Below are 71,810 nucleotides of genomic sequence, written 5' to 3'. Positions count from 1 at the left end.
ACTGTTTGAGTAGATTTGGAGTGGTTATCGACTGCGAGTGACAGCTGGTGACCATACGAGACCCTAGTGGGGGAGTTCTTATGGTTTATGGCGAGGGTACCAATTCAGGGTCAACATTTTGTTCAGCTGCTAGAGCGAGGCAGAGTCTACAGCAGGGTTGTAGTGGGTTTGTGGCTTATGTGGTGGATACGAGAGTAGGTGGAGCGAGACCAAGGTCGGTCGATGAGGTCCCGATAGTGCGTGAGTTCCCAGATGTTTTCTCCAAGGAGTTGCCGGGTGTGCCTCCTGAGAAGCAGGTGTAGTTCCGTATCGATTTGGTTCCGGGGGCAGCGCCTATCTCCAAGGTGCCCTATCGCCTTGCACCTCCAGAGATGCAGGAGTTATCCTCGCAGCTTCAGGAGCTGCTGGGAAAGCGGTTTATACGGCCGAGTAGTTTTCCGTGGGGAACGCCGATCCTTTTGTCAAGAAAAATGATGGTTCACACCGGATGTGCATTGATTATCGGGAGTTGAACAAGCTGACGGTCAAGAACCGTTACCCTATACCGAGGATTGACGATTTGTCCGATCAGTTACAGGGAGCGTCTTGGTTCTTCAAGATTGATTTGAGGTTTGGATATCATCAGATGAGGGTGCGTGATGAAGATATTCAGAAGACAGCGTTCAGGGCTCGTTACGGGCATTACAAGTTCATGGTGATGCCTTTCGGGCTCACCAATGCACCGGCGGCATTCATGGATCTCATGAACAGGGTGTGCATGCCGATGTTGGATCGTTCGGTGATCATGTTCATTGGTGATATATTGGTGTATTCGAGATACAGAGAGCAGCATGTGGAGCATTTGAGAGAGATCCTCGGAGTTTTGAGATCGGAGAGGCTATACGCCAAATTCTCCAAGTGCGATTTCTGGTTATGAGAGATCCAGTTTCTAGGACACCTTGTCAACCAGAATGGGATATTGGTCGATCCGGCCAAGATTGAGGCGGTGATGAGTTGGGAGGTGCCGAGATCCCCTTCAGAGATCAGGAGCTTCTTGGGGTTGGCAGGTTATTATCGGAGATTCATCCAGGATTTCTCCAGGATTGTTGTTCCTCTCACCAGACTAACCCGGAAGGGTGTGGCTTTTAGTTAGGGCCCGGAGCAGCAGGCCTCATTCGAGACACTTCGCCAGAGATTGTGCGAAGCCCAAGTGTTGGCCTTTCCGGAGGGAATGGAGGACTTTATGGTATATTGTGACGCGTCGATATCGGGACTGGGTACGGTGCTGATGCAGAGAGGGCATGTGATAGCATACGCATCAAGGCAGCTGAAGCCTCATGAGACGAGGTATCCTACTCACGATCTAGAGTTCGGGGCTATGGTGTTCGCCTTCAAGATCTGGAGTCACTATTTGTATGGGGTTCGGTGTACCATATATACGGATCACAAGAGCTTGAAGTATCTGATGGATCAGCCCAACTTGAACATGCGCCAGAGGAGATGGTTAGATGTGGTAAAGGATTATGAATGTGAGATCTTGTACCACCCGGACAAGGCTAACGTGGTAGCCGATGCCTTGAGTCGTAGGGCAGAGAGTGCCCCATTGTGAGATGTTTGTTTGAGGTTGACAGTGATGACTCCGGTGTTGGACACCATCCGGGAGGCCCAGGTAGAGGCCATGAGACTTGAGAACCGCAAGCGAGAGTGGGTGATCGGGCAGATTTCTGAGTTCATTGCCGATAGTCGGGGGCTTATGACCTTCCAGGGCCGGATTTGGGTGCCATTTGAGGGCGGGGCACGTGCTGTTTTGATGGAGGAAGTGCACAGGTCGAGGTTTTCAATCCATCCCCAGGCCACTAAGATGTATTTGGACCTGAAAAGAGACTATTGGTGGCCCTGTATGAAGAGGGATGTGGCGTGGTTTGTAGAGAGGTGCTTGACTTGTCGTAGGGTTAAGGTCGAGTGCCAGTGTCCACATGGCAAGTTAAAACCACTTGAGGTTCCCCAGTGGAAGTGCGAATAGATTTCCATGGATTTTATCACCAAATTGCCGAGGACTGTGAGAGGTGTCGATGCAATTTGGGTCATCGTTGACCGGCTGACAAAGAGCGCTCATTTCCTTGCTATCAGTGAGAGCTCTTCCGCAGAGAGGCTGGCAGAGGTGTATGTGAGGGAGGTGGTATCGCGGCATGGTGTACCGATCTCGATTGTGTCAGATCGAGATGTGCTCTTCACTTCAAGGTTCTGGAAGAAGTTCCATGAGGAGTTGGGTACTAGGCTGCATTTCACTACCGCTTACCACCCACAGACGGACGAACAGAGTGAGCGGATGATTCAGACGCTCGAGGACATGCTTCGGGCATGTGTATTGGATTTTGGAGGGAGTTGGGACACGTATTTGCCTTTGGCTGAGTTTTCCTATAACAACAGCCACCATTCGAGCATTGGTATGCCTCCCTTTGAGTTGTTGTATGGGAGGAGGTGTCGGACTCCCATCTGTTGGGGAGAGGTAGGGCAGCGGGTGATGGGAAGCACTGAGATAGTGCTTCAGACGACAGAGCAGATACAGCAGGTTAGACAGAGGTTAATGACGGCCTAGAGTCGCTATAAGAGTTACGCTAATAGGCGTCAATCCGAGCTCGAGTTTCAGGTTAGAGATTTTGTACTCCTGAAGGTGTCTCCTTGGAAAGGAGTGATCTGATTCAGGAAAAGGGTCAAGTTGGGGCCCCGGTACATTGGACCATTTAGGGTGATCGTGAGGGTGGGCAAGGTAGCATATCGATTGGAGCTACCTGCGGAGTTCAGCCAGATTCATGATACCTTCCACGTGTCTCAGCTGAGGAAGTGTATAGCCGACGAGTCGGCAGTGGTTCCATTGGAGGATATCAAGGTGTACGCGGGGCTGAATTATGTTGAGAGGCCGATCGCGATCTTGGACCGGAAGGTCAAGGTTCTGAGAAACAAGGAGATACCTCTGGTTCAGGTCCAGTGGCAGCATCGGAGGGGGTCCGAGCTGACTTGGGAGACAGAGTCAAAGATGCGGGAGCAGCATCCGGAGTTGTTTTCGGCATGAGACTTCGAGGGAGAAGTCTGATTCTAGTCGGGGAGAATTGTAACATCCCGAAATGTAGGTAAGGCTATTTAGCCCTTCTCCTTTGTCAAAGTTGTCAATTTTGGCCCTTGAGTGAATTTTGTGGCAAATGAGTATGCAGGGCGTACTGGGGAGTACGATGCGCGTATTCTAATGGGTTTTGAGCATTCTAACACCTCCTAAGTGTACATGCAACTGTAATAACCTTGAATCTATGTTTTCTCTATATACACGCAAATTTCTTTTCAAGGTTATTTCCTAACTAGCATGGCATGGAGAATATATAAAACATAACTAGTAGAAATACATACCTTGTTGTTGTTGCTTGGATTCCTTCAAGACTTTGTGAGCCTAGCACCCCAAATGTTTTGCCTCAAATGCTTCACACAACACCACAAAACTTGGAATAACTTGAGAGAATACTTTTTACACTTGAAAATCGGTTATGCCCTCTCTAGAAACACTCTAGTGCCGAGTTTGCATGCTATAGGGTTTCTTTTATAGTGTGTCATAATTAGGAGTTACAAATGTAAACCCTAATCGTCATGACTCTTCATTTCTCATGACCCATGGGTTTGTAACTCCCATGGACTATCCATGGAGCTCCATATGGTTATAACCAAACCCATAAACCATGGATCATTAATCCACCATAAAAGAATTGATGATTGTCATAATCAACCCTATATATTTAATTAGTCTCACTTTGATCACCAAATTAACACTAGATTAATACTTGATCAATACTAATTAAATAATACTATTATTAATGTATTAGAACTTATAATATATTAATAATCACAAGTGTACTTTCTCTCATTTTGTCTATCCAAGTAATGCAATGCCATACAACCCAAATGGACCATGCCAGGTCGGGTCAAGTACATACCAAATAAAGTTATGGACTTAGACACTATATCCAATCGTCTCCCACTTGGATAAGTCTAATAACTATATTTGCAAATATGACTTCAAAATCCGACTAGCAATCGTAGCTCTTTCAAAGTCTCTCGGAACTGAGATGATGATGATACGCCATTTATGATAAGTGATCATATAATCCTCTACTCTCAAGATATCAGCCAGACAAACACATGGAACCTGGTCTTACTTATTGTCCAGCATTTTTTTCTCGGTCTCTGATTTGTTTCGACATAGAACTAAATTGAACACATCAATTAGGTTCTGACCGGGCCCGGTACATAGGTCAAAACCAAATCATCGAGGGGCCCAGATATCGCTTCTATTTCTAGAAGGAACAGATAAACTTCGACTGATATGCTTGTACTAACTACTTGTTGAATTATTCACAAAGGCACGTTTTATAACATCGAGTTACCAATGAGTTTTCATACAATCAATGAATAACCAACTCATAGTCAACAACTCATATCTCTAGGTTTGAAGATTATATTACCGTCTCACGATCACTCGAGATAAATTCCATGAAGTGATGCAAGTGAGCGTGGGTTGAATCCAATACTCAGCCCTTATGAGTACTCATGAATGTTGTAGCAACCATTGCATTGTCTAAAGCACTTTAGACAAATCATACAAGCCAAATTCATGAAAGTCTTGATTCATATCTACTTCCAACATATGACTGACTGTGGATGGTTTGAATAATATGATATATACCATAACATAATTATTCTGGAAGTCAAAACATGCAAAGTGAAACACAAGAATACTAGTAATCTTATATGGCCCCAACACTTTGAGTGTAAATAAAAAACACCTTTTATTTAAGCACCATATTGATTACTCATTACTTATGTTTCGATTAATCAACTTTATGCTTGAATTAAAACATTAGTTGTCCCATGCTCCAAGCATGTACACTATGTTTTTCCAAACAACAATTATGCCATACTCCAAGTATGCATACTATGTTTACATATGGTCCTCTCTTTGTGAAATAGATCAAATGACAATATTCCAATGATGCTCATTTCACAATTCCAATCCTTGTTGTAAATGCAAGAATACCAAACTCTTGCCATTTACTGTAATCTGTTAGATTCTAAACTTATATGCAATGATCCCCTTGTAATGACTATGCACAGAAGTCACAAAGACTTGGCAAAAGACATTACAAAGTATTCCAATGGAAAACAATTCCATGGAAATGAAGTCTCAAATTCAAAGTACATTCCTTTGAACATCCTTCTTAGCATTAAGTTCTTTAATCTTACACAGATTCAAAGAATAACTTCCACCTAGGGAGACAATTCCATATTACCATTTTGACCATCACTTCTGAACAAGAGTTTCCTCTTTTCAAAATATGTCAATATGGTCCTTACTCTATACTTTTAATTTTCCATGAGCAACCAATATTTGGTAAACCTCAGATTGTCGTCGACAATTTTGCTTAATCATTTTAGTCATTTCCAGTTCTATTCCTTTTTCCATCTTAATGCCCTAGGCATTTGGAAAATTTAGAATGGATGAATATTATAGAACATGTAATCAAACCTATACCCAAAGCATATGGGACATGATTTATGCTATAAAACTTTTATTTGCCATGTTTTCATAATTCGAACTATGAAGAGGGATGCCGTAATCATAATCGAATTTTGAGAACGCAACATATATAGAATTTACTTATGTTGAACCATTCCAGCATAACATTCATATATATTCTTGACTAAAGTAGATTAAATTCTCAATATAAGCTTGTAGAATTGTAGTGAAGTATAAAATTAATCTTCTCCCTTAATTATAGCAAAACAACTTTTTCAAGGCAAATTGAAACTTTTGTTTTCTATAATTAATATTGCTGACTTGCAACACTTAACATAATAATCATGCTCCCACTAGCATAATGATTATTATCTTACTAGCATAACACTTATGCTCCCACTAGCTTTGACATGTATCCAGATATCAGTTGGACTTTTAGAAACCAACACTTTATTGACTTTTCTACCAAAGTTCAGATTTCTGATACGCAATTTCTTTGATAAAACTTTATCAAAACCATACACCTTTCCTTAGATAGCTTACTTGTGTGTCTAAACAATTATGAAGAAGGATGTTGTAATCATAATGTTTAGACCTTTTTTCATTCTCACAATTGCTATCTACTCAAAATCTACTTAGTGAAAGAGTTTCCTTACCATCATTTTCATGAATCGAAGAGAAACCTTATGACACTTAGATTTTTATGGTGTATGTGTTCCTATCCATGTGAATTTGTCATATCCATAATCACAAGACAAGGTTTAGTGACAAATCTAAACTCATATAGACTGAACTTGTTCAATTTTAATTTCTTGCCACCTGGTAGCACAATGCCCACCATTGCTTCCGGGTTGTTATGCAAACAATTGAGAACTCATAGAACTCACAAGCATAATCAACTTTTAACTGGAATAGACACAAAAATAAGAATATGTCAACACGAAAGGTTACAAACCTCAAGTCGTGGGCTAGTGATTAACAAAACTCTTGATTAGTTCTTGAAACTATTTCAGAATCTTTCAGACTCCCACTGTCCTCTTGACATATAAGACTTCTCTTTGTCAAGAACCATTCCTTGACAATACAAATATTCAAGAGCTAGTGCAGATTCTTATCAAGTTAAACACTTCTCACTATTGGTCTTAGCTGGTCTTTGTTTTATCCAAAACATGACAACTTACCAATCTCAAATGTACAAGAATAGGAAACATCTTACTCTACATTTGACAAGTGTTATGAACTTTCTAAAGACTATGTCACTCAAGTTACAATCTTGGAGTATAACTCCAGGATTTGTTTTTGGAACGAAGTATGAATTATCTTTTGATTTAACCATTTCAACAATTCACAATTCCTCTGCTCAGGCAACAAACACACTAAGGCGTCCTTAGAGGATCAATTGTGATATGGTTCCATAATCACTAAGATAATTATAAAACAAAATACATAAGTACTCTCCCATCTCTTCAGATTGGAGAAACTTTTATCTTTCTGCCTTATTTGATTCTTCTTATTCATTCTGCCATACATTGAAACTTTTCCAATGTTTTAGAATTACACTTAAACTTGTAAGCATAACCATATTTACTAAACTTTATTAAATCATAATGAATAATCTTATATACCTTTGTGGTGGACCTGACTAGTGCATAACTTAATGTACCCGATCCTTTAGTCCTTCGCTTGACTCACATGCGAATGTGAACAAGGAATTAGTCTTAATTTACCAAAGATGAAAATTCTCATTCATCACACAATACAACTTCCATGATTCCAAGTTTCTATCCAACTGAAACTTGGATGATGAGAATCTTTCCTTATTTGGTAAATTATGACACTACCACTAATGAAAGAATCAAATCCATTTACCCATATTGCTTATCAATAGAAACATATAAGCAACAACCTTTTTCACAAATGCCATTGTAAGGATACTTAAAATAAATAAAATCAAAACCATTTTCTTTTATTTTAAAACTTTGCGGAAAACTTATCCTTACAATCCATATGGAAAACTTGTTGTTATCTATTCCTAAGAAATATATCATAACTCTTAAGTAACAACTCAAAATTCTGATCACCGAACCATGCGATCGAAATCCATCTTCACGATCAGAATCAGCATATACTTCCTTTAAGTTTCTTCACTCTTCTTTGATTCTTAAAACATCAATATGTGACCCAGTCACATCATGCAATAAGAATCTCAGAATAGAAACTTAATAAAGTTACATAATGGACTTTACCTAAAGCAGAGTCAAACATTTGACTTTACTATCCTTATGGACTTTTAGGTAAATTTGGCAGCTTCGCAACCAATGCCCTTCCTTTGGCAACAGAAACATATGGACTCTTTGGAAACGGTACACAGACTTAGCCTTTCTCTTTACCATTTGGTCAACCGAGTTGACTATGGCAAATCCCTTTCAATTGGGAAGAGAAAGTTTTTCTGGACTTCCAATGTTACCATTGTGAATGTCCATGGAAGTTTGGGAAGTTGATCTTCCAATTAAATTTTGCTTTACCAATGCTCCAAATCATTGCTGATTCAACATCATCAAGCAAATAGGTAAGATCATTAAGGGTCATGTCGTGATCTGTCATCAGGGAGTGACTGAAGAACCAAATCAACAGCCAGCTACCTCGAGACTTCGACACCCGACTCTCCCGGCTTGTCAATATGGGACTTAATCTCCAAGACCTAAGCACATATAGACTTTGTTTTCCAATAGGGATTGAGTGACTTAGAACTTATCAGGTCTTGAAACTTGTGGGATAGGGAGATTTATTGGAGGAGGTGGAGGAAGTGAAGTATGATTTCCAGTCCCACTAATGCACAACAAAGGGATTGATCTTTCACCTTGGTTTGCCATTTGGGATATCATCTTCATTAGGAAGCTTGCTCCTAAAGATTTGGGAAGACCATAACTGTCTAAACTAGACATCTATAATGGGAGAAATTCAAGTTAGTTGATTTAAAGTCCTTAATATAACACCCAATATGAAATATTAAGGCTAGGATCCAACAACCTATTTATAACTGGAAGAGGGATGCCGTAATCCAAGTTATAAAATAGTTGAAGGTAGGTAAATGACGATTTACCAATTTCCACCATGAAAAAGAAATATAATTTAAGTTTTAATTGGATTTGAAACTCCTAGATCTTTTGAGATACATTGAACTTTCAATGGCATGTTTGAATCTCGATTGTGCCCTCTCAAGTTTGTGACTGGGATGCCGAGGATCACAAACAAGGTGTGAATAACCATACAAATTGACTTGGTACCCTCAACAATATTACCTAATCGATATGCTGGTTAACCACACATGCTCCACCGATCTATAATAAATTTAAGTTACACTTTGCCACTCTTACTAGTCCATTTTAGTGTGCCGGTTAACCACACACACTCCACTAACGACTTGGTAAGGTACAAAGTGTAATTTTATGGGCTAGCACCAATTTTACATTTTCCTAAAGTAACTAAGATTGAGAATTTATAATGTATAGTTACTTTATAATTCATTATACTTTTAATGAGTATTTAAAGTCGTATCCTACCTGTTCAGCTAACGACCCTCCACCGATCAAGGAAGCGGTGGGTGAGAGTGGACACTCATTAAGTCACCGTCTTATAGGCAACAACCTTATACCCCCCTTATAGACCGGCTTCGTGAATGAGGCCTACTAACGGTAAGAATGACATATTCTTATACATATCTATATAATTAAAATTATAATAATAGTATAAGGGTCTATTTTAAACATTTAAAATACTTGGTGGTTTAATCTATTAATTAAACTATACTCTTAATTTAATTAAACTTAAACCATGTCTTTATGGAATTATTAACTCTTTTAATTAAACACTTTAATTAATTTAATGAAGTCCATAAAGTTTGAATTTTTTTAACTTTTTAAAAAAAGATTTAATTTGGAATTAAAGTGTAAGACTCTACAAATTTCAAAACTTGAGGGCAAGATTTGAAACTGTTTCAAGTCTCTTCAATTTGTAACTTATGAGTTTTAATGGTTCATAAAAATGAAGACTCTTCATTTTATGAAACCTCTTTAGTTCTTTAATCACAATTTAAAGAAGTGACTTTTGGTTATCCATAACTTGAGGACAAGTTATGGACACCATCATTGCCATTAAGATCATGAATTAATCAACGATGCAAGTTACAAACAATTCCTATGATCTTCTAAACCTCATAAGAACAAATATTCATATCAACAATTTCAAGAATCATAAATAAACCATATAAAACTTGAATTTTGATAATAACCATTTATTTGGATGAGAATAAACATTACCATAACATCAAAATCAAGTTTTAAGAACAAAAACACTTTGTGGTAATGATTCTAATCCAAAATAGGCCAAAAACAATTTTTTTTCACTGAACAGTCACCACCTCGTGGTAAACTGGCAGATTCCAAAAAAATGATTTTTCTTGCAAATTTCATCAAGTATACAGAAAACAATCCTAGGCTCTGATACCACTGATGGGTTTTGAGCATTCTAACACTTCCTAAGTGTACATGCAACCCTAATAACCTTGAATCTATGTTTTCTCTATATGCATGCAAATTTCTTTTCAAGGTTATTTACTAACTAGCATGGCATGGAGAATATATAAAACATAACTAGTAGAAATACATACCTTGTTGTTGCTTGGATTCCTTCAAGACTTTGTGAGTCGAGCACCCCAAATGTTGTGCCTCAAATGCTTCACACAACACCACAAAACTTGGAATAACTTGAGAGAATACTTTTTACACTTGAAAATCGGTTATGCCCTCTCTAGAAACACTCTAGTGCCGATTTTGCATGCTATAGGGTTTCTTTTATAGTGTGTCATAATTAGGAGTTACAAATGTAAACCCTAATTGTCATGACTCTTCATTTCTCATGACCCATGGGTTTGTAACTCCCATGGACTATCCATGGAACTCTATATGGTTATAACCAAACCCATAAACCATGGATCATTAATCCACCATAAAAGAATTGATGATTGTCATAATCAACCCTATATATTTAATTAGTCTCACTTTCATCACCAAATTAATACTAGATTAATACTTGATCAATACTAATTAAAAAATACTATTATTAATATATTAGAACTTATAATATATTAATAATCACAAGTGTACTTTCTCTCATTTTGTCTATCCAAGTATTGCAATGCCATGCAACCCAAATGGAGCATGTCGGGTCGGGTCAAGTACATACCAAACAAAGTTATGGAATTAGACAATATATCCAACATACTCATGCGCTTAATTTGGATGCGGACTCGCCTGGGTACGCTAGGCATACCCAGGGTTACGCTAGGCATAGAGGATCCAGATGCAAACCCTAATATTTGGCTTGTGCACTATATAAGGGATGCTAAGGCTCATTTCTCAGCCACCATATGAGAGAGTGAAACCCTAGGAGAGCCTTCCTTCGTCCCAAAGTGTGTGTGTGAGTGTTTTGAGCTAATAGTGCCTTGGTGTGTTAGTGAAGAAGAATGAGAGAAGCTTGTGGAGGTTAGAGCTTGAAGTGCAAGTTTGGATCTGATATCCTCAGAGGAAGGAGCTTCATCTAGTGGTATAAAGTTCAAAACTTTCCTCTTTATTTTGGTATGATGTTTCATGGACCATTTCTAGGGTTAAAAGTCCCAAAGGTGGAGACTTTATGAGTGTAATGGACTCCATGGACCTAGATCTGTCCCATTTTAGTGATGTTTGTGTTATAGATCCATAAAAATCCCAACTTGGTCGTTATTATGAGGGCATGCTTGAGTTAAGAGCTTTCTAAGGTTAAAAATGGAATGTTATGGGTGTTAATGACTTGTCCAACCATGAAAAGGCATAAAGTCACCAACTTTATGGATTAAGAGACTTGGAAATGGTCAGATCTAGAAGTTGGACGTGTGTCTTAACTGTTTAAGACGCCAAGAGCAAAGGAGTCTGAAACTGGGAGTTACGCGGGGAGTAATCACAGTACGCACAGCGTAAGGGGTCGTGTTCCCCGTTTCTATGAGGTCTCTGGGTACGCCCAGCGTACATGCTTGGTACGCGCAACGTAACCCGGAGAGTTGACTTTTGTTGACTTTTAGGGTTTGGTCAACTTTAGGGTCTTAGAGCCACGAGAGGTGTAAGATGGTCTTTTACGCTTCTGAGAGTACTAAGAGAGGGAATAGTCTAGCCTTGAGAGATGTATTGATTAATAGTGTTTATTTCATATGATTAGGCGGAGGCTAGACCAAATTTTTACCGAGTTCGAGATTACCGAGTTACCCGACGTGAGTCTTCTCACTATACTTTACCTAGAGTGGTAATTAGAGTTATGTGACAGAGTATTTGTATGCTTTTGCATGATGTGATTTCTATGTGATTTATGCTATGTATGTTATAGAGTTTACAGAGTTAGGACTGGAAGGTCCACAGAGTTAGGGCCAGAGGGCCCACAGAGTTATGGGACTGGAGGGTCCAACTGAGACACATTGACCAGAGGGTCAAGCAGAGTTATAGCCTCGAGTGGCTAATATGTGTTGTGTGTGGTATTTTGGGGAACTTACTAAGAATTTATGCTTACAATGTTGTGTTATGTGTTTCAGGTACCAGTGAGGATCGTCGGAAGGCGCCGGCATGATCAGTACACACATGAGGAGCTTTTATATATTATGATCTTGGGATGTGTTATTTTGGATTGTTATGTGATACAATGACATTTTTATAACAATTATGAATGAAAGTGTGTTTTTAAAATGTGAGAAATTATTTGAAAATTTGGGTGTTACAGACGATGTGAGAAGCCTTGTTCCCAAATGATGGCCCCGTCATCTAGCAGAGTATGGATGACAACCACGGACTATTCTAGACAGTCCAGTGGAATACTAGCAGCCTCGCAACCGGTAGGACCCATTGACATGTATTGCGAGTGGACTCTCGAAAACAATACTATCAATAAACGAGATAACCCTACCAGCTGTGCTCGAAGGACAACACTGGCAGTTGTGCCTCACACAAAATGTCACAATTCTGGTAGTTGCGCCTAAGTGATAGAACTAGTAGCTGTGCTTGACATTTGTGTCATTGACAATGATGGACTTCGTACCTATTCCTTAGGATAATCCTTAAGAATGACTGAATGCGAAATAGCTGATTCTTAGGGTAGATCCTTAAGAGTAAAGAAGATAATGGGGATGGGTAATTGGGTTAACTGTTTGATGATCAAACATAATTATTATATTATTGTGGGTTAAAAACCCAAATTACTCACCAGGTTTCTCAACCTAACCCACTCAGTTTATTTATATCACAGGTGTTGATATGAAGTCACATTACACTGAGAGATTAAGGAGATATAAATCAATAGTGATAATGAATGTAAGTTCTGTTTATGTTTATGTTTTTGTATTGACGATGACATCCCAAATGTTATAAAATGAATAAAAATATTTTTCTTCGGAAATGCCTTGATAACGTATTTATCATGTTTCACTGGGAACAAATTCCGCACATTTTTATTAAAAAGAGGTACTTTGATTTTTATAAAGCATAAACAAAATCGGTCTTTTCTGGCCGTGAAAATGGGGATGTCACAGTAGGTATGCTATACTCGTACCGATGGCTGAACATTGGTATTCCAGTCTGATGACTAATTGGGTCAGGGAGCAAGCCAGACATAAGCTGTGGGCCCTGAGAGCAAGCCAGACTTATGATGTGGGCTCCGGAGCGAGCCAGATATGAGCTGTGAGCCCAATAGGCAAGCCAGACTCATACTTTGGGCTCAGGGGTAATCCAGTCTTTAGATGTGGACTCGGTACATGCTGTTATTTGAATATGTTATCTGTTGTGTGTTGGTACTTTGGGGGAACTCACTAAGCTTCACACTTACAATTTTGTTTATGGTTTCAGGTTCTTCAAAGGACTGTGGGAAGGCGAAGGCGTGATCGTACACATCTTTGGTTTTACAATTGATCGGATCTTGGGAGACTCTGGTTTTAAATCATGTTTTGGAAACAATGGTTTTGTAAACGCTTTTATTAGTAAATAGGTTGTTTTGAAAAGTTTAAATTTGTTGAAATTTTTGGGATGTTACAAGTTTGTATCATAGCCTTGGTTTGATTGAATTGAAGGAACACTCATATGAATCCAGTCTCAAACTAAGGATATACAAAGGTTTTATAAATGATTTTCAAAATTGTTTTCAAATTAATCAAGAAATGATGTGATGTGTACGATCAGTCGGAGCCAGTAAGTAGACCCCAAATTACCAGACTATTATTTGATAAAGTGATATGTTAGAACAACATGCTAGTGATAGGCTAAGGATCTTTAAGAATTGCATGATAGAATTGTCTGATTATATGATGCCTGATAGCCTAGGTTTCTTTCTTTTATGAAACTGACATCATTACTATAGTTGCTTAGTGTATACAGCATATTTGTACATAACTAAGATTTTATATGTTTGATTAACGGCTTACGGTAGAATCAAGTATTCGACCGCCTATTTGATCCAGTGTTTTGTATGATTAGCATACACGAGTGCTGCAGGGTTGGTGGAAGTTTCGTGAGTGGATGTTGTATATGGCGGGTCAACATGCGGATTATTAGCCACTCTTGAGAGAGTAAGGGCATGAAGAAGTTGCATCCGAGATGTTAGGAGATAGAGATCAAGGATTTCATATGTGGATCTATCTGATTTTATTGTGTTTTAGTGCCAATAAACTCCACTGCTCGAATGTTGCTTGCCTTGTTCTTTGTGGGACTCACATTGATGGGAGCTAACTATCAAATGAATAAATTATGTTACATGCTATGGAGGTTAAATAATCCTAGATTGAAGGATTTGGCCCTATTGTGCAGCTCTCATTTGAGTCTAACCATTGTAGGGTTGGGTCCTTTTGTCGAAAGATTATTTAAGTTTTTTCATGTGTAATTGTATTCATGAAGTGGTTGGTCGGCATTGATCGGAGCCCCTCAGCAGCTGATGGCAGGGGAGGTGGGGAATCCTAGGAAAGCCAAGGGAGTATTTTAGTGCGGCTGTTTTGCTATTGAGCAGGTTTTAGGAGTATTTTATGAATAGGTCTTAGAGGACCCGAGATGATTCTTGAGGAAAGTATGGGTAGGTATAGAAGGTAGTATTGGGCCCGTACTACTGGAAGTATAGGATCCATACTCGAATTGAGGAAAATTTCGGGGGTTCTAAAGGCTCGTTGGGATATATAGCATGGTTTGATACCATTATTCATGGCAGTGGTCCAATATTAGTCAACCTTTTGGTAATGGATGCTCAAGCATAAGGATAGGTCTGGTAATTGTTTTGAGCCCCAGTGGTGATAGCGGTTTGGGTTGATTGGTTCAGACCTTGATGAGTTTTTGTTTTTGAGGTCTCGAGGGTTTTGCTCGAGGTCGTGCGTTGAGTCACAGGAATCAAGAAGGAAACGATTGTTATGATAGGCTTGGGAATTGCAGCTGTAAATTGAGTGGTGGATTGATGGATTGGATTGTCGCTATATGCAGCAAGGATAATGCTCTTTCAGTTTTCCGAGTTCAGAGAAGAAGTGAGCAGGCTTGTGACTGTCAGAGTTGGGATGCAAACCCAACATGGGCTCTGTTTGTCGCGATGTTTTGCAACAATATGTCAGCATGAAAGTACGCAGTTGGATGGATTTGGTGTGGATGCTTTGTGATGCAATCAAGGTTTCGTGTTCTTAGGTTATAGGCAGGTTAGGTACCAGAGTGACGGTTGGGATTGTAGGCAAGGAGGGTATGTTTTGGATCGTAAGTCAGTATTTTCTTAGGCATTTACATGATTGGAAAATTTCGGAGGTCATCAGCTGAAATTCAGGATTCTCTTAGGATTTGTTTGATCCTTATCTGGAAGATCATCTTGCACATGTTTTACACTCCATGAGTCAGGGGTGGTTGTACCTGGTTAAGCCGGTTTAAGATATGGTTTGTTCACAACACCAGTGGGTGGTAGTTAGTGGCGGAGCTACTGGGGCGTTGGGGGTACAACAGCATCCCCAAAAAAATTATTTTAGATATAAAAATAAATTATTTGTAAACAGGTTCTATGTTATTGTACCCCCTGCTAAAGGCATTGTACCATGTCTTTAATGCATGAGATTGAATAACTACATAAAATATATATTTTATGATTGCTATAACAAGTGTAGATAGAATAAATTGAGGAATAGCATGAATGATCAATTTTTAAATGATTTTTAGTCACTTTTACTTGCAAGGATGTGTTTTTACAAGTTCGTGGTGACGATATCATTGATCGATTTCAAGACATGAAGTGTTGGCGGATTCAATTGTAATTTTTACTTAAATTAATTTTTTTCTCATTTACGAATTTAAATACTAAAAAACTATTTACATTACTATTTTGAATCTTAATCATGTTTGTACACCCGTATCAAAATTTCTGACTCCGCCACTGGTGGTAGTTCGAAGCCTAAGTGGGGGAGAACTAGGTATTCTGTCTGGAGGATCATTGATCTGTTTGAGTTTGTGATGTTGGAAGAATGGTTCATAGGGGTTTGCGATGTGGGTATGCGAGATTTCGGTTTAATACTTGGTCAAGTTAAGGGTATTATAGAAGCGGTGTATTGGGTTAGTTTTCAATGCAGTCTCGATCATTGGTCTTTTCGTTCATCATTCAATAGAGGTTCTCTGAAAGTTCAAGTTGTGACAGTTGAAGTTCAATGGACATGTCAACCTATCATCAAGTTCACTATGTTTTATGTCCCTTTGGTCTCTGGGCATGTTTACCCTCAATGGTGGTGTGGAATTTTAGTTCGTATCAGTCTCAGGTTTATGGTAGCATTCAGGATCACCTTGGCAGTCTTCTCGAGCTAGTTACATATTGGTGGAATTTGTTCAGTCTCAATCAAGTATGGGATCTTGTTTCGAACGATCATGAGGATGTCTTATGTTATTGATTAAGGTGTCGTTTCAATAGAACTCTGGTATTTCTTTCCTTTTGGATGAGGTTATGGGTTCCTTAAGGATGTGCATTGTGGTAAATTCATTTTATATTGTTGAGAGGGATATATGTGAGCTGGACAAGATAGCATTGGAGCACTTGGTTCGAATTACATACATGGTTCTTTTTGGGTTATATCCTTTGAATTGGATCAAGAGTACGACCGTTTATCCTATTCTTGGGTCGTGTGTGGCCATGTTTTCGTAGGGTTTTGCATTGTTAGCAGCTTGTTTTGTGAAAGGAATTGTGCGTGGTAAGATTTTAGCATTTTTGTGCTTGGTTGGAGTTGAGAGGGATGTTGTTTAGGTCCCTGCAAGGCGATGTAATAATGTGAGTATCTTTAGGCCTAGGGTGTTGGGTGAATGATGTAATGTCAACAAGATCGGTGTAATATCGGGAGCAATCTAGACATGGGTTGAGGGTTGAGTAGGGCATTCCAAACTCATGTTGTATGCTTAGAGGAAATCTAGACCTATACTGAGGACCTTATAGGGGTATTCCAGACATAGGTTGTGGGCCTAGTGATCATGATTGTTCATTTCTTCTTCTTGTGGTATTTTCGGCGTTGGAGCGTTGATGGAAGTCGGGAGACTCACGAATCAGTTGGTTTGGATAGATTAAGGAGTTAAGGGTTATTGGTAGTATCATTCGTGCATCTGAAAGTCTCATGCAGAGTGTTTGCATTATAAATCATGTTGGTTCGTGAGCTATTATAAGGGTTTGGGTACCAAGGTTGGGTATCGTTTATGGATTCCAGAATCATGAAGTTCATTGTGAATGTCTCAAGTAATTTGTTAGGTGGGGGGTATACCTGATTTGATAAGGATTGGAGGAAAATGTGAAAATTCCTAGATTTCTCATCTTTACTCGTAGGATTAGTGGTTGCGAATGGCGTGCTAAGTAGTGAAGGGTTCGTTCAAGGTTTTAAGTACAACTTATGGATTTGGAAGTGGTTGAAATTCGCGATCGATGTGTTTTGAGTGCTTCATTCCGTGTGTTTGGTAGTGTTCTTAGTCAAAGCCAAAGGGTGGGTTCAATGAAAGGATGAATATCGATTATGGAATATGCATTCCAAAGTTTAGATCTGATGGGTTCTCGGTCTAAGGAAGCATATTGATTGAGTTGATTCAGTCTTATAGTTAGGAAGTTATAGAATATGTTGGCATTGCTCGTGCTTCTCTGTAGCGGTTATATAGATGAGATTCGCATTGGAATTCGTCATGATATTTTTGTATCAGATGTTTTCATCAGGCAAGTTATGGGGCTTCAGAAATATAGAAGTAGTGCTTTGGATCGACAATTATGGGTTCAGTGACTTGTTCAGCACTAGAAGGGTTTTTTTCGGAATGTTGGTTCTTAAGAGGGTGGTAAGGAATGATTTCGAGGACGAAATCTAATTTAAGTGGGGGAGAGTTGTAATGCCCTATTCCAAATCGTTTCCTATGTGGGGTGGTGACTCGAAGGCATAGTATCATCAGGCTTAGGGCCTTTGAGGAAAAGAGATTTAGACCCATTTGGGTGTGGTTAATGTAATTTGGATTATCCGGGAGTTCGGTCTGTGTTTTGGCGCCAATGGGTATTTTGGTAAAGTGTCAATTCATGCTTTTATGAATTTTGGTTTTTTTGTTCGGAAAGTTTTAATGCAAGGATAATTTGATAAATGTGTAGAGCTTCTCGTTACCTCTCTGTGGATATAAAGAACGTCAAAATCGGAGTTAGAACGAAGAAGTTATGGCCGTTTGAAGTTTGGTCGGTTGTGGGCTGTGCTGAGTATGCTAGTCGTACAAAGGGGAGTACGTTGGGCATACTGAGGCACCCTGAGTACGTTGGGCGTACGCAATCAAAGCCCAAACCCTATTTTCATGTTTTGAGACCTATTTAAACTCCTGAACTCCCCCAAACCCACTCCATTCTCAACCTCCACCCCTCCAACACCCCTTCCATGATACCCTAACCCTAGTTAAGCATTGTGTGATAAAAGAAGGTATTTTTGAGTGCTTTGGAGTATTCCTGGTGCACTTTGGAGAAGTGTTGGTTGCATTAGAACTTGTAGATCTGGAATTTGTTCACCTTGATCTATCTTCTAGAGGTATAAAGTTTGAATTTTGATGATGCATTTGTTAGATCTAACTAGTTTTGGATGACATGAGCTTTTGGTCATTTTAGTGAATAAAGTTTAGATCTTGAAAGTTTGTGACCTTGTTATGGATAAAGTTTGAAACATTATCCATCTAATCATCGTTTTGATTCAGATCTGAAAGTTAGAGACTTATACTTAATGTATTAGGTTGAAAAAGATGAATTTTTGGGTCTCTTTGAGACTTAAAGGCTAGATCTTGTTTGTTGGGACCATTCTAATGGATAAAGTTGGAAATTTTATCCATTATAAAGCTATTATGAACTATAAAAATGTGATCTTGGCCATTATATCCTTTCCATGCAAGAGTTATGACGTCTTATTGGGTTAAGAACTTAGGGTTTTGGACATTAAGCACTTTATAGTCATGCAAAGTCATAAAGTTGGAAGCTTTATGACTTAGGACATCATTTTGGGCTTGGATCTGAGTTTTGGATGTAAGAACTTATTGAAATAAGCTCTTAATGGAGTTTTGTAGTAGGGCTGAGTACCCTGGGTGTACCTGGTGGTACGCTACGCATACACAGTCAGCGCCCCACTATTGGTCAACATCAAAGTACGATGGGCGTACTCTCTTGGTACACAAGGCGTACTCTGTTGGGAAGAAATATTGACTTTTGGACCTTCACCATTGACTTTGACTTTGACAGGGGTTGGCCAAGTTTGACCTAAGGGTATTTTGGGTTAGCGGGTTAATTATTGATTAAGATTGTATTTATTGTTAATTGGCACGAGTTTATCTGGTTCGGTGGTACGAGCAGTTATTTGATTATCAACGGATCGAGGTGAATTTTCCTCACTGTACTTAAGGGTCAAAGGCACCAAGGCCGGCCCATTGGTTTGATATCCTGATATTCACTGATATGTTGTGTATGCTAGACTCGTACTGATGGCTGAACATTGGTATTCCAGTCTGATAACTAATTGGGTCAGGGAGCAAGCCAGACATAAGTTGTGGGCCCCTAGAGCAAGCCAGATGTAACATCCCGAGATTTGGCAGGTATTCTCGAACCCTTTTTTATCATTACCTTGTCATTTATAGTCCTTGGGGTTGAAATAGAAGAGCCAAAATAAGTTTAAAGACCAAGTTTGCAAACTTGGGCCAAAAGGGAGTACGATGTGCGTACATAAGAGTACACTAAGCGTATTAAGGTCCGCCTTAGTACGTTGGGCGTACACTTGTGTACGCTGTGAAACGCTTATATTTAGGGTTTGGGGCCTATATAAGCAACATTATGAGCATCAAAACCCCCCTTACCTCAGCCTCCACAGTTTACATTCGTCCTCCCCAAACCCTAGCATTTCCTTTGTGTGTTTAAGCTTATTTGGTGTGTTCTTAAGTTCTTTAATAGGAAGGTATTTCATCAAAGTGTTGGAGAAGAAGATCAAGCTTGTAGATATGAAGTTAGTTTGTGCTCAAGAAGCCCCATAAGGTATAAAGTTCCAAACTTTATGCATATATGCATAGATCTCATCATTTTACTTTATTAGAAGCATTTCTTGTCCTAAAATCCATAAGGTGGTGCATGTTGTGATTTGGACGAAAAGAGTAATCCTTCCAGACTCTTGAAGGGACCTTGAGTGATAAAAATGAGGTCTCATTAGTTGTATGTGTCCCATGCAAAGAGAAATAAGGTCTTAATGGATTAAGACCAAGCATTAAGAACTTTATGGACGTCCAAAGTGATAAAGTTCATGACTTTATGAATCCTAGGCATGTTAGGTCTCTAGATCTGAAGTTTGGGCTTAAGTGCTTAAGCTATTAAGCACTTAATAAGGTTTTGGCAAACTATTGAGTACGCCCAGCGTAAATCCAGTACACCCAGCGTACTGGGTCAACCACCCCGATGGTGTTCAACATCTGGTCGAGTACGCCCCGCATACCAGAGGAGTACGCCCCGCATACGTCCTCTGTTGGGCCCTTGTCAAATAGGCTTTGGATTTTGGGCTGGTTATGGATTAAATGGAATTGGGCCTTTGCTGGACTTTGTAAATAAGATATTTTAGGCCAAGTAGTGATAGTGGATCATGCGGTTAGGCCCAATTAGGAAGTTGGGCCCAATTTAGTAAATTGGGCCGTTAATGGGCCTTACATATGAACTTTCAAGTCAAGGATTAGGTATTTGAGCCTTGACCCAATAAAGAGAATGGACTTAATGAATGGTGTGGACGTTTAGTCAAGAAGGTTACGTTGGGTATTAACTTAGTATTTATTGTGTAATAGTTTGGGATTCCCGGCGAGACAGCAGTTAGAGATTTACAATACTTCAGCACTACTTGCGAGGTGAGTTATCCTCACTATATCAACAGGGTCTAAGGCACCAAGTCCGGCCCTTTATGGATTGTATCTGTTTATGGCATGATATGCTTATTTGTTTGCATCCTGGTAGTTAGGATGTGGTTATGTTTATGCTTAGTGACCTGGTTAGATCGGTGTCCTGGTTATAGGATGGTATTATGTGATATGTTAGCATGATATGTTAGATTGGTATCCTGATAGATAGGATGGTATTATGTATTTATGTGGTATGATATGTTTGATCATTTCGTTGTCTATAGACTGTTATGTGATTATCTGTTATATGTGCACATGTTTGTTTGGCGGTTAAGGCTTATCTGCTTTGTGCGAAATCCAATAGACATGGGCATTCCAACCTGTTGGTTGTGGGCCGTGAGTATTTATTCTCGATGATGATTGGACTCATAGTATGTGGGCATTCCAACCTGCTGGTTGTGGGCCTGCGGGTATTCCATCCCAAGGATGATTGGACTCATAGTATGTTGGCATTCCAACCGATTGGTTGAGGGCCTGGGGTATTCCAACTCGATCGTTGATTAGATCTATAGTATGTTGTTTATGATTATATGAGTATTGTTGTGGTATGGGTATTTTGGGGGAACTCACTAAGATTTCAGGCTTATAGTTTCAGTTTGTTGTTTCAGGTACATCAAGGGATCGCGGCAAGGCGAAGGCGTGATCATACAGCTCCTCATGTTTTATTTATGTCTCTAGGAAAACTCTGATATTAGACTATTTTGGAAACAAATTTGTAATAACTACTGGCTTTAAATGTTTTGAAAAAGTTTAAAATTGGCTTGAATTTTATGGGTGTTACACCAGACTTATGATGTGGGCTCCGGAGCGAGCCAAATATGAGTTGTGGGCCCGATAGGCAAGCGAGACTCATACTATGGGCTCAAGGGTAATCCAGTCTTTAGATGTGGACCCAATACATGTTGTTATTTGAATATGTTATATGTTGTGTGTTGGTACTTTGGGGGAACTCACTAAGCTTCGCGCTTACAGTTTTGTTTATGTACACATCCTTGGTTTTACAACTGATTGGTTCTTGGGAGACTCTAGTTTTAAATCATGTTTTAAAAACAATGGTTTTGTAAAAGCTTTTATAAGTAAATGAGTTGTTTTGAAAAGTTTAAATTTATTGAAATTTTTTGGATGTTACACTATTCGGCACAAGTAGCTAAAATATTTTAAAGTATGTAAAATTACATAAAATGACATATGGACATAAAGTAAAACTAGAATATAATAAGGATAAATTGACTTTTTAAACTATAATTATCAGAACTTAAAAACCATCCAAATTTTAATACTAAATGCATTGGTTATAAACTTCTCGATTGGTAAAAAAAATTATGTCAATTATAAGTAAATGGGCGATTTTTTTTAAATAAAATTAATAAGAATTTTTAATTTGTAAGAACTAATACCAAAAATTCTTTGCATATTATAAGTTTTCGAAACCTAAAAAAAAAACTATATTGTTGTATGATATTAATTTTGGTTTATAAATTCATATAATAAATATTTATTATTTTGTTAGATATAAATTAGTAATAAATTGGTTAATCTCATAAAAAGCTTTATAATTTATGTTTTTTTCCGGACTAAACTCAATTTTTTTTTTTTTTGCCTGAAAAAGACCTTATATTTTTTTCATTTTTCCCGATCCGGCCATTTTAGTCATTTTTTCTAGAAAAAACTGTAAAATGTGAGGGTTTTCTTCTAGAAAAACTATGAAAAGTTGAGGGTTTATTTAGAAATATTTAGAGGGTGGAGGGTTTATTTGGAAAAGAAAAAAAAAAAGACAAATTTGAGGTTTTCTTTGGAAAAAACGAAAAAAAAATACAAGGTATTTTTCAGACAAAAAATAAAATTGGTGTTTAATCCGGAAAAAAAAAATATAAAGTCTTTTATGAGATTAGCCCTTAATAAATTATAAAATACGTTGATATGATTGATTCAAATACCGGTTCAAATAAAGACGTCGTAATTATTAGACTATATATTAAATCGTATAAGATATATTTTGTTTCAAATAAAGACACCATAATTTTTAAAATATATTTATATTTAATTGTATAAGATAATTATAAAAAATATGGATATGTTTTTGTTATTTGAGCAAATTACATGAATGGTCTCTATCGTTTAAGGTAATTTGAACGTTTGGTCTTTAACTTATTTTTTTAACTCGAAAGGTCCTTACTGTTTGTTTTTGTTACACGTTTAGTCCATGTCTTACCTAAAAAAGACTATTTTGTCATTGATTTTTTAATTTATTTAAATAAACACACCTCCAACCCCACCCACATCACATCACCTTACTTTACCTACCCCACAATTTTTCCATACTTAAATAATAGTTTTTTAGGTAAGATGGGGACCAAGCGCTTAACAAAAACAAATAGTAGGAACCAAACATGTAACAAAAACAAACGGCAAGAACCTTCCAAGTTAAAAAATAAGTTAGGGACCAAACGTGCAAATTACTTTAAACCATAGGGACCATTCGTATAATTTACTCTATTTATTTTAAAGAGTATTTAAGTCAGTTTGTTAAAATCTAAAAGAAATTTTTGTTAATGACAATTGAAGTAGTTTTGAATTTGTAGCTTTTTGTTTGAACGAAAGTTTTTTTTTTTTGAGTTTTTTTTATTAAAAGCTAGAAGATCAAAGTTTTCAATAAATATGTACCAATAAAGCCCATAAAAGGATGTTTTAAACCCTTTAAATAATTAGTTTTCATTATTCCATGTTTATGTAGAGAAAGTGGTAACACATTGCTACATAGGTTTTTTTATTGCCACATAAGTTTAGCATGTATAGGTTGAAAAATATACGAATGGATAGTATATGATTTTAATAGGTTTTGTTTTGAAAATATATATATATATATATATATATATATATATATATATATATATATATATATATATATATATATATATATATATATATATATATATATATATATATATATATATATATATATATATATATATATATATATATATAATGCATGCCCACAACCAATCACACAACCCAATACTTTTTCTCTCTTTTCTCGCTACAGGTGTAGCGAGCCATCAGCGGCAAGTCATCTAGCGAAGGTTAGGGAGTGGTGTAGCGAGTCCATAGCGAGGGTGGTGACGAGTGGTTTGAAGTCCCACTAGAAATCTTGGAACAATTTCATTTTCACTTGTTGGCGTTAACCGAAAACAACAATTGTTGTCCAATGACGACAAGAGTAGAGAAGATTTAGAAGGGTGACAAGTTGTTGTTGATGCTTTTTCCATCTTGTTCAAATGACTTCGAGGGACTTTAGCTACAGACCATGAAAGCTTGTTTTCAGGTTCCGTAACACTCATTTTCTTCATCACAATGGCCTTTTTCAGTAAAACATCTATCAAGGAAACCAACATTCGGTTCTGTTCTTCGATCTTGAACCCCAAAAACTTCACCACCTTCATATGCTTAAGGTTCCAATCACTAGACGTGGTTGCCTCATTGGTCCAAGCTTGTGGACAAGATTGGTGAAAATGTGAACATGGTTTCGTACTCCATTTTTTGTCAATCTGCTTTAAGAGCAAGAAATTTATTTGTGGGTCAGTTTTTAAGGAACTCGTTTCAACCATAAGTATTTGAAGGTGAAGCTTTAGCTGTACATTAGATTTGGATTGAGGGTACCTTTATGAATAAGTTCTCCAAGGATGGTGTGATGCTTAAGAAGCAAACAAGTGAATCTCTCTTTTGTTTGTTCATGCAACAATCGATCCATGAAAGCTCTTTTAACTCGTTGAACATGAAGTCAAAGTCATCAAATATTACTCCTCTTGTACATAACCACTTTTTGTCCAACCAGAAGACGAAATAAAACAAATTAGTTATATTCAAAGGAAGACTAAGACGATGATAGAGAAAGACACAAGTATCCAAAATGCCTAATATCGAAACAAAATAATCTCTGTAAAAACCTAAAAATCATTGATTCTACTGAATATCTTTTCAAAATGTAAAACTTACCTCAAGTAGCCACCCACTTACAGTGAGTACCTCAACATCCTTGAGAGAAGCAAGAAGAGAGACGATATCTTCACTATCAAACTCACTGTGATCACGTAAGGCAGTAGAGCCCTTAAAGTCTAGGGTAACATCACACAACGCTGGTACGTCTTCAAGTTCAGTTTTAACCAGGGTTCCTCGATAGCAGAAAGATTTAAGGTTTGGAGCTGATAAAATGGTAACATTTTCCATGTTTTCACAGTCCAAAACCACAAACTTCTGCAAAAACCCATGTGCTTTTAGGTCAATATTCTGCAAGCCACTGCATTTTTCAAGAGTTAGGGTTTCAAGGTTCCAGCAACTGGAAAACAACTCCGGTAGGAAGCTTCCGGCCAGGCTGGTGATGGATCTAAGGTGGAGGGTCTTTAGAGAACAAAAATGGGCGTTCTTACACAAAGGCAATTCAATAGTTAGACCGAAATCTGTGGGGGTTTCTCCATTGAAGCATATGTGAAGCTCTTTGTCTACTCCTTTAATGGCTTTGAAGAACAGGGTTTCTTCGCTAACTGTTTTTGGTTCGAGAAAAGAAAGATTGAGGATCTGGTAACTTGTTTCGTAAGTGTTTAAGAAAGAAGAGATGAGCTGGTTCATCTGTTGACCAGATTCTTGAGTTGTTATTCGATCAAAATCCATGTTTACGAACACTTGAACTGGTGCCCATAAGTGCTTCCATGAAGATGAAAGAATGATGGTTCTTGCAGCTTCTTTCAAAGGAATCAACGAGACGATTTGATACAAGATTTCGTATGGAATGTTATCGATTGAAATGTGGTTTTCTTTGTTTTCAGCCATTGTTGTTTTCATTTTGCTTCAAATTTGAGGGCTGGATTTGGATTGATCAAGAAAATGAAATGAATATTGAGGTTTTATAAGGTATGGCTTCTATTCAGCCAAAAACTAGAATGAAAATAGGAGATAATTGCATGCCTGTCAATTGTAAGCTTCAAAGTCAAATATAGACTTCTTTGTTCGAAATAAGTATTACAATATATGAATCAATTTAATCATTTTATATACTTTCTTTTCTTTTTAAATTGGTAAAGTTATGCCGTCTTGTGTTTGTATTTTTGGGAGTACTATTTTGTGCTTTTTTCATAAATGGAAGATACAATGAGTTGGTCAAAGTTAGCCTTCATTTACCTTCTATACTTCAGTTTGTTGACGTTGATTGCTAATTTATTAGATCTTAATAAATACTTGATTTAACAAATGTAGGGTGATCAAGTTTTTTTTCTCACTAACATACTATATATTGGCTTTATATATTAAAATGACCAAAAAATTGGTAAGTTATCCATGCAACTTAGGTCATCCTCAATGGAGATTTAATGATGAGTTTAATGGACAAAAAGTTAATGAGATAGAGTTCAATACAATAAACTCACTATTGTGAGTGAAGTTCAATGAATTGGGGTTTAATCCCCATTAAACCCACTATTGTAAGTGAAGTTCAATACAATAAACCCACTATTGTGAGTGAAATTCAATGAATTGGAGTCTAATCCCCATTGAACAGTAGTATGGATTTTTTTTTCTTAAACTATTTCATCAATAAAGTTTTGTATTTTACACCGTACACACATGAACAAGGTGTATGTCATTATTTTTTGATTTATAATATATTTGTAATTTATTTTATTTTATATTCAATAATTTAATTCATCAATATTTTAAAACAATAACATATATAACAATCTTTAATTAATAATTTTTAATTTTTAATTTTTAATTTCTAATTAATGTAATATTATTGTTTTACAATATTATTTACAAAAAGATATGATAAAATGTCCATGTGAAAATTCATTGAACTTTTAAGAGTTTAATGGAATGGAGAGTTCTATAGGTAAATTGATAAAGTTAATGGAATACTGATGTGACAATCCATTAAACTCTTAAGAGTTCAATGCATTAGAAATGGCCTTACAAGTGGGAGACAAAACCTTCTTACACTCTATCAAGCTCTAAAAATCAAATTTTGAAAAAAAAAATCAGAATTTACAGTTTAATATACTAATTTGTTTATAGTTCACACTTTAATACAATAGTTCTAGACTCTCATTCACAGTTTAACACAACATCAAAAATTCATTTGCATTTGAATACTCTAGTTTAGACAATCATTAAGAGCTTAATCATTTACCAAATTTCATTAAGACATTTCATGAAACACTTTTTTGCACAACATAGTGAAACAAATTTGATGGTGTTTAGCAGTGAAGTTAGGGAGCAATTTTGATGGTGTTTGACGATGGTGTTTGGTAAATGTGATTACGGTGGTACCACAACAGAACTTTGTAGATCTGGAGGCAGTGATGTTGAAAAGTGTAGATCTGATGGCAATTATCGTGGATCATCGTTAAAGCTTTGTCAATCCAAAGGTGGCGGTGTTGGTTGTGGTGGATCATCGTCGAAACTTTTAGATCTAGAAGTGGTTGTGATGAATCCTTTCCAAAACTTTGTAGATTTGGAAGAGGAGAGTGGACTTTTCATCATGTATGGATTATTGGATGAGGGAGGTGGGAGGTGGTAGTAGGGTTGCGAGCTTTCATAATTTCTCATCAAAACCAAATACATTAGTTTGGTGGTGGTTTTAAATGGCGGCAACGACGGTGGTACGACATATCATGTGGTGTTGGTTTATGACAATATGATATGATTGAAAATATAACCATCTTAAAAAGTCAGAAAAAAGATCACGAACAAGAAGTATATATAATATTAAAAAAACAATAATAGTAATAACTAAGATGTAGGGATGAGCGTTGGAACCAGACCGGAACCGGAACCGGTAGTACGATAGTATAAGAACCGGTAACCGGACCGCCGGTTCCAATACCGGGACCGGAACCGGAACATACCGGTTCCGGTCCGGTTCCGGTTCCGGTCCCGGTTTTCCAGTTATTTTTCCAAACAAGAACCGGTTAAAATTTAGGTGAAACTAATGACTTTTTCGGTTAAAAATTAAGTACAACTAGTTTAGATGCAATTCATAATACTTACATGTTGTTAAGTTGGCTTCTAAAAGAACATAATATTCAATAATCAAGTTTCAAAAAAAAATAATATTCAATAATCAAGTTTTAAAAAAACATAGTCATGTTCAAAAAACAAACTCGTCCCCACATATCAATTTTAATACAATTCAACTAATCAAGTTTAAACCAAAATAATTCTTTCTAACTATCATCTATTTCTCCATTGGTCTCTTTCCCATTGCTTTGTCATTGTGTAAAGCTTCATCGGTCTCTATATAAAACACAAAACAAAAATGTTGTTAGCATTTACTAAAATATAAAGGTCGTATAAAAATATAACAATGATTGAAAGTACAAAATACTCGTAGCTACTTCATCATCATTTAAAATGTCATCCACGTTGTTTATTATAGGTTTTCTACTCTTTCTTACCCAATCTTGGGTACACAACAAAGCTTCAACTATCACGTTAGACAAGTTAGCACGATAGTCGGTTAAAACTCTACGACTTGTGCTAAAGGCAGACTCCGATGCTACAGTTGAGATTTGTATCCCCAAAATATCTATTAAAAATTAAATTATTGTTAAATGTAACATCATTAGTTATTAAAAGAAATATGAAATATTAAAAAAAAAAGTCAATACCTTTTGCCATTCGAGCAACTATCGGGAATCTTAACCCGTTAAGTTTCCACCAACTTAGGATATCAAAACTTTTGTTGCACATAACCCGGGGCTCTTTCAAATATATAATTAATTAATTTTCCAACGCATCCGAGTTGTCACCTCCACTATTAAGGAAGTTGCCAAAAAAATCGTTATCATCATCACAATCAACGACTTGTTAAGAACTTTGTTGTTGAGAAGACCCGCTCATGTCGTATTTTTCCACGTAGGTCTTAAAAAATTTCTCAATCTTCCTCTCGACCTCATAAAGCATTTCATATGCTTTCAATTCTATCTCCGACTTTGATTACTTTTCATCATTGGAACCAATCATTTCTTTAAAAGTATACAACAATAATTGAGACTTCATTGTAGGATCTAGCAAGATCGCAAAGTAAACATAATCACTCATCTTTGCATAGTCGCCCCAATATTTGTCATATTTGTCCTTCATGTCGGGTATCAAATGAACAAAGTTGACTTTCGTTGACCATTTTTTAAGATGTAGGTTCACATCTAAGATTTCCCGGATTAAACGATGGACTAAAGGTTTTGTTGAAGCCAAAACGTTCTCTGTTTTCGTCTTAAACTTTTCAAGGAAATCCACCATCTCTTTTATCGCCTCGAAGTCCATACGATCCGGTACTCTTTGTAGATCCTTCTCATACGATTTTTCTATCAAAATCCAAAAATAAAAACCAATTAAACTTTCATATATAAATAAATGAAATAAATGCTGCATTAATATCCTGTCTTTCCAGGCTTGTATCTAATTCAATGGCTTGTATCTAATTCAATATTTATTTGTAAAAGTCTAAAATGAAGTATAAACACTAAGCTACATGTTGAAAAAAAATCAAGTGATTCCGAATTCATATGAGTGAGTTATGCTATTTTAAAAACCGGGACACAATAATATAATGTGCTGAAACAGAAAAAATGCTGCATTGATATGCTATCTTTCCAGGCTTGTATCTAATTCAATTTTTAACCAAAATATGATTTGTAAAAGTCTAAACTGAAGTATAAACACTAAGCTACATTTTGAAAAAAAAACGAGTGATTTCGACTTCATATGAGTGAGTTATGCTATTTTAAAAACCGGTACACAATAATAAAATATGTTGAAACAGAAAAAATGTTGCATTGATATGCTATCTTTCCAGGCTTGTATCTAATTAAATTTTTAACCAAAATATGATTTGTAAAATTCTAAACTGAAGTATAAACACTAAGTTACATGTTGAAAAAAAAAATCAAGTGATTCCGACTTCATATGAGTGAGTTATGCTATTTTAAAAACCGGGACACAATAATAAAATGTGTTGAAACAAAATAAGAAAAGTAATACCTTTGATGCCAAATTCCACAAAAGCTTCCCATAACTCGTAGGCGGTTTTCAACAACTCGAATGTCGAGTTCCATCGGGTTGGAGAGTCATCACACAAAAATTCAATTGTTGTGTCGTTACACGTGGCATTATCGACGGTCATTGACATAACATTTTTCATACCCCACCCATGTATGCATGCTACTAACTCTCGTCCAATTTCTTCACCTTTATGTGTATCTATCTCCCTAAAATTGATAACTCTCTTGTGCATGACCCACTCGTCATCAATAAAATGGGCCGTGACAACCATGTAATTGACCTTTTTACAAGAGGATGTCCAGGTGTCGGTTGTCAAGTGTACAGCGGTGTTTGCATTACTAAAATACTTGAACAATTTATTCCTCTCATCTAAGTAAAACTTTCCTACGTCTCGGGAAATTTTATGTCTAGAAGGCAAGATTAACCTACCATTAAGCGCGTTAGTATATTCAATAAATGCTTCATTTTCAACATACTTGAATGGTAGTTCACCAACGGTAAAAAGGCCTAGTAATGCTCATTTGATCCTAGTGTCATCATGTTTCCATGTTTGTACACTAGTCTCACCATTTGGTTCCTTCTTAAAATTCAATTTGGCTTGCTTTTTATCATTTTTTTCTTTGTTGTCCGGGTTTGACTTGCAATTCCTCCAATGTTTGTTCATATTAGACGTCCCGTTTTGGTCCGTATCGGCTTTAAGTATTGTATGACAATAAATACATTCCACACTTTTCCTTTCAACACCATCATCCTCTATAATCCACACCGGCTCGAACGCTACCCAACAAGGAACGGTTCCTTTACCATTATTCCTTGCTCTTTCTCGTTTGCTAGTAATTGGTTTTGGCACGCCTCCATTCCTTTTTCGTTTCTTAGGACTTGGCTTTGGCACGTTTTCTTTTCCGGATCCGTCACTAATATTATTAATTACCGGTGGTGTCTCACCAATAAAATCATCTTCATAAGCCTACATTTGGAAAATGAGTTCAAAAAAATATTATATATCATCAAGCAAAATGAGTTCAAAGAAGTTTGATTCAAAAGCTCATCCCTAAAAAGAACAATCACAAAGGAAAAGAAAAAGAAAAAGGAGAAGATTATCTCCTTTCATTCATGGGTTAAATACAGTTGGCAGTTCAATATTATTGTTTCATAAAACTATTTTGTTCAAATTAATCCAATTTCTATGCTTAAATACAAATGAACCCATAACGAATATCACAAATGCTCAATAGTCATTATTATTTAGCTATAGAGGTGGCTTAAACAGCTGATGACTTGCACTGGAATGGCCTTCTTCTCCACCAATTTCATGTTACAGTCCTCCGAAGAAGATGACCATCATGGGCCTACCTCTGATCTAATTTCATGCACGGATCGCAGCTGCTTGCAGGAGAGAAAAAGCGGAGACTAAATATGGAACAAGTGAAGACACTTGAGAGGAACTTTGAGTTAGGAAATAAGCTTGAACCTGAGAGAAAAATGCAGCTTGCAAGAGCACTTGGACTTCAACCAAGACAGATTGTCATTTGGTTTCAAAATAGAAGGGTTAGATGGAAGACCAAATAGTTGGAAAAAGATTATGATGCCCTCAAGAGACAGTTTGAAGCTGTTAAAGCAGAGAATGATTCCCTCCAATCTCAAAATCACAAACTTTAAAACTTTGCTGATCTTATTTCATACACACTTTCTGATCTAATTTCATACACACTTTCTTTAATTTTGCTGAATAAACTTAGATTGAGTTGAATTATATTCATAATATTAACCAACCATTTTGCTGATTATCGTTAAAACTAATCACAATAAATAAAGTTAACTAGTTAACTTAAATACTCCTATATGACACGTCTAGACTAATTTGTTTTAATATTGGTACATTCCCCCTTATTCTTTTATTGGCGACATATTAATCAAAGTGCATTAATGCCATGAACTCGATATTCAACGTGCATATGGCTTCACATGAAACTCTAATTTATTCATAATATTAAACTTTAAATGATTAACATTTTTGCAGTAACTGCTTTCTGCCTTTCTGTATGTCAAAACTTTAAATGATTAACAATTTAAAATAAGAAAAATATAATGTTTTCACAATTTCCCATATTGGTCACCGATGTTTGTATCTTTCGAAAGGGAAAATGAGTCAATGTGCAGCATGGGCACTCAACATACATAAAATAAAACTCACAAACAAAAAAGCAAGCACAACCGATCGTCCCTATTTATACAATAGCAACAATGACTTACTTGAGTTTCATCTTCTGTATTAACCCAATTACTTGATTTTGGCTTCTCCATTGTTACCCAGTAAGCAACAATCGATTTTTGATTTTGGCTTCTCCAATGTCGATTATCGATCGTGACTTCCTAAGCCCCAAGCAAAAATTGATTTTTGCACTTGCCGATTTTTGCACTTGCCGTTTTGTGTTTAGGTTAATCAAGGAATAGATTTTGAATTTAGAATATATCAATATACAGTCAATTAGATAGTATTTTGAAAATAAATTTTGCATGAATCGACTCTTACACTTCCTAGCCGGTTCCGGTTTTTTAACCGGTTTTTTTTAGAACCGAATCGGTGGTAGACCCGGAACCAGTTTTGCCAAAAGTCAAGAACCGATAACCGAACCGCTCTACTAATTTATGCCCGGTTCCGGTTCCGGCGGTTCAAAAGCTCATCCCTACTAAGATGTTATTATTTATTGTTACTAATTTATTAGAATAAATAATAATAGTCTTTTTCGAAAATAGAATGAAATTTAATGATTTTATTGAAAAAGTTTGATTTTTAGTTTAATGGTAACTTATGATTGTTCTAATAAGTTGGAAAATGTCATGGTTTTAATGAAATAGCAAGAAAATATAGTAATAACTTTTTTTTCTAAAAAGTTACATAATAAATTTTGGGAAATTGTTCGATAAAAAAAGGGGATAATGACTTAAAAGGGTAATATATTTTTGGATTTATACACATTTGGTCACTGAGTTTTTTTTTTTTTTTTGTCTACATTTACCCCTTCAACTTGTTAAACTGTATACATTTAGTCCTTATGACCGGTTACTCCAGGCTAGGCGGGATAAATGACTTAATAAGGTAATATATTTCTCATTTTGTACACATTTAGTCCTTATAATTTTTGAACATATTTAGTCATTAATATATTTTTTTTGTTTCAAAATAAGTCATTTTTGTTTTTTTATTATTCATTCAGTACTTATGAATGATTTCTTTAGGTTTTTCTCACAACATCTTACGTGAGACAATCATTGATGAAGTGTGTGGGGATGTTGATATTTATGTGTAACGTCTCATTTTCACAACAAAAAATTTTCATTTTTAAATAAGGCAAAACTCTCTAATTATAAATCCATTATTATGAAAAAAAACGTTTATTCCAAAATACATTTATCGAAAATCAGAGTAATATAAGAAACGCGGAATCCTCAATACTGTTGATGAGTGTGTACAGTCCTGCCTTCGCATTCTCATGATTAACGATAGAAGCTGAAAACATAAACAACTGTGTAAGCACAAAGTTTAGCGAGTTTTCCCCAAAATACCTTATACAACAAATGTATTATCATGCATAACGAGTTCACACTCATCAGATTGGAATACATTTGTCCAATCAGTCATCGGACTGAAATGCTAACATGCAACAAGTCAAATCAATCATCAGATTGGAATACCCAGGGTTTGTTGGCCTGTCGCCTCAACCTAACCGCTCTTCTCGAGCCTCCATGCCTATGGCTTACAACCGGCTCGCACCAGGTATCTTAGCCTACAACATATAACATGACCACCTCAACCTATCCCATCACCATATGTCTATCTTACGTAAGATGTCGTGAGAAAAACCTACATAAATCATTCATAAGTACTGAATGAGTACAAAAATAAAAATGTTTTATTTTGCAAAAAAATATATATTAAGGACTAAATGTGTACAAAAATATTAAGGATTAAATATGTACAAAGTGAGAAATATATTACCCTATTAAGTAATTTTTACCGAATAACTTGTAGTAGTCGGTCATAAGGACTAAACGTGTACAGTTTAATAAGTTGAAAGGGTAAATGTGGACGAAAAAAACTCAATGATCGAATGTGTACAAATCAAAAAATATATTACCCTTTTAAATCATTATCCCAATGAAAAATTATAACTTTAGGTAAAAAAAAATCATTTTATTATGTGGGCGACCATTTGTGTAACAAAAACCGTTCTTGGGGATCCGTTTGTAATAAAAGGAACTAAGGGACCATTTGTAATTTAATTTTCAACCAAATAGCCTAACGAAGCATCCTCTTGTTTTTCACTTTTCAGTTATTCATGAGACGTGTAGTAGAATGTAAACAGTTTTTGTCACTACCGAACTTCAAATCAATTAGACTATTGCACAGTGTTCTTCATACAGATGTGACAGAAACCCAGAAATCTGATCAAACTGCAACCAAATCAGTAGCTTCATCTTCAAAGAGAAGTTGTTATTTGGACGCTTCTAAACTGTTCGACGAATTGCCTCAATGGGATGTGGTATCAGTCACAACTTTAATCAGCCAGTTAACCCGCCAAAACAGACAAAACGAAGCCTTCTATATCTTCTCCAAGATGCTTCAGATGGAAATCACACCAAACGAGTACACATTAGCAGCTCTCATTCACGCCTCCACATCTCTCAAAAACCTTAATTTAGGGAAACAACTCCATTGTTACGCAATCAAGACAAGCTTCAATCCAAATGTGTTTGTAGGCACTGCTGTTACAGATCTCTACGCGAAATTAAACACAATCGAGGAAGCCCAAATGGTGTTTGATGAAACCCATGATCCAAATGTCGTTTCTTACACAGCTTTGGTATCTGGGTACATAAAAAAAGAGAGATTCAACGATGCTGTAAGAATCTTCAAAACAATGCCTGAAAAAAACGTTGTAACATGGAACGCAATGATTGGAGGTTATAGCCAAAAAGGGCATAACGAGGAGGCTGTGAATCTTTTCATCAACATGTTGAGAGAAGGAATTGTTCCTACACAAAACACATTCCCTTGTGTGTTTTCATCAGCTGGAAATATAGCAGCTTTAGGAATTGGAAAGAGTATACACGCATCAGCTATAAAAAATTTAGGCAAAATCGGTGTGTTTATAGGCAATTCATTAATCACATTCTATTCAAAATGTGGAAACATGGAAGACAGTTTGTTATCTTTTCATAAAATTCCTGACAAAAATATTGTTTCTTGGAACGCTTTAATAAACGGGTATGCTCAAAATGGTAGAGGGGAAGAAGCGATTGGGTTTTATAATGAAATGAAAGCAAAAGGTGTAAACCCTAACGCGGTCACGTTTCTTGGTTTGTTATCTGCTTGTAACCATTCTGGTCTGGTGGAAGACGGATTAGAATACTTCCACGAGACCAGAATGAAGAACCCGAGTCTGATCGAGCCAGCACATTACGCGTGTATGGTGGATCTGCTGGCTCGATCAGGGAGGTTCTTAGAAGCAGAGAGATTTATTCAGGATTTACCGTTTGATCCTGGGGTTGGGTTTTGGAAGGCTTTGTTGGGTGGTTGTCAGATTCATATGAACATGGAGCTGGGCGAGGTGGCGGGTAGAAAGATTTTGGATTTGGATCCGAGTGATGTGTCTTCTTATGTTATGTTGTCGAATGCGCATTCGGTTGCGGGAAGATGGCAAAATGTTTTGGATGTGAGAAGGGAGATGAAAGAGAAGAGGATGAAGAGGGTTCCTGGGTGTAGTTGGATTGAAGTTGGATTCAAGATTCATGTTTTTGTTAATGGTGATCGTGAATCGGGTGACCCATATGAAATCCGGAAGATTTTGAGTTGTGTTTATGATCATGTAAAAAGAGTTTGAGTCAGTATTGATTGTTTGTTAACAGTTAAATTCATAGTTCTTCAAATTTCTCGATAATACACCAAAATCCATTAAGCTAAATCAATCCGTTACACAGATTACACTAACAAAACAAAACTCGTGTCAAAAAAGATACATAAAAACCGAGCACTAACATATATAGATATATAGGATGTGTATCTATTATGCTATTATTTGTTGCCTTTTCCTTCATCTTCATTCAAGATGCGATTTCTGAAATCAGACGCCATTTTTGGTAGACCTTCGTGTAGTGGCACTTTGGGTTCCCAATTTAGTAGTTCTTTAGCTTTACTAATATCTGGTTTCCTTTTTTGAGGATCATCAGCTGTGTTTTCTCTGAATTCTATCGTTGCACTCGAGTCAATAGTTTCTTTCACCACCTAAAAATAAACAAAAATTAAATGTCAAAATTTATTTTTGTAAATTGATTGAGTTTTATTGCTAAGAGAACAAACCTGTGCAAGCTCTAACATTGTAAACTCCCCGGGATTTCCCAAGTTAAAAGGTCCGATATGTTCACCTTCCATTAGTGCCATTAATCCATCAACCTAAAATCAACACATGTCACTTTTGGTACATTTTTTTTACAACAAGTTGTACTGTGTTTGACATGAATTTGACTAAAGACTGATGTCAATAAGACAAAATTTGTGAAATGTGCAAAAGACGTAAATGTCCTTACCAAGTCAGAGACATATTGAAAGCTTCGTGTTTGCTTTCCATCACCATAAACTGTCATTGGTTGTTTGCGAATTGCCTACGAAACAAACCAATCTTACTATGAAAAATTGAAACTATTTAAAACTAAAAAAAAAAAGGCTTAAGATGATTATGTAAACATAAAAGTTCAAGAAAAAAAATGAAATTATGCAATTTCACCTGTGAAACAAAGTTGCTAACAACACGACCATCATCTAGACACATCCGAGGCCCGTATGTGTTAAAAATACGTGCAATCCGGACCTGTAATGCAAATGACGTAAATGCCCTCGATAACCTCTTCGTTGATAATAGGCATATAGCCCTAATAAAAACATACCTCAACACCATCACCTCGGTGATAATCCATGGTCAAGGTTTCGGCTGTTCTTTTCCCTTCATCATAACAACTTCTAACACCTATGTAGTTCATGATGTAACCAACAAATTATATAAACACAATTGATTGAAAAGGGTAATAAAGTCAATAAAGAAAGTATTTTTTTTGGTTTACCTATTGGATTCACATGACCCCAATATGTTTCCTTTTGAGGATGCTCAAGAGGATCTCCATAAACCTCACTTGTACTTGTAAGCAAAAATCTGGCGCCAATTCTCTTTGCAAGTCCCAACATGTTTAGGGTTCCCATTACATTCGTCTTGTGATTACACAAAGTCAAAGATTTTCAAATTTATATACTCATGAGAGCTAAATTTCAACTTCAAAATCTCATAACTAGTTCTTCAAATTTTCAACAAAATGTAGTTAACCATGTTTGGATTAGTATAAGATCATTGTATCCACGATTTAAAACAAAGTTATCAAATCTGAATCCAAAAACACCATGTTTGACCTCAAAAGTCAAAATGTATGGTTTTAGAAGCTGAACAGATGAACTGAATTCATGAAAGCAACAGAATCACATAAATAAAGTGTTGGAAAATAAAAGGATATGATGGTTTTGACGGGATTATACTTGTAATGAACAGGGGAAGCAGGGCAAGCAAGATGATAGATCTGATCAACTTCCAACAAAATGGGTTCTACGACATCGTGTCTAATCAATTCGAATCGAGGGTTAACGAAATGATGTTCCACATTCTCTTTTCTACCTGTAAAGAAATTATCGATCACTATCACTTCATCACCTCTCGCAATCAATTTATCAACCAAATGACTTCCTACGAACCCTGATCCACCAGTCACCACCACCCGCATCCTCTTCCGCCCAATTCCCACAGGAATCCGGCCTGTCGCACCGTGGGTAGCTGGCCGGCTGTAGTGGGTGTTGGTGTCACGTTGAGAGAATGAAACTGCTCGCATTGAGGGTAATTCATTGCTAGTAACAGTGTCGATTGAGGAAACGGTAGATAATGATGGTTGATAGATGAAGAAGACGGAGCCGATGAGGATTCCGACTAGGGTGAAGAGAAGGCGTTGTTCTTTGAGGATGTAATTCACGGATAGTGAAATAGATCTGACTGCTGATGTGTGTTTGAGGGATTTGGGGGAGTAAGGTGGGATTTCATGGGGAGACATCATCTCTTCATCTCTTCTATGGTTTGCGCTTGGATGTTTGTGTAATTGCTTCATATTGTTCATTGTTTTTTCTCTGGTTTTGAAGAGATTGCTGGTTAACTTTGGTTCATGAGAAAGATGTGTGAAAGTATGATTCACTTGTAACGATTTCCAGTGAACGAACAAAGGTTTGGCGTTCTTCGAAGCTAGAAGGTGGTTGGGAGGTGGATCCCCCTTGGCTACTTGATTTGGGGAAGAAGGAAAAGAACATTTAGCAGGTACTAAGACATGATTATTGTCAGTAACTACCCAAAAAAAATTTAGTATTTTGAGGGGTGTTTGGGAGTTTTTTAACTTTAAAAATGTTTTTTTTATTTCTAATATAGATTAACATTTTTAATGTTTGGATTACTATTTATTTTAAGTTATTATAGTTAAAAAGCTAAAGAGAAATTAAAAGACAAGTTTAAATTTTTTTTTTTATTGAAATCTTATTTTTGAAGTTAATGGAACTTTTTTATTTCGTTTTGATTTATTGGTTATTAAAAAAAGACAAAATTGCAAAAATGGTCCATGTGGTATGATTTTTTTAGGGTTTTAGTTCAAACCCCGACTTTTTTTGTTTCGTGGTCCTTTTGAGCTATTTTGGTTGTAGATTTGGTCCATCGGTAAACTGAAATGACTTTAATATCCTTGGGTATTTATTTTCTATTTCTAAAATCTTTTTTTTAAAGTTTTAATAATTATTTATTTATTTTAATAATTAAAAAATGAAAAGGCTCTCTCTCTCTCTCTCTCTCTCTCTCTCTCTCTCTCTCTCTCTCTCTCTCTCTCTCTCTCTCTCTCTCTCTCATCGTCCTTTTCACAAAACAAGAAATTAAAAATCAAGAAGTATTCACCCCTTTTATCTTCCGATCTTCAAGAAACAATCAAACCAAAAACTAAAAAGATGTCTAGAATCATATCCATCAACAACAAGCATCTGATTTCTTTTTTGAAAATAATCGTTCCTAGCATCATAAATCGGATTTCTCCCTTCTCAAACACTCGATTCATACAACATAGATTAACTCATACACTTCAAAATCATGTCATTGGGATGGACCCACCAGGAAAATCGATTCTGCATCAACAATTAAAACCAAATTTCTCAATATAATATATATTCACCCAAGAATACACAACCGATTACTCGCCAGCTGGGCATGGAACTTGTTGCCACCCTGTACAACGCTTCAACACATCTTTAAGTTCCATTGTTGCAGGTTCAACAGAGCATTTCTCATAGTGTTGGCTTGGATGAAATAAGCCACTTGTTGCATCTGGAGCCAATAAGCCAGCTTGAGTTCCAGCCATAAACAGATCACCTTCAGACACAATGCAACCTGTGCATGCCTCCTCTTTGTCACCTGCCTGCAGAATGTACAACCATCACTGCATATGGTACCACTCAGCCGATAAAAAGTATGTAGTTTACCTTCTCAGTGAGGTACTTAAAAGCCACCTTCTTCTGTCCTGCTTCATATATATTGCATTGAGAGTATATCTGAAGTAAGCAATCAATAAGTTATATACATATGCTTAAAGATCAAAAAAAAGAAAAAGGAAAAGGAAATTTAGAGATTTGTGTACCTGTGATTCAACACTAGCGCAGACAGCATATATTCCCCAGTTTCTTGTGTAATTGTTATACAAATGTACTTTGGCAAACCTGACACGTGGATGCCTTTGGCGGGTCCCATCAAAGAAACAATGGTGAATAGTGACACACATGCATCTGTCTCCATGGTGTGAAGCATCACCTCCAATTAGTATTGTCTTGTCATGGTTTGAAAAGTGACAACTAAATACACAAAAAAGAAAGTTAAAATACAAAAAGTTGTTTTTTCATCAACCTGAACTAACAAATAGTCACTGTTAATACTTCTTAAGTAATTACCGGGAAATGGTAATATTTGTGCTTTGGCGGGTAATATCAATCAACCCATCATCATAATCCTTGAGGCTACAACGATCAATCCATATATGCTTTGAATTAGGCTTGATTTGAATGCCATCTATATCATGCCCTCTACCTCCTTCAAATTCCAAGTTGCAGATAATCACATGTTCGCATTCTTTCAGCCTCAAACCCTTTCCAGTAAGCTTAATCCTCTGCCCACGTCCATCAATGGTCTTGTAAGATGATACATTTAGATAAGATGACAGTTCAATGGAACCCGAAACTTCAAATACGATCCATAAAGGTTCTTTCTTGCGACATCCAGCACGAAGTGAACCAGGTCCATCATCTACACAACAAGGTAAAAGCTTGTTCATGTATAACATCAATTATCTGAATAAATGAATCAACTGAATACGATTTGGCAGATTAATCGATTTCAGAATCGGTACATTGATAGCAAAACCCTAATTATCCAACAAAACGATAACGAGAGTCGAGAACGATCATTAATTAGCGAGACTAAACCTGATAGAGTAGTGACATGGTAGAGCGGTCCATTAAGTCCACCGACGGCGAAGCGACCGAAGCCCTCTGCTTGTCCGGCGAGAGCTCGCAAGTTACAGTCGACTTGAGAGTAAGGGAGTGATACTACTGCCATTTGGTTATGCGTAATTGAGCTCGACGGGAGCTTGATTTGATGGAGGTCCGTATTGATAATGAGGGACTTGAACTACAGTTTCACCATTTCTACGGTTTCGTAGGTGGTGGCGCCCGCCGGAGTTATGGTTCCCCATTAATGATTGTGAGTTTTGATCCAAAACTGGTTTTGTCGATTTCTGTTTCACCGACACCCGAGTTAACTCAACTGACCGTTATTCCTTTTCTTAAACATCAAGTAAAGCGGTTGCTAATAGGATTTTTTATAAAATAGTACCTACTGGATAAACTAGTTGGGTTTATTATTAGATAACTAATTTATAAAATTAATTAAATTTTTATAATAAAGTTTTATAATTATTAATTAATTATTTTAAATAAATTATTAATTAATAGATATATCAAAAATTTAAAGTTATTATAACTTCAAATTTAACATATAATTAGAAAATGTAAATTTGAATTTAAAAAAAGAGTTGTCTAATATATCTAAATGACATATGGTATAATATTAATAAGAAGTTATATTAAAATGACATTTTGCAAAAAGAAATTAAAACTATTCATTTATTAGAATAGGGATTATTTTTTTTAATATTGTGTTATATCAGATTTGAAAAAGAATTATTTTACCAAGTATTTTTGGGTATTGTGTTATATATATAATTGTCCATATTACATATTTAAACATACGAACCCTGATCCACCAGTCACCACCACCCGCATCCTCTTCCACCCAATCCCCACCGGAATCTGTCCTGTAGTGTCGTGGGTAGCTGGCCGGCTGTAGTGGGTGTTGGTGTCACGTTGGGAGAATGAAACTGCTTGCATTGAGGGCAATTCGTTGCTAGTAACAGTGTTGATTGAGGAAACGGTAGATAATGATGGTTGATAGATGAAGAAGACGGAGCCGATGAGGATTCCGACTAGGGTGAAGAGAAGACGTTGTTCTTTGAGGATGTAATTAACGGACCGTGAAATAGATCTGACTGCTGATGTGTGTTTGAGGGATTTGGGGGAGTAAGGTGGGATTTCATGGGTAGACATCATCTCTTCATCTCTTTTATGGCTTGCGCTCGGATGTTTGTGTAATTGCTTCATATTGTTCATTGTTTTTTCTCTGGTTTTGAAGAGATTGATGGTTAACTTTGGTTCATGAGACAGATGGGTGAAAGTATGATTCACTTGTAATGATTTCCAGTGAACGAACAAAGGTTTGGCGTTCTTCGAAGCTAGAGGGTGGTTGGGAGATGGATCCCCCTTAGCTACTTGTTATGGGGAAGAAGGAAAAAAAAACAGTTAGCAGGGTATTAAGACATGATTATTGTCAATATATGTAACTACGTAATTTTTTTGAGCATTTCAAGTTTGAGGGGTGTTTGGGATTTTTAATGGTAAAAATCAAATACGTTAAAAAGTTAAAAAAATATTTGTATTGCTATTTTTCTTAGTTATTGTAGTTATAAAGAGAAATTAAAAGTCGAGTTTAAATGTTTTTTTATAAATCTTAGCACATTTCCAATGGTTAAGTTATCTTATAACTTAAAGTTATTATCAACTCATCATTCTATTAGTTTTAAACTCTAATTAAATTATATCTCAAATTGTTAACCTCAACATAGCTTTTTTTTTTTAAGTTTAACTAATTGGTCCACATGTATATAAATTGTTTTTTAAAACCGCTTCATTTAATTAGTTGTTTTTAAACGCATCATATTTTTATTAAAAATGGTTTGTATTAAACTTCATTTTGGTTATAATATATAAACATCTATAACATCTAATATAAATAATTATTTATTAAAGAAATAAATATTATTTCAACTAAAATAAAATTATGTATGTAAAATGAAATATTCTTAATGATAAGGTTAGATTGTCAAACATTTATACTATATTGACTATTCAATATATATTTAGTGGTAAATAAAAAAATAAAAAAAGCAAAAAAGCAATCCTCCAATGATGTTTAATAATACTAAGTGGTCAAACAAATAGTAAAAAACTATTAACAAGCTTGCATTGGAGATGCTCTTAGTTTTGAAGTTAATGGAAAATTTATTTTAAAAAGTGCATAAACATTTTTTAAGTCAATAAATTGTTTTGAGAATTTCAAAAACCCATTTGATTGGTATGCACTTTGGTTTTGATAAGGTTTTAACTTTTGTAAGGTTGATGTCGTATTTAGGGGGTGTTTGGCTTAACTTATGACTTTTCATAAGTACTTTTCAACTTATAGCTTATAACTTATAAGCTTATAAGTTAGAAGGGACTTATTTATAGATTTTGACTTATTTCCAGTATGGCAACTTGGTAAGCTATTTCTATCCAAACACTATTTTTAGCTTATACCGGTGTGGAACCGGTAATAAGCTAAAAAGAAGCTTAAATCAGTTTAACCAAACACCCCCTTAAGAAATGTTCTAATGGGTTTCGGAGTCAACCATTCTAATTTTGACATTTCTATTAAAAATAACATCATACATGTTTCTGTTTGTGTTATATTTCATAGATAAAAAAAACAACATTTTAATGTGGATTTTTGGCACCGTAACACAATGAAGTTTGATCAATTTACACATTTAGTCATTCAAGATTTTTTTATGCAATTAGTCACTGAAGTTAGTTTTTACGTATTAAATCAGGACGGACCCTCATATTTACCAAGTAACCATGCCTAATTGGCACATATGAACAATTAGTCACGTTATGGTGATATGGACAATCGTCGTCTTCATGACTTTGCAAACTCTCTCGGCCTCCCATTTGAATTCACTCCTAACGAAGGAAAAATCGGAAAAATCAATTCGAATCTTACGGCTCAACTAGGCTTCAAAATTAGTGAAACCATCGTTGTCTACCGGATTCACCACTATATCTATGACATCACCGGCGATGACTTCGATACCTTACAATTGTTAACCTTACTAAAATATAAACCCAACACAATCGTCGAACAAGATCTCAGCCACGATGATAATTTTCTAGGGCGGAAATCAAGAACTCGAGGTCTGATCCTCGGTTATCATGGATATTCTCATCAAAGACGAAGTAATACTCACCAAGACCCATATAAATCAATTGGTTTTCCACCATGGATATTATGTGGCACTTAAACAATATATAAAAATCTAATTTAAAATGTCAAATCACTAAAGTCAGCTGCTCTTCCGGTATCTGGTGTTATAATGGTGTGATTGACGGGTAAAAATTGACCAAACTTCTTGTGCTACAATGCCAAAAAACCATTTTAATGTAGGGTCTCCAAAATTGTAGTATTTTGGGGGAAAGCTTCATATTTTGGAAATGTTCATCTTGCATGCCCACGCCAAGGAGCGCAGAGAGCTTCCAGGTCAGCAAACAGGGAGAGAGAGGGACATAGAAAAGGGAAGGAGGGCTGCAAGAGAGAAGAAGAAAGATGATTGGTTGTGATAATTCGTTGTATTGAGGCCGATCGTCCATGATCATGGTGGCATGATGCAGAAGAAGGTTTCGACATCTCCTACCTCCATTCAAATTAAGACAAAGCACAAACCACTAGGATTAGGCTACAACTTATTTACTTTCAAATTTTGTGTCAAACTTGCCAAAAACAGAATCAGTCTTTTATAGAAATCCTCTTTAAAAGCTTAAACACAAATCAGCGATAATATGAGCATGAATATGTATCCGCTGGAAGCACTCATCAGTCCTCATACAAACACATAACTACATATTAACTTATCAAATACGACATAACTACACATAAAAATTATCATCCCGTATACATCAATATAATATATATTCGCGCAAGAATACACAACCGATTACTCGCCAGCTGGGCGCGGAACTTGTTGCCACCCTGTACAATGCTTCAACACATCTTTAAGTTCCATTGTTGCAGGTTCAACAGTCCATGTCTCATAGTATTGACTTGGATGAAAAAAACTACTTGTTGCATCTGGACCCAATAAGCCAGCTTGAGTTCCAGCCATAAACAGATCACCTTCAGACACAATGCAGCCTGTGCATGCCTCCTCTTTGTCATCTGCCTGCACAATGTACAACCATCACTGCATATGGTACCACTCAACCGTAAAAAGTATGTAGTAGTTTACCTTCTCAGTGAGATACTTAAAAGCCACCTTTTTCTGTCCTGCTTCATATATGTTGCATTGAGAGTATATCTGAAGTAAACGATTGATAAGTTATACACCATAGTTTTATACATATGCTTAGAGATTAAAAATGAAAAATGAAAAAAAGAATAAGGAGATAATTGAAATTTGTGTACTACCTGTGATTCAACACTAGCGCAGACAGCATAAATTCCCCAGTTTCTGGTGTAGTTGTTGTACAAATGTACTTTGGCAAACCTGACACGTGGATGCCTTTGGCGAGTCCCATCAAAGAAACAATGGTGAATAGTGACACACATGCATCTGTCTCCATGGTGCGAAGGGTCTGCTCCAATTAGCATTGTCTTGTCATGGTTTGAAAAGTGACAACTGAAAGTATCATGTTACACGTAAATCAGATACACAGATGATGTGTTTTTATAAAGTGTTGTATACTACAGTTATGGAGACTGCTAAAGATTAATTAATTACCGGGAAATGGTAATATTTGTGCTTTGGCGGGTAATATCAATCAAGCCATCATCATAATCCTGGAGGCTACAACGATCAATCCATATATGTTTTGAATTAGGCTTGATTTGAATGCCATCTACATCATGTCCTCTACCTCCTTCAAATTCCAGGTTGCAGATAATCACATGTTCGCATTCTTTCAGCCTCAAACCCTTTCCAGTAAGCTTAATCCTCTGTCCACGTCCATCAATGGTCTTGTAAGATGATACATTTAGATAAGATGACAGTTCAATGGAACCCGAAACTTCAAATACGATCCATAAAGGTTCTTTCTTGCGACATCCAGCACGAAGTGAACCAGGTCCATCATCTACACAACAAGGTAAAAGCTTTTTTAATGTATAACATCAATGATCTGAAAATGAATCGATTGAATAAGATTTGGCAAAATCGATTTCAGAATCTGTACATTGATAGCAAAACCCTAATAATCCAATAAAACGATAACGAGAGTCAAGAACGATCATTAATTAGCGAGACTAAACCTGATAGAGTAGTGACATGGTAGAGCGGTCCGTTAAGTCCACCAACGGCGAAGCGACCAAAGCCCTCTGCTTGTCCGGCGAGAGCTCGCAAGTTACAGTCGACTTGAGAGTAAGGGAGTGATACTACTGCCATTTGGTTATGCGTAATTGAGCTCGACGGGATTTGTGGTGCTTGATTTGATGGAGGTCCGTATTGAGAATGAGGGACTTGAACTTCAGTTTCACCATTTCTACGGTTTCGTAAGTGGTGGCGCCCGCCGGAATTATGGTTCCCCATTAGTGATTGTGAGTTTTGATCCAAACCGGTTTTGTCGATTTCTGTTTCACCGACACCCGAGTTAACTCAACTGACCGTTATTCCTTTCTTAAACATTAGGTAAAGCGGTTGCTAATAGGATTTGTTATAAAATACTACCTATCGATAGAAATAAGGATAAGGATGGCAATGGATACGAGTATACTATCGGGTTTTGTGTTTCTTATCCTCATACCCAAATCCCTAGCCCTATCTCCGTATCCGACTCCATTCTCATCGGGGATTAAAAATCTATCATTATCCCCATCCTTACCGGGTAATCGGGGATTTTTTCCGTTACAAACTTTTGAACTTTTATGAAACATAACTCATAATTATATATTAACTAACAAAACAAAAACTAACAACACTAATATAAAGCATTATAATTACTGAATGTCTTGAAACACGAACAATAACATTCAAGATTACAAATTAAATCATTTTTTGGAAAAAAAAAAGACATAAAAGGTCTTCCCAAAGCTATATGTTTGATTGTTAAAAACTTAACTTTGTCTATTGAACATTTGTTTATGCATTATTAAAAATAAAAACATAAATAATTACATATATATATATATATATATATATATATATATATATATATAGAGAGAGAGAGAGAGAAAGAGAGAGAGAGAGAGAGAGTGTGTATGTGTGTTGGGTTCATATATAATCTCTAATTTGTGTGAATGTGTGACTGATTCTTGACCAATCAACATTCAAGGGTAATTTCGGAATTTTACATATGATATATCCCTTAAACATGGGATCGGTTATTTTCTTTCCCTTAAATCACTCTTTCACCATATTCACCACAATCCCAGGAAGAACCAGAAGGAAAAATCAAGGATGTGTGTGTCAATCGACCCCCTACTCCAGCTCATGCTCCATTCCTAATGATCAGAGCATCCGTTGACCCTGTGAAATAACCTCCCCCCGAATATTAGTGGCTGATTTTGGTACTGAAACAACCCTACATGTGCGCTTTTTTAGGGTTACGACATGTTTTTGATCAAAAGTTGCTTCGGGTAATATATTTCTTGATAATTATCCTACCTCTTTTAAATAATTTAGGATGTTGATTTCATCAGATGGGATTTCATAAGGTAATATATCTCCTTTCTCTCTTGATGTCTCGATTTCATTATGATGACTATGGTTGAATCTAGATTTCTCATTTTTTTTTTTTTTTGATGAATCTCGATTTATATCTAAAATATTTTGCTTTTTGGTTTCTTTTTGAACCTTTGTCTTCTCGATTTAGGGCTTAGTTCCAGCATTGAAGTTAATTTTTGGATGAAATTGCAAATATAATGTTCTCAGTTGTATGATGGATCCTTAGATTCTATTCGGTTTCATCATTTGAGCAAGCATTAGTACAGGACTCGCCTAACCTTTGTCTTCTCGATTTAGGGCTTAGTTCCAGCATTGAAGTCATTATAATTATTATTACTTTCAAAGTCAAAGGCACACAGTAACTATGATATTCTCAAAGAATTTTGACATACGAAATCCAAAAGTTAAATCTGAATGATTTTTTTATATGTTTTCTGTAAAAAAATATTATTGCCAAATGTTTCACTAAAAATATAATTCTTAAAGAATGTTATATAAGAATAAAGAATTTTTGTTTACAATTTTAAAATTTAGGGAGCACAATCTTTAAGAAAAGATTGAATAATGTGTTCGATGGTGCAGCTTCCCTTGCAAAAGGAGGGAATCCCGACTCAAATACACTCATAAGTGATACAACTACAGTTATATGTCTAGATGATTACCAATCTTTGGACAGAACTGGAAGGAAAGCGAAGGGAGTGACTGCACTTGATCCACAAGTCAATGACTTTGATCTTATGTATGAACAGGTTAAGGCTCTTAAAGATGGTGTGGCTGTTGAGATGCCGATTTATAACCATGTTACTAGTCTTTTGGACGCTCCTGAACTCATCAAATCCTCTAAGATTCTTGTCTTTAAAGGTCTGCACCTAATGTAAGGTTTAAAGGTTGATTAGTTTCTTCAAATTTTTTTAAAGATTTTTGAAGACATTAGAAAGTTTGATTGTTATTCCATTGTTAAAGTTTAATGTATGTTCGTTTTTAGAGGATATGAAAAGGATATCTAAGCTGGTACATTTAATTTAGGTATACATTTGTATGACTGAAAATGTTATGGTCATATCCTCGTAAAATCAGTGGGTCATATTGAAGACAATTTCAACTTTAATTATTTTTTATATTTACTTTTTCTTAGTTTATTTTTCTAACACTATGCACTAAGTTGGTTTTACAAGTTTACATTTATGTCATTCTTAAAGAATCTCATAGTAGCAAACTATTATCATATCTTAAAGAATTCAACAATTTTTTTACAAGAATTATTATCTCACTCTTAAATAATTCAAGATTTTGTTTCTCATGGATTTTAGCTGTTTATAACAATTTAGGAATATAGTTTACAATAATTATTGATTTATGGATTTTTGTTTCTCATATGTAATTGTTATCTCATTCTTAGAGATTCTGATTGTAAATATAAGAGTTCAACAAAGATATTTTGAAAGCGATTCTTGAAGATGGAATGCAAAATGGAAACTAATTATTGAATGGAAACTAATTACGATAAGAATAGTTCATATAGTTGTAATTGTTTTCCTTTTTATTTTTTATAAACTACTTATTACGAATGTTTTTTTTTCCAAGAATGTTATATTATTTTTAAAAGATGTAAGTTATGCATTTTGATCATGTCTTGTTATTCAAGAATGTCATTTATGAATTTGAAATTCATATTTATGCAACATATTCATAAATAATTAACTATAATTCTTATATAATTAATTCTATTCTTATAAGAATATCAATATCAACTATTCTCATCATCAAGAAGTTCTAACTAAAATAATCGATTGGTAACGATTTTCATGATATGGAACAAGCTTTAAATTAAAAAAAAAAAATTACTTTTAACCATGAACAGTGCTTATTCTTCAAGAATAGTTTAGACTATATTTTTCTATTCTTAAAGAATTCAAGCTTTAAATTAAAAAAAATAATTGCTTTTAACCATTAATAATTTCCGGTACGCAAAATTTATTATACTGTATTTTTAAAGAATACTACCAAAAATAATCAACTTCTTAAAAAAAAAAAAAAAAAAAAACACTCTAGATTTTACTAATAATATTAAAAGATATTGTAATTCAATTAAAATTTAAAAAAAATAACTTTAATTTTTTAAATCTAATTTAAATTGAATTTATTAGTATCCTTATCTTCCATAAATTCTTGTTAACCAATTAGACTAATTTACCCTTACAATTAATTATGTGTAATGATATAGTAATGTTATCCCATGTTAATACCATGTACCCCTAAAATCACAACTCTTCATAGCCAAAATTTAGTCATATGTTTACACAATAATTATGATTCACGTTTGATTCTAACCCTATATATATATATATATATATATATATATATATATATATATATATATATATATATATATATATATATCGGATACCCATCGGGGCCGGTTTCGGGTACGGGTATGGGTACCCGAAAGGTAGAACCATCCCCATCCCCATCCTCGCTTTTTGTATTCGGGTAATACTCATCCATGTCCCCGTCCCCGGTCAACTCGGAGATTTACCCGGTCAACTTGGGTTAGGTTTTCGGGTACGCATGGGGTACAGGTTTTTGTTTTTTGCCATCTCTAGTTAGAAATTTAGGATACATAAAGGCTGAAAATTTTGAAAATTATGATATCACTTTTTTTGTGGTACTTCCAATCGTTAAACGGATAATACTCAGAATATGAGAGCAAGAACATAGAATCTGATTGTTATGAATTTCGAATTTACCATCAAAATGAAGACCAAAATTGGTTTAAGTAGCTTTTCCATCAGAAAACTGTTATAAGACAGTTTTATGTCTGAAAAACTGTCATTAAAACAGTTTGATGTCTAAAAACTATCACTAATTCGAGTTCTTTCTATAAGGGTCAAAACAAAGTCAAAAACCAAGTTTATTTCCAAAAATACAGATTTCAAAAACTAGGTCAAAACAACTCGACCCCAGCCAGCTCTGTCACTTGGCCCCACTCCTAGGGACACTGCACTTGAACTCCCGTTCATTCAGGTGCTTCGTCCCTAAATGGCAGTCTACTTTGAATCTTAAATAAACTTAAATAAGTGTGCACTTCGTATCTTTCTTGCTTGTTTAATGTTCGTCAAGATTGATTTTGAGTCAATCTATTACACTTAAATACACATTGATGATACAAAAATACCAACACCTATCAAGGTTGTTTAAAATCTCAATTTTGATCTCATGATCTTACGATTTTAAGATTTTACAAATGAAAAACAATTTCAATCAAACTACAACCCGATCTCACCTCTTTAGTTTTATTATATAACTGATTATCAAAAGTTCATTTACTCAACTTGAAATCGAGTGTCACAAGTTACAAAAAGTCTTCTAGAACATCATCATTTTATTAGTTCACTTCGAGTTAGGCATAACACGATTATAATAATTCATTTGTGATCTTATGTCTTATTTATACACGATCAAAATGATATTATTTCTAATTAAGATGATTATTTCTTAATGTTTATGGTTTGTAACAATAAAAATTATGAGTGATGATTTAGAAGTAAGCTTAATTACACTATCTTGCGAGCAAATTTGAATATGAATTTATTTTGGTAAAGATCTTACGATCACAATCTTGTATAAATATGGTTTTCACTTTCATATTATATAGTATAAATAAGATCTCAGTTTTGACAACCTTGATACCTATTATATAAATATGGTTTTCACTTTCATATTATATACTACATCCGTCCCAAATTGATAGTCCACTTTTGACTTTTAAAGTCTTTTTTCTTAAATTTTGACCTTAAATATTTTTGATTTTGATAGATAATACTTGATACAAAATATATTAATGGATTGTATTTTAATTGTTATAAGTTTTATTAAGTAATATATAACACAAATTAAAATATTTACGGTCAAAGTTGAAGAAAAAAGACTTCAAAAGTCAAACGTAGACTATCAATTTGGGACGGAGGCAATAGTATTTTACATACAAAAAAACCCAACAAATATATGTTTTAATGTGCTAAAACATATATGATACAACTCTAAGGTGTTGTTTGTTTTTTGGAAAAAAAAAAAAAAAACATCTTCAGACCTCTTATTACTGCGCGGCCCAGCACATGCACAACACTTTTCATCTTGCAGTTGTTTGTTTTTCAGAAGTCTTAGGATTAAAAAACATCTATGCGTGTTCTTCTTGGTAGAGCAATTGTTTTGTCTCTTCGTACCTCTTCCAACCTCCTTTTCTTCTTTTTTTATTGCTAAAATATTGATTATATATTGCTGAAATCTTATTTCATATTTTTTTTTCGTTTTTTTTTTTGTTATTCTTGTTGAAGTTTTTTTTTTCTTTTTATATATTGAATAATAATAATTTGTTGATGAAATATCATTATTTTATGCTAAAATATCTTTATTTTTTGTTAAATATTATTACTTTTTGCTGAAATATCATACATTCTTGCCGAAATGTCATACATTATTAAATTTTTTGTATTAATAAACTATTTTCGGATTATAAAATCAGTTTCTTTTAATTTTTTAATATCAGCAGCAGCATGCAAATATTAAAAAAAATAAACACGTTTTTATTACAGTCTGTAGCCGTTTGATCTACCTCTTCTACTGCAGAGGGTTGCAGAGGTGGTCCACAGACTTTATGGATTTTCGTTTCAAAAAAACAAACAGCACCTAAATTGTCATTCACGCCACGTTAGAAGTCATCAAGGCTAAAAAGGTTTGATTAATCACATATGTTACTGATTGACAATAACTTCTAAATTTATTTATTAACAAAATTAAGTTATGAAAAACGTTTTTTCTTACCATCTATTCGTTATATTAAAGAAAAACTATGAATGGATATTTGTTATCTGTTGACAACAACTCATATCTAAAGATTAGTCTTTAATACATTCCATCCGAAATGGTGTCAAACCAAGAACTAGATGTCAATTACTCAATTTTTGAACCGAATAAAACAACCATGTTTGCTGTTTTTTTAGGCCTAAATATTTCCAACTTCGAACTCATGTCCCTTTTTTAGGACATCCAACAAAGTATACAAGAGGGAGTGAAGACCTCATTAGCCATCTTCAATAATCGATTGATGCTCTATTTTGAGGGCTTTCCTTTGAATGGATGATCTATAAGTGCTAGCATCTTATATAGAAGCATAAGGAAGCAAAAGAAAGAAAGCCCGCCAAAAGAAAGGGAGACTCTGAAACAATGTATGAAAGAGACTCTTGAAAGCTATTGAAGTGGACAACAGAGTGATGCTTTTTTATCATGAATACACAATATATACTTTCATCATCCCTTCTTAATTATGTACTCGATATCACCAATTGCAAAACACAGACACCTTGCAATTAATTTATCATTGTTTGGGTGTCATTCCTATTGGTTTGATGGTCACTTGAACTCAAACAACCTATGAACAAAACATCAAAAAATAACAAGTACAAACAACATCCAAATATTTTGTTAGATTTCGAAATTAGTTATATGAGTTACGAAATTAAGTGCGGTTTATGAAAATGTTACAACTTTAAATAGGTGGTCACGATAATGGAGTTCAAAACTAATCATGTAGGCTGGAATTGGCCAAGTTTCATATCAAGTGGTCATATTTTGGCATTTTGTTAAAATGGTGGTTAATTTGTTACCACTAATTATGAAAAATATTCATTTTGGCAAAATATCGCTGCTGAAAATATTGTTTATTTCAAGAAGCAAAGTAAAACTTAAGTAAACGTTCAAGCCAATGTTCCTCACATATTGTATGTATGATTGAAGTTCGTTTACTTTCTTGTATTTTTCATGCTTTCAATAATTCATAAAATTGTTGTTAACTACTAGATCTAGTCCATATCACTGTTGTTTACTGTGGCGGACGCTGAAGAAATATCAGGGGTAGTATAATTTGATAAGGCTTTAAAAAACTTATACTACGTATTTGACAACAATTTCCGTCATAATCAGTCTCTAAAAAGGTTCACGACAGATTTACACTTTAATTAGGACTATTTTGTGATAGAATTACAACAAATTCATGACGGATTTTGATGATATCTAATTTGGTTTCACCAAACGTGTGTCTACACCAATTACCACGGCATACATACTCATTGATAAGGATGACATGGTAATTATCTAAAAGTCTAAGGGTTGAATATAACCTATTTTATGAACCTCTTTGCGAAACCTTTAAATACACGACGGAGTCTTAAGCGGATCGTAAATGCATAACTAAATCGATGTGGAAATCCGGTAGCGCCATTGATCACCGGAAAACCACCGCATTCTTCCCGTCTCCGGTAGCTCTTTCGTTTATAAACCCTAATATCACCTACTATCCTCCACACCTATATTATATGATCTCATATTTTCTTTTACCTCAATAAATTTAACCAACGATGAACACCGTCTTCGAAGGTAATCCTGATTTCTCCAATTTCATTTCATATATATACACTTACACACACAAACATGCACTCACATAAACGTGTTATTATATGTTCTTCGAGATCTGAATTAGTTCTGGTTTGGTATCACCTGAAGACCATATAGATCCGTATTCAATTGAATCAGTCGAAAGTCTAATTGCTATATATTATGGAACTTATTATAGAATTAATCAATGTCGATTGTATATTCTATTACTAAAATATATTACTGTTAATGATGCTTAGAAGGAGATGAAATGGATCTAGAAATGGGTTCAGATTCAGGCACATGTACAAATCCATTTCTTCAAAGGTCTCCCTCTCCTTCCCCTTCATTCCCTCCTCCTTCACCTAGAACACCTGCATTAGTGGTATCCAATTCCGGTAAGTTATCATATTCATCATCAAATATTGGTAAAATGGGTACTCCAATGTACGGATCAGGTTCAAGCAAGTCACTAGCATACTCTAGCTCCACAAACACATGGGGGTTTTCCAGTTCAGGAAAATCACTTTCAGGGAAGTCATTAACGAGTCAGAGTGGGAAGAAGAAGTATGTGAAACAAGTGACAGGAAAACACAACGACACTGAGCTTCACTTAGCTGCAAAACGTGGTGATGTTATGGCAGTGAAAGAGATTCTTGATGAAATTAATGAGCAAATGTTGAGGACAATGACAGGTGCAGAGTTTGATGCTGAGGTAGCTGAGATCAGAGCTTCGGTTGTGAATGAGGTGAATGAGCTTGGAGAAACAGCTTTATTTACAGCTGCAGAAAGAGGGTTTCTTGAAGTTGTGAAGGAACTTTTGCCTTACACAACTAAAGAAGGACTTTCTTTGAAGAATAGATCCGGTTTTGATCCTTTGCACATTGCCTCTAGAGAGGGTCACCAAGGTAATAATAGGTTAAACGCCTAATTTGTATATCAATCCAAGTATATATCTAACATGGTATCAAAGTGAATATATGCAGAGATTGTTCGGATCCTTTTGGACCACGATCCGGATCTAAGCAAAACAGTGGGCCACTCGAATTCAACCCCTCTTACAAGTGCAGCTGTAAGAGGCCATTTATCCATAGTCAATGAGTTGTTATCGAGAGATTGTAGCTTGGTGAATGTCACGAGATCAAATGGTAAAAATGCATTACATTTAGCTGCACGACAAGGACACGTGGAGATAGTGAGTGCTTTGCTTGCTAAAGATCCACATCTTGCAAGAAGAACAGATAAGAAAGGTCAGACTGCTTTGCATATGGCTGTGAAAGGAGTTAGTTGTGAAGTCGTGAAATTGCTTCTTCATGCTGATCCAACCATTGTCATGCTCCCCGATAAGTTCAGTAACACAGCTTTGCATGTCGCCACACGAAAGAAACGAATCGAGGTATTAACTTATCAACTTTGAAAAAACTTGTCCCTTTTATATTTTAGAATGTAATGTGGATTTGTCCTTTTTCCTTCTATTTCCTTTAATTTGATGAATATTTTGAAATTTGGTTTTTAGGATGTATCATTTTATGTGCATATCTTACGAAATATGATGTAAGGATAAGATGATGATTTTATCAAATTGAAATTCTAACAGTTTTATGTGGTTTGATTAACTACAGATAGTTAATGAGCTATTACTTCTACGTGACACAAACGTGAACGCCTTAACGCGAGATCACAAAACAGCTCTTGACATCGTAAGCGATCTCCATTTTTCAGAAGAAACCTCGGAAATCATCGAAACATTATCCCGTTACGGAGCTGTTAAAGCCAACGACTTAAACCAGCCACGGGATGAACTCCGGCAAACCGTCACAGAAATCAGAAACAACGTCCACAATCAGCTCGAACAAGCCCGGAAAACTAACCGGAACATGAGCGGGATAGCCAAAGAGCTTCGGAAACTCCACCGTGAAGGAATCAACAACGCCACAAACTCCGTCACTGTAGTGGCGGTTCTCTTCGCGACGGTGGCATTCGCCGCCATTTTTACAGTCCCCGGTGGCAATGCAAATGATGGGACGGCGGTGATGGTACACAGCTCGTCTTTCAAGGTGTTTTTTATTTTCAATGCTATTGCTTTGTTTACGTCGCTGGCGGTGGTGGTGGTGCAGATTACGGTGGTGAGGGGGGAGATTAAGTCGGAGAGACGGGTGGTTGAGGTGATTAATAAGATGATGTGGTTGGCGTCGGTTTGTACGACGGTGGCGTTTATTTCATCTTCGTATATTGTGGTGGGGAGACACCATAGATGGGCGGCGGCCTTTGTGACGGTGGTTGGGACGGTGACGATGGCGGTGGTTCTTGGTGGAATGACTTATTATGTGTTGAAATCGAAGAAACAACGGAGACATAGGCGGAAGTCAAAAGCAAGCTCAAGCTGTGGGTCGTGCCGGAATTGGGATTTATCTGATGCAGAAGTCCACCCTATTTATGCTATTTAATTATTTAATTGTGTGTGAATTGGTTTTTATATATTTGTATAATTAGGTTTAAACCGTGGAAACAACGGTTGAGGAAAAAAAACATTATTTTTATAAAAAAATCATTTGTAACACGTATCAGTTCAGTTTTATTGAATTTAAGAAAATTTATTGATCTCTCCATTTCTCTCTTGATCTTTCACCTATTTCTTCATATTTCACCATATCAACCTTTCACACAACTTAGTTCAAGCTTGTGACCGCCATTTGAAAGAAAATTTTAAAAAAAAAAAAGTTATAGTAAAATATAGAAGCATATAAGATTGGTATATTATGCATGTCACGGCCAACCCTTTTGCAATAGAAAGCAATAAAGTTTGTGAATGTCTAAGGAATCATACATGAATAAGTGTATTTCTAATTTTTAAGGACCAAATAAATAATCATCAAATACGTTTCATTAATTTTAATAATGAGGTTCCGATATTACTAAATTAATAATTAGGATTTTATTTATGATTTTGTTGAAATAGCCATAGATTCTATTAATTTTAATGATATTTGTTGATTATATGAAGTAATGAATAAAAAAGACCCAAATTAAAATCGATGTTGAGAAGGGTTGACTTATGCTCCAAAATTCCAAGAATTGGCTAATTTATGCTAATGTCTTTATTTAATCTTTTTCTTACATTTTCTTTTATCTATTTGGTTCGACTCTTGGCCATGATATTTTCCTAATTTTTTTTGAATTGCTTATTCTTAATGACTGGAAATTATGTTTCTTTTACTCAGAAGATTCATAGGAAATGAATGGTGAATTCTTCTCATAACAATCGGTTTGTATTACCTATAACATGTCAGATACATAAGGGGAAATGAATGAGAAAAATGAATGAAAACAATTGACTGATTAATACTATCTCTGTCCCAAATTGATAGTCCATTTTTGATTTTTAAAGTCTTTTTTCTTCAATTTTAATCTTAAATATTTTTGTTTTTTATAGATAATACTTGATGCAAAATATATGAATGAATTGTATTTTAAATGTTTTTTTCATTGTTATAACTTTTATCAAGTAATATATAACACAAATAAAAATGTTTAAGGTCAAAGTTGAAGAAAAAAGACTTCAAAAGTCAAAAGTGGACTATCAATTTGGGACGGAGAGAGTAATAATTAGTCGAGCCAATAGGTCAGCCTCACTTTCTAATAACAAATGATTGAGTTGCTAAACAAAATTGTTTTATTACATCATCAACATGATTTTATAGTAAATCTATTATTTGTTGTTTTATTATTTCTTAAAGCAAAACCACTTTTTGATTGACAAACAATCATATGAATTTTCAATTTTTGTTTTAATCGGTAACTTTCCAGCTTTATCCATGGGAACCACTTGATCAACTGATACAAATCCATGTCATTTGACATATGTATTAAAAGCATCTAGGTAAAAGAATTATACAAACAAACATATGACTTATTAATAGAAATACTAAATTAACTGACAATGGAGAGAATATGCTACCTTAGCTTGAACCAAAATCTTTTGACACCTCATCTGCCCATCAAAATATAGAGTATACACCAATACCCTACGATATGTTTTTTCCTCATTTTAAAATACACCAAGTGTTACATGCCCTCTAAGTTTCAATATTAAATAAATTGATGTAACTTGTATAGGGGTATAAAAGTGCAACTGTGCAAGCTATAAACATTGTACCCAAGCTACTAAATCGGTTTTCACCCTACCAAAACATCTATCAAACCTAACAGCCACACAAATTAACAAAATATAACAAAGATGCATACCTTACATAAATATCCATCACAAAAAGAGATTTACTTTCGGCTTTAAATCAATTTTATAAGCTTATCTTGATATATATATATATATATATATATATATATATATATATATATATATATATATATATATATATATATATATATATATATATATATATATATATATATGGCGAAAATAGTTAATGATAAAGAAGGAACACTTAGATTGATCAACAAAAGATAAAATATAAAAGAACAAAAATTCGGCAAACCTTTTTTCCCCCAAATTCTCTGATTGTTCCCCAACTATGTTGAGGCAATCCTTGTCCCCACTCCTCCTGATCTCCTTCTGTTGCTCGATACCTCTCTCCCCTTTCTCCCCTTTTGTTTTACCATAGAGTCCCACGTAAAGATTTCAATCGCTCTCTCTATTTGCTCTTCAAATGAACATAAGTTTTTCTACTTCCTCTGAATGCTTCTTGTTTTTTCTTCCAAGATGGTCTAAAATATATGAAGTCACGCAGACGGTGTACAGAATCGATAGACAATCTACATAATCGATTCAAATTTGGAGTTGTTGATTTTTGTTGATGTGATAAATTATTGCTGATTTCATGTGTTTCGTATCAAATTGAAATTGATCAAAAGAAGAATTCAATTTTCTCCAGAAAATCAAGGAAGTAGATTATGGAATTACCTTATTTCAAACTGTTGAAAATGAACAAATTATATCCTCAATTGCAAAGGTAAAGCTGGAAATTCACATTGATTTTTTGAGCGAGAAAATTCGATGGGAAGGTGCTCAGCAATTGTCACGTGGCAGTTGGGTACTCTTTTATTAGGATAGATGTATTTCGATTAAAAAAAGATCATTGAAAAGAAAAAGTGAGTTGCATCAATTAAGTGATGTGAGGGAAGAAGACAGGAGAGAATGATAGAGAAACGCAAACAAAGTTAAAAATCAACTAGTTCAATATTTTCAAATTTTTAAATTTTCAAATACGGTTATTTTTGCATTTCATTAATTTGTGGTCATATTATGACACCTATTTACTAAATGACTATTCTTGGTTATCCCAAATATTAAAGATGTAAAACTAGAACATGATTAAAAATGATAAAATAAAAATGTTCTTGAATGGATGAATAATTGTTAAAAATATAAACAAAACAAACACTCATTCAAAAACAAGTACCAATATAGTGCCCAATAAATGAACCATTTATATAGAGAATAGAAGCTATCTTACTTAGTCATACATAAACATGCATGCCAAATTGCCAAGAATCTAATGCAAATCTTTAATCATCAAGGGAAATTAACCAAGAAAACACTAAAAACATTTCTTTTTTTTGACAAATGAAAATCTTGTGCTTCAAATCTGCAAGTCTGTGGTCCATGTTCCTTGTACACTGGGGTGTTTGGTAACATGCCTAGTCTTCAACTTCACCACCTTTCTTCCAAGTGAATTTCTAAGCCTTGTTGCACAAAGCAATACATCTTCTGGAGTCATGTTCATCACAGATACAACACGCTCATTCTTGTTCTCTAACCAAACAAACACATTTCTGATTAAGTCACACTCTAACTAAGTCGGACTCGATTTCTTACCAGACCCAGTAAGAGGCATATCAAACAGCAGCTTTAAATAAGAACAAATTATGGGAACGACAATAAATAATATATATAGAGAGAGAAAGTCGTACTATATGATCCCTTTAGAAATGGGTGTTGACCACGGTTAAGCTCGGTAACCACCTCTAGTTGAGGGTTGTTTTCTTTAAATGCTGGCAAGTGAGATTCCATAAATGCCCTACACATAGCATAAATTTGTAAGCCTAGAACTAGATGTATATTCCATAAATGTAACATTAGATCAGACTCAATATTTCACCTAATTCCCCTACTACTTCCACCCCAATTACAGTAGCTCACTGTAAGCTTTTGAAGCTGCCAAACACCTCGTTGTGACATCTGTCATAAATCAAGAATCAGACAGATGAATAATATTATTTGTAAAAAATTAAGTCGGTCTTTTTGTAGTAAGTCAAAATTAACACTTGAATAGATAAACATACAAATTATATGTAAAAAAATTAAGCGTTGAGTCAAAAGGAAGTGGTCTGTTAGAACTTCAACACAAAACAGCTACATTAGGCTATTAAAAATTTAATCTAGCAAGCAGTATTTCTTAAAAAAATCAAAACTTTATCGAATGTAAAGTTTAAAATTACTCATAAGCTGCATCAACAAACAAATCATCCGAATCATAGTATCATACAATAAAAACATGAGAATTTTAATCAAACAAACAACAACCATGTATCTCAATATCCCACAGTTCTAAAATTTATCCCAATTAACATTAAGAATTCAAACCAGTCAAAAATCTAAAATAAACCCTAATAAATAACCCTTTAACTGGAACATGGCTAACCATATAGAACAAGGATTGTTACTTGTTAGCTTCGGAAGATGCATATCATGGATAATCTGAATTGACAGACATAATTCAAGAATCTAAAGAGCCTAATATATGCAGAAGACTGACTAACTGGTAACACGATGAGGGGAGGGGGTAGGTGGGTTTAATGGTAACTCCTAGTACTTTCGAATAGTTTTAGTCGCTGCGTGTATTAGACAAACACAAATGAGATTGAATGTCACGATTGAAGAAAAAAGGGCTTAAAACAGTGAACGATAATCGGAAACAGCAAAAAGTAAAATAGAAATTACAGATTAATACCTCGTATTTGAATCCGGAAGCCGGAAGAGGAAGAACGAGGAAGTGAACCCTAGAAATGCAGGGTATGCGAATGCGAGTGTGTTGTACGTGAGACTGTTCAAGTAAACTTTAAAGTTTAAAATGTTCTAAACAGTAAAAACTACGTTTTTTTCTTTTAAATATTTAAAAATATTTAAATGTTTTAATATAAAATTTAAAATGTCAAATTAATTATAAAAAAATAGAAAAAATGGCCATAACAGTATTATTTCCTATAAGATGTTTTTTAGAAAATATGCAAGAAGATAATAAAATAAAAATAAAAAAAAAAAAAAAAAGTCCAAAATAGACACTTTTCACAAGTGGATTATATGTAAAAATGTAGATTTTTATACTTATCTATTATTTTTTTTTAAACTTTGGATTTCATACCAACTACATTTGAGCCTTGTGTTCTTTATAACAAGGGTTTTTATTTGACATATTACACTCTAAATTTGAATGTCGAAAAATCATATTATTTTAGCTTCAAATTATGTTACTTAATCAAAATATGAAAAAAAAAAAAAACAAAACAAAACAATTTTTGATCATTCATAAATTTCACATAAAAGTTCTGTTTGAACTGATTTTTTTATTATGTTTTTATAACAATAGATTTTCATGGGCATATTGAACTCTCAATTTAAATGTCGAAAAGTCATATTTTTTTAAATCTAAAATAGATTATTCGGTGAAAATAATGAAAAATAAATTTCATATCTTTTGCATATAAACTTCATAACAATCATCATACCATTTGGGTTTTCCGAATCATAAGAGTGACCTACAAAAATTTCAAAAAGAAATCACTTTGCTTCATAACAATCATCATACAATTTAGATTCTCCTAATCACAAAGATGACCTATAAAAATCTGAAAAAATAAAAATACTTTCACATGCCTCATAGATTTTTATAGGTGTGAGACTTGCGAAAATCTCAAAATAAAAAAAAATAACATTTTGTAGGCCAGCCACATTTTAGTACATGGTAGACTGTAAAAAGTATAGCTAATTTGGTCAAAAAAAAAATCCCATTTTTATGACAATTTTGTAGTAAAACTTTAGAAAAATGCTATTACGATCATTTTCTATTAAAATATATCTAAAAAGTAAAATTCGTTTTTTATAATAACTTATTGTTTTAAAATAAGTGCTTTTTAAATTAATTAGCAATAATAATAGTTAAAAGGAATATTAATTTATAATTCATATTATTTTACCTTACAAATGGTTAGCATTTCAAATAGGATTTCAAATAATTATAATTATTGAATCAAAACATGTCAAATAAATAATTTCTAAATTAATTAACCATAATGTTAAAAGTAACCCTAAATGGAAATCCATATTTAGTTTTAATCAGGCGCAATTTGCAAGTAGAGGTCATTAAATGATACAGTTATAATAAATATTTATCTAATTTTATGGTTCAAAATAATTACGATTTTACATATCAACCTATATTATGTATTATTATTTCATAACTAATGTCAATAACATCATTATTTTCAGCATGTATTTATCAATTATTAACTATATAATTTTTTTATGGCAGCACACACAAATATTTATCTAGTTAACCATATTATACAAATAAAAATACATTTGGCAGTGGTGAGAAAGCCTTGTGAATGCTATAAAACATTTTATCAAATTTGGACTACGAAAAACTTAAAGGAAAACGGGTTTGCTAAATGTTGTAATGGGAAGTGGATCTCATTTGTGAAATGTTGAGCCCAATATGAATTTTTTAAGCCAATATATAGATACAATATTTTTAGTTTGAAATTGTAAAACACTAAAACGCTCTCTAAATTTTGGGTGAGCATGGTCTTAGACCGATTGGTGTTGTTTTTTTAAGCCACATCTTAGAACCGAAGACCAGGCCTAATGTATCACATAGTTCCGATTCGATTATGATATAGAAATTGTCTTTGGAACCATGGTCAAAACTAAATATACAACCTTATGTGTGAGTTATTTCATGTATGTGTAGGATGATTGGAAGCTTTACACATGATATTCGTTGGATGAAACTATGTTACATACATATATAACAAGGTGATAAACCCACATGCTAATGTTAAACAAAACCATTTATAAACAATAAAAGCCATTAATAAGAGAAAAAAAATAGTTACCTTAGATTTTCTTGCAAAGTTTTTTATTCCCTTCAACGTAACAAAAACACCCCACTACCATTTGTTTTCTCAAGCAAGATGTTGGTGATTTTATCACCAAATATATTTTAGTGTAATGGAATTAACAAGTGTTTCAAGAATAATGTTTTAGTTATAATACAAGTTAGGAGGTGCGGGAGTGCACATTTGTATTCACTAAATATTATTAGTACCGAACCCTAATCTACTGTGTCAAGTCGGGGGTTGACAAGTGAAAACACAGAACGTTCTTTCACATACGAATTTGTAATTCTTAAAAGATGGTTGGTGATTTTATTAGTACCGAACCCTAAATATTAACAAGTGTTTTAAGACATTACAAGGTCTAATTTGTCATTCTTGAAAAGACATTACAAGGTCTAATTTGTAATTCTTAAAAGATGGAAACGGTTGTGACTTATCCGTTGATTGGATAAATCTGTGAAAACGGCTATTGAAACACATACGAAAACACAGAACGTTCTTTCACTTCATCTTCTTCAACTGATTCTGATTTTGTGCCTTAAATCGGAATTGTTGCATCAGGAATTATCCCAAGTTTGGATTTGGTGATACCCAAGACATATAGGGTCGAAATATCAAACAATGAAAGTGTTTGCATGATTCTTGTTTGTGATCCGGATTTTCAATAACCCTATTTCGAATTTCCCCAACAAAAGAAGGGTTGAAGACGTCAGGACGAGTAGCAACTATCTTTGGAGTAATTATAACAAATCGACAGTTGAATGGTAACTATCTTTGGAGTAATTATAACAATTTGCATCTATTGGCATGTTCTAACTTCCACGACTTTCAAGATAAATGTTGTCTTGTACGATTGGGCATGGTTCATGGTTCTTTGGCATTGATTACAAGGGAAATCTTCCTATAAATACTCATCGACTATAACCATGATTAATACACAAAATATTGTAAAATATACATAATTATGTATCATAAAATATATCTAGTTTTCTTAGTGGACGTAGCTTGATCAGTAGATTGAGTGAACCACTTAAATATCACTCTTGTTCTTTTACTCGTTTTTGTCTTCAACATTCCACTAAAGTTGTATTCTTTTAAGTTTTAAGTTTCCTTAATCCTAACAATAACAAACCCAAATGTTTCATCTCTAGCAATCTCGAACATGAACTGACCTCTTAAAACTAATGAAACAGAACACCATCAAAATAACATCAATGGAATAAGAATAGAGCATGTATTAACCAAAAAGACTATTTTGGAGCTTTTTTTTGTAGAGAACCCGCATCCATTTGTTCATGAGTACATGAAGAAGCCTTAAATTATTTGGCTCATGTAGAGACTTGATTTGATGCCTTGGCCAAAGGGTGGACCTACACCAGAGGAATGTAGGCAATTACCGCCACAATATTAATAAAATTGTTAGAAAAAGTGTATAGATAAAAAAATAATAAATGTAAAAAAAACCAAGATATTGTCGATTGTAAATAATTATGATTTAATTTGTTAAGCAAAATAAACATAATAATGTTATTAGGATATGATTTTATATTTTCGAAATTTGAATCGAATTTGATTTGTTACAAAAAAAAAAAGGAAATAATAAAAATCATAGAAAAATGTTACGTATCAAAGAGACATTTTAAAAAACTGACACGTATTATTTTTAAGTTTTATTTATTAAAAGATGTAGATTTTTGAAGACAAGATACGAAAAATATGTTTTTTAAGAGTTGTTGATTTGAGGACCAAAATATATAATATTTTGAATATAAGTCTTAAATTAAAAATCTGAAAGAAATATATTTTTATCAAACATTATATGTCATGATAAGGAACGATAATTTAAATTAGTTAAGTTTTTATAAATGTGTACATATATGTTTTTTAGGGGCTATATATGTAAATTATTATGATACATATTTCTTTCTAATATATGTGAGGTTAAGAATCATTATCACATATCCAATTAATTGAGGGATATTTACATAAGTATAGTGAGATATATGGATTCTATAGCAAGATTCATTGATTAGTCATTAGCAACGAGCTACATAATTGGAATAGTAAATGCACCATTTAGTGATTCACATAGATAATGTACTAACATTTATTCTTGTCAAAATTAAAGATATGTGTTGATTCTTAACATCTAGGTGTCAATTTTTAAGAATAAGTAAGCTTTACAAATTGTATGGCACATTTGAAGACTTGTATAAATAGAAGAACCTCGCATGAATGTTAATCACACCATATTTCTAAAGAATGCAATCTCATATAATAAAAGATATCAAAAGTTATCGTGAAAACTATTTAGGAGATGAGAAATATATTCGTTATATCAGGTGAATTATAAGAAGCTTTTATAAGAGGACATGGCTTAAAAAATAAGATTTTGCTTAATGATATATAATTTTTAAAGTTTATATATATGAACTATGATACTTTAAAGGTATCACAATATATGATCTTGTTAAGAAAATTTGAATTATATGTTTTGATATGAAATGACTTAACATTATATGTTTCCTTATGATTATTTTGTTAAGCATAACACTGTGCGTGTGATTGAGCCTTGAAAAAAGAAAGATTGATCACACATCATTCGAGTATATAGCACAGCAAGTGAGTTGTAACATCTTAAAATCATGAAAAAAAAATCATTTTTAAAACCATTCCAAAATTCATAAATTACATAAAAACATAGTTTCTCAAAATTATAATCATGAATCAGAGTATCCCAAGGTCATAAGTCATATATAAAAATTCAGGATAATGTTCACAATCACGTTTTTGCCTTGTCCCTGTACCTGAAACCATAAAATCAAATTGTAAGCCCAAACTTTGTGAGTTCCCCTAAAGTACCACACACAACAAAATCATACAATGCACATAATCAGTCCTGTAGTGCTAGGTCGAACCGTCACTAAGCCTACAACATTTGTTGGACCGCTCTCGAGCCTATAACATAAGTTGGACCATTTTCTCGGGTCTATAGTATCTACTAGACTGCCCATGTATCTTGCCATTCAGAACGAAGTAGGATTGTCTTAACCCCACAATACAATAACATGTCGACATATAAAACTGTAACAATAGCCAACAAGTACAGGTAATAATAAAGATCTACTAGTCTAACATATCACCAATGAATATAGGTAATCATACAAATCTACCAGTCTAACATATAACTAACATAACATCATCATAAATACCAGGATATAATAACTAGAGGGCCGACATTAGTGCCTTCGACCCATGAGTACAATAAGGAAAACTCACCTCAATGTCTGAGAGATAGCTGAACTGAATACTGCTCAAAATACCAGTTATTCAGGTTATATATACAGCAAACAGGGACCAAGCCTCAATCTACTACTCAAATCACTCTAATTGACCTAAAGTCAAACTTTGTCAACAGTGAACGGTCAAAGTCAAAATCCCCATGCAAAAGTCATTCAACCAGTCGTCATGTTGTGACCATCTAGTGGTCATGTCGTGACCTAAAAAGACAGAATAGTCGGGTGTATCCATTCTCATGTCGTGAGCCATAAGTGCCCACGTTGTGATAAGGGTTCCAAACAGCTTTATACAATAAGCTCTTAATCCTTTTAGACAAGTAACCAACACTTCTAGAATGTCTTATCTACTACAAAACATCATAAAAATCGTGGCTTTTTGGATATGCATGTCTAATGCATGTCTCAAACACAAACTAGGGCACAAAAGGAAGAAATGGCATTAGAAGCTCATACAAGAGTCTCAAAGCCCATACATACTTCAGATCCAACATCTATTCCATCATAGGGACACTGGAGATCCATAAAGTTGGCAACTTTATGGATCCTAAACACTATATCATCTTATACATGAAAGATAAGGCATAAAAACTTAGATTTAAGCTTATTAACTCATAAAGCATTGAACTTGAACCTCACGATGGTCCAAAAGGTGTGAAGATGAATGATGGTGAGGCTTTAATGCTAAGATGGAGTACTAGATGCTCTTCCCCTTCTTCTTCTTTTTTAGAAATCACAACAAATAAGATCAAATCAACTATAGGATGCTGTGGTTTCAACTATGGGATGCTAGGGTTTCAAGGATGAGTGATAGGAGGTTATGGAGACTGAGGGTGAGCTAACCCTAGCCATCACTTCCTTTAAATACATAGTAAATCTCCCAAAATTAGGGTTTTCCTCGCAGCCAGGTCTCACGTATGACCCATAAGGGCTCACGTCATGAGTCCCAAAGAAATGTGTGAATCTTCAATTGGGGTCATGTCATGACACTTAAGTGCTCACGTCGTGACCAAGATTTAATCTCTAAGATTTTAGTCAGAAATTCCAAAATAATGCTTACCTGGAACCGGGTGTTACATGAATAAATAAATAAAAGTCTAGCCATAGTTTCTTATAAGGGATAAGTAAGACACTATTGGGATGGTATCTCCCATTGCAAAGTAATTGTTTAGTATTTGGATATCGTGGTGGTTGATCTGTTCATTTACCATGATAAGCCAGATTCAGTTTATTACCGAAAGTTATGTCCTATGGACACCAAATTCGGCATATAGTTGTGAGATAAAGCAAAGATAAAAGATACGGGGAGGACTTGTAAGTTTGCATTGAGTAAAGACATGCATTGCATAGCCTTAGCCTCAAAGTATTTTAAAATATGTAAAATATTCAATTGAGTTCTTATCATATATATGATTTGTGTCTAAATTCTTATGACTCACAAGACATTTTTTATCTTACGTATATTTTATTTAATGTCATGTATTCTAGGATTAGATACAAAGAAATAGAAAATGTGGAGATTAGTATCAAACTTTTGAAAAATATTGGACATAGTTCTTTTCTTGTAAGGTGCATGTGTCATACAATGGTTTGTGTAATATCAATTGTATACCCGATGTTAATAAAAAGTTTTTGTTAAACCAACTTGTGATAATTAAGCTTTAATATATTCCTAAAAACCATAGTAAATCATTGTTACAAAAGATCAGGTGTTACAGATAATATATATTTTTTCAGATTTAATAAAATTGAATGGTCTAACTTACAACAATTAAACACCTTGGTAAAAAATTAATTTTGGGGAAATGTCTAACCACTAAAAAATTCCCTAACCAAAAAACATTTGTGGGTCTGCCTAGCCTTAGGTTGGGTGATGGAAGTCAAAACTCGAGTACAATCTCGCCAAGTGAATGGGTGCAACAAAGGGAATATCTCAACCTTGAAATTTGAAAAGAAAACCATAGGCAGAAACTAGTATAGGATGAAATGGTCATTCAAGCTTCCAATCATTCCAAGAAATACGTACATGAATCAACTTTATTTAATGGTATATTAAAAGGTGTTTGGACTGGTGGTGCACAAAACTACAAAAGATCTAATCAGGTAATTATGACGTTAACCAATGCCTTCGAATTGCTATGGATTGCATAGTGAATGAGTTCTATGGTGGGAAACTTGGGGGTGGATTATCAACTCCTAGTTGTAATCTTAGATCTTAGATATGAAATATTTGAAATCTACAACATTCCACGGCGAGATGATGAATTGAAAGCTCCATCTTCATTGACATCAATAATTAATAACACATGTTTCATGTAAATTTTCGTGGTAGCTACCTTATTAACGGTTCTAATTTAATGGTGGTTAGAGCAGGGGACCAAACCTATTACAAATGTTACAAATAGAGATCATATCTTTGTGGACTAAAAACGATACGTTCATGAAACTTTAGAGACCAAACATGTAACTTACTCTTAGTATAATGACTATTGGTGCCCACCATGCACCCCAACCTACCATCCCCTTTCAGACCATGCAAGTTAATCATTTTTTCTGCTACATCTTATAATTGATCATTCTTTATCAAATTAGGAACCATATTGATTAATGTTACCTTTTAATAACTTGGGTGCTAGTCTCGTGAATCATCATGTTGAGTTTTGATTACACTTTTATTAAGAATCAAAGATTAATTCTTCACCAGAACACAAATTGGTCTTGAGTGCTTGTTTGGTTGATACTTAGTTACATACTTTTGTTTATTTTGATTTTAATGAATCACGAATAATTTATGTGGCGTTTATGATTTGATGGGTTGAGTTCTCCTCATTAAACAGAGAAAGATTTATGAAATAAATCATTAGTTTTTGCCCTACTCATTAAGCTCTTGGGTATATGAATACAACACGACAACAACAACAAAACAGATCTCTGTTTTGAAAAATAAAATAAGGGGAAGGTAGGAAATAGACAAGATGGTCTTCATTAAACTAACAGATGAGTGCGCCAAAATAAGAGGCACAAATAACTTTACGTTTTTTTGGTCGTGGTGATTGAATAACTTTGTGCTTCAAAAAGTTAACTTTCAATCCGTTCACATGTGTCTCTCGTAGTAGTGGACAACAACCACATGCATTCTGTACTAAAGCATATAGAAAATATCAAGAATAAGTTTATGTTGAACAAGTTATAATAAATAATAATTTAATATGGGTAAGTTTTATTCATCTTATAAAAGATATAAAAGATAACAAACTACATCTGGTTTGTTTTATGTAAAAACATTCCATAATTTGAAAAATGGTTAAATATTATATAATATTTATTTATTTCACATTCAGCGAATCAAAATTAATCATAATGAAAATGTCATATTAACATTCCATGAATATTGTCTTTGAATGGTTTATTGAAAAGATAAAACTTTTTGAATATAAAATGATTAATAGATAAATATTTTTTTTACAAAGTTTTGTTCCATTAAATTTTTATAGAACTCAATACATTGTTGACATCCTAAACAATATTCTTTAAATTCCATCAAAATCTGAATAATGCTGATATTTAACGAGAAATAACAAAATTTGTTGGATAAAATTGCATATATATATATATATATATATATATATATATATATATATATATATATATATATATATATATATATATATATATATATATATATATATATATATATTACAAGTCTCTATAAAAAAATTTGTTTAAAAGAATAAAAAAATTAAAAAGTAGGTTGTTAGTATAAAATTTAGCATAAAACGTATTAACCTAATAGTATACTTAAACAAACTTATATTAACAAATATTATACCGACCAATAACTAACTTTCCCCATATAATAGTATTGATAGATATATACATGATTTAGTCAAAGTTGTCAAAAAAGATAGGTATATAAAATAATACTAATTATCTAAAAGTTGTCATCTTTATCTACATAATATAACAAAATTATTGTTTATTTATAAAAATATCAAGAAACATCAAGAAGCTTAAGATTATTTTGGAAACAATCTAATATTTTGATTTTTTTAGATAAGATATTAGGGTTTTCTTAAAAACAATCTATAGCTTAAGATTATTTTGGAAACAATCTAATATTTTGATTTTTTTAGATAAGATATTAGGGTTTTCTTAAAAACAATCTATAGTTCAAAGAGCCAACATACATAAATTTCATGTTAAATATAATTCATGTATAAATTGATATTGATGGTGGCGAACTAGTTTTTTATTTTTGTTTTTTTTTAACACCGACGGGTTCAAATGACGATCGATCATCGTCTGATTTATTAGGTGCTTTGATTGCGATAATTCATGTCAGCAACAAGGAGGGTTTGTGTATGGGAGTTTCAGAGACAATGCTTCAAAAGTATCTCAAAATGTTTATTTTGTGAATTGTCCAGCCAACTTTACTAAAACAGTATATGAAATACTTGTGTCCAATTTGGGTTAGTGGTAGATGTTTTAATTGCAAACAAAATGTCTAAACTTAGAATAACCCTTTGCCTTTGTTCATTTTTCCAAGTTAGTACACAATGACATAATAGACTCTCTACGTTATATGAATTAGGAAATCGCACTTGTTAATTTGAAAAGGTTGCCTGGATTTGATTGTAATAATAAAACTCATGTTGCTTCTATGACATTCACTCAACCATAACGAATATAGGGAAGGGAAATGGTGGTAATTTTGGGGTGAGGTATCCAATGTGATTAAGTGTGTGAATGAGCCAATTAACATTTTAGAGCATAATGATCCAAATATCTAATATATCATATTGGATATTTGGGACACAAATTTGGAATTCCTACGTAGTGTGACATCAATATTCTTGCAACCTATAGATTCCTTAAATCTCTTGTCAGATAACTATTTATCAGTATCTTCATATCGCTACTTGTGATACAAAGAAACTGAGTGGGTCAAGTTGGAAAATCTAGCGAGTATATAGAGATTTCAATGCCTCAATTTGTGTGTGTGTGTCTATATATATATATATATATATATATATATATATATATATATATATATATATATATATATATATATATATATATATAGGGCTAGGTTAAAGTGTTTGTTACATTTATTGTGTGCTAGAATGCACCAATAGGAATTTAGTAAAATTATATTATTATTTCATTAAATAATGATAGATATTAAATGGTTTCCATAATTATATATATATATATATATATATATATATATATATATATAAATGATATCCGTAATTATAATTTTCTCTTTATGGAAACTAATTAAATTCGTTATTAATGTCAGCAATAATATTTTTTTCAGAATGAATTCGTGTATATAGGTTTTTATGTGAATTCATTCTAAAAGAATATTATTATTGACATTAATGAAGAATTTAATTAGTTTCTATAAAAAGAATTATAAGAATGAATATCATTTAATATACATTTAATGTTTATTGAATTCTTATTGGTGCATTCTAACATACAATAGATGTAAGAAATATTTGAACTTACTTCTCTCTTTCTCTCTCTCTCTCTCTCTCTCTCTCTCTCTCTATATATATATATATATATATATATATATATATATATATATATATATATGCAAAACCAACTGTTACCAAACAATATATA

At 34.3% G+C, this 71,810-nt stretch overlaps 8 protein-coding genes across 8 annotated transcripts; 3 read left to right on the top strand and 5 right to left on the bottom strand.

Annotated features, from left to right (window-relative positions):
* Positions 1-24,086: 24,086 nt before the first annotated feature.
* LOC111887487 (F-box protein At2g39490) lies at positions 24,087-25,839 on the bottom strand. Its single transcript, XM_023883658.1, has 3 exons — positions 25,009-25,839; positions 24,673-24,831; positions 24,087-24,560 (listed from the first exon to the last, which is right to left on the bottom strand). The coding sequence occupies exons 1-3, from the start codon at positions 25,837-25,839 to the stop codon at positions 24,087-24,089; spliced, it is 1,464 nt and encodes a 487-aa protein (XP_023739426.1).
* Positions 25,840-34,351: 8,512 nt separating this feature from the next.
* Positions 34,352-36,029, top strand: LOC111887435 (pentatricopeptide repeat-containing protein At5g42450, mitochondrial). Its single transcript, XM_023883601.2, has one exon. The coding sequence runs from the start codon at positions 34,404-34,406 to the stop codon at positions 35,946-35,948; it is 1,545 nt and encodes a 514-aa protein (XP_023739369.1). The 5' UTR covers positions 34,352-34,403; the 3' UTR covers positions 35,949-36,029.
* LOC111887436 (UDP-glucuronic acid decarboxylase 1) lies at positions 35,995-38,484 on the bottom strand. Its single transcript, XM_052764613.1, has 7 exons — positions 37,619-38,484; positions 37,183-37,325; positions 37,009-37,088; positions 36,849-36,932; positions 36,652-36,726; positions 36,425-36,517; positions 35,995-36,349 (listed from the first exon to the last, which is right to left on the bottom strand). The coding sequence occupies exons 1-7, from the start codon at positions 38,269-38,271 to the stop codon at positions 36,140-36,142; spliced, it is 1,338 nt and encodes a 445-aa protein (XP_052620573.1). The 5' UTR covers positions 38,272-38,484; the 3' UTR covers positions 35,995-36,139.
* A 665-nt stretch (positions 38,485-39,149) lies between these two features.
* LOC111887437 (probable pectate lyase 4) lies at positions 39,150-40,938 on the bottom strand. The gene is made up of 5 exons (XM_023883605.3): positions 40,658-40,938; positions 40,127-40,478; positions 39,820-40,030; positions 39,665-39,733; positions 39,150-39,600 (listed from the first exon to the last, which is right to left on the bottom strand). The coding sequence occupies exons 1-5, from the start codon at positions 40,788-40,790 to the stop codon at positions 39,376-39,378; spliced, it is 990 nt and encodes a 329-aa protein (XP_023739373.1). The 5' UTR covers positions 40,791-40,938; the 3' UTR covers positions 39,150-39,375.
* Positions 40,939-44,372: 3,434 nt separating this feature from the next.
* On the bottom strand, positions 44,373-46,287 carry LOC111887452 (probable pectate lyase 4). Its single transcript, XM_023883627.3, has 5 exons — positions 45,906-46,287; positions 45,379-45,730; positions 45,066-45,276; positions 44,887-44,955; positions 44,373-44,820 (listed from the first exon to the last, which is right to left on the bottom strand). The coding sequence occupies exons 1-5, from the start codon at positions 46,180-46,182 to the stop codon at positions 44,596-44,598; spliced, it is 1,134 nt and encodes a 377-aa protein (XP_023739395.1). The 5' UTR covers positions 46,183-46,287; the 3' UTR covers positions 44,373-44,595.
* A 57-nt stretch (positions 46,288-46,344) lies between these two features.
* Positions 46,345-48,194, top strand: LOC111887488 (phosphoribulokinase, chloroplastic-like). The gene is made up of 2 exons (XM_023883659.1): positions 46,345-46,477; positions 47,851-48,194. The coding sequence occupies exons 1-2, from the start codon at positions 46,345-46,347 to the stop codon at positions 48,192-48,194; spliced, it is 477 nt and encodes a 158-aa protein (XP_023739427.1).
* A 5,535-nt stretch (positions 48,195-53,729) lies between these two features.
* On the top strand, positions 53,730-56,429 carry LOC111887497 (ankyrin repeat-containing protein ITN1). The gene is made up of 4 exons (XM_023883668.2): positions 53,730-53,748; positions 54,009-54,653; positions 54,732-55,141; positions 55,368-56,429. Exons 1-4 carry the CDS (start codon positions 53,730-53,732, stop codon positions 56,190-56,192), a joined length of 1,899 nt encoding a protein of 632 aa, XP_023739436.1. The 3' UTR covers positions 56,193-56,429.
* Positions 56,430-59,167: 2,738 nt separating this feature from the next.
* LOC111887495 (54S ribosomal protein L51, mitochondrial) lies at positions 59,168-60,863 on the bottom strand. The gene is made up of 4 exons (XM_023883666.2): positions 60,714-60,863; positions 59,862-59,941; positions 59,674-59,780; positions 59,168-59,515 (listed from the first exon to the last, which is right to left on the bottom strand). The coding sequence occupies exons 2-4, from the start codon at positions 59,939-59,941 to the stop codon at positions 59,343-59,345; spliced, it is 360 nt and encodes a 119-aa protein (XP_023739434.1). The 5' UTR covers positions 60,714-60,863; the 3' UTR covers positions 59,168-59,342.
* Between the last annotated feature and the right edge of the window lie 10,947 nt (positions 60,864-71,810).

The sequence above is a fragment of the Lactuca sativa genome, chromosome 6 (assembly GCF_002870075.4).
Source record: "Lactuca sativa cultivar Salinas chromosome 6, Lsat_Salinas_v11, whole genome shotgun sequence".
NCBI classification, from domain to species: Eukaryota; Viridiplantae; Streptophyta; class Magnoliopsida; order Asterales; family Asteraceae; genus Lactuca; species Lactuca sativa.
This window is presented reverse-complemented; position numbering and strand designations above follow the sequence as displayed.

Bases quoted from the DNA above. Each gene is read 5' to 3' on its own strand.
- LOC111887487 (XM_023883658.1), bottom strand. From the start codon at position 25,839: ATGGCTGAAAACAAAGAAAACCACATTTCAATCGATAACATTCCATAC. The intron at 24,832-25,008 runs GTAAGTTTTACA...TTGGACAAAAAG, and splicing joins TAAGTGGGTGGCTACTTGAG to TGGTTATGTACAAGAGGAGT. The intron at 24,561-24,672 runs GTACCCTCAATC...CTCTTAAAGCAG, and splicing joins TGGAGAACTTATTCATAAAG to ATTGACAAAAAATGGAGTAC.
- LOC111887435 (XM_023883601.2), top strand. From the start codon at position 34,404: ATGAGACGTGTAGTAGAATGTAAACAGTTTTTGTCACTACCGAACTTC.
- LOC111887436 (XM_052764613.1), bottom strand. From the start codon at position 38,271: ATGAACAATATGAAGCAATTACACAAACATCCAAGCGCAAACCATAGA. The intron at 37,326-37,618 runs CTTTTATTTTCC...TAATCACAAGAC, and splicing joins CCCGTCAAAACCATCATATC to GAATGTAATGGGAACCCTAA. The intron at 36,727-36,848 runs GTGAAATTGCAT...TTTGTTTCGTAG, and splicing joins TTAGCAACTTTGTTTCACAG to GCAATTCGCAAACAACCAAT.
- LOC111887437 (XM_023883605.3), bottom strand. From the start codon at position 40,790: ATGGCAGTAGTATCACTCCCTTACTCTCAAGTCGACTGTAACTTGCGA. The intron at 39,734-39,819 runs GTACACAAATCT...TGCTTACTTCAG, and splicing joins GCGCTAGTGTTGAATCACAG to ATATACTCTCAATGCAATAT. The intron at 39,601-39,664 runs GTAAACTACATA...TACATTCTGCAG, and splicing joins TTAAGTACCTCACTGAGAAG to GCAGGTGACAAAGAGGAGGC.
- LOC111887452 (XM_023883627.3), bottom strand. From the start codon at position 46,182: ATGGGGAACCATAATTCCGGCGGGCGCCACCACTTACGAAACCGTAGA. The intron at 44,956-45,065 runs GTAGTACACAAA...CGTTTACTTCAG, and splicing joins GCGCTAGTGTTGAATCACAG to ATATACTCTCAATGCAACAT. The intron at 44,821-44,886 runs GTAAACTACTAC...TACATTGTGCAG, and splicing joins TTAAGTATCTCACTGAGAAG to GCAGATGACAAAGAGGAGGC.
- LOC111887488 (XM_023883659.1), top strand. From the start codon at position 46,345: ATGGCAATGGATACGAGTATACTATCGGGTTTTGTGTTTCTTATCCTC. The intron at 46,478-47,850 runs GTAATCGGGGAT...TTTAAAATTTAG, and splicing joins ATTATCCCCATCCTTACCGG to GGAGCACAATCTTTAAGAAA.
- LOC111887497 (XM_023883668.2), top strand. The intron at 54,654-54,731 runs GTAATAATAGGT...GAATATATGCAG, and splicing joins CTCTAGAGAGGGTCACCAAG to AGATTGTTCGGATCCTTTTG. The intron at 55,142-55,367 runs GTATTAACTTAT...GATTAACTACAG, and splicing joins CACGAAAGAAACGAATCGAG to ATAGTTAATGAGCTATTACT.
- LOC111887495 (XM_023883666.2), bottom strand. From the start codon at position 59,941: ATGTCACAACGAGGTGTTTGGCAGCTTCAAAAGCTTACAGTGAGCTAC. The intron at 59,781-59,861 runs GTGAAATATTGA...TGCTATGTGTAG, and splicing joins GGAAGTAGTAGGGGAATTAG to GGCATTTATGGAATCTCACT. The intron at 59,516-59,673 runs GTACGACTTTCT...TTGTTTGGTTAG, and splicing joins ATTTCTAAAGGGATCATATA to AGAACAAGAATGAGCGTGTT.